We start from the raw sequence: 72,089 nt of genomic DNA, 5'->3' as shown, positions 1-72,089 counted from the left end.
CTCAAGTGACTTCCTCCTCTTGTCATGGTAACTCTTCTGACGACTCTGAGCAATTCTCATCTTCTCCTGAATCATCTTAATCTTTTCCGTAGTTTGTTGAACAATCTCCGGTCCAACCACAGCACTCTCACCGGACTCATACCAACATAGAGGTGTCCGACATCTCCTACCATACAAAGCTTCAAACGGTGCCATACCAATACTCGAATGAAAACTATTGTTGTAGGTAAACTCAATCAAAGGCAAATAACAATCCCAAGCACCTCTTTTTTCCAAAACACAAGCTCTCAAAAGATCTTCTAATGACTGAATCGTCCTCTCAGTCTGACCATCAGTCTGCGGATGATATGCAGAACTCAATCTCAGCTTAGTTCCCAAAGCCCTCTGCAAACCTTCCCAGAACTTCGATGTAAATCTAGGATCTCTGTCCGAAACAATACTCGACGGAATACCATGCAAACTTACAATCTTCTCAATATACAACTCAGCCAGCCTCTCTAACGGATAATCCATTCTGATCGGAATGAAATGAGCCGACTTTGTCAATCTGTCAACAATCACCCAAATAGCCTCAAAATTCTTACTTGTCCTCGGCAAACCAGAAACAAAATCCATACTGATACTATCCCACTTCCACTCTGGAATAGCCAACGGTTGCATTAGCCCAGACGGCTTCTGTTGCTCAATCTTTGACTTCTGACAAGTCAAACAGGAATAAACAAAACTCGCAATTTCTCTTTTCATTCCCGGCCACCAAAATAACTTCTTCAAATCATGATACATCTTCGTAGCTCCAGGATGAATACTCAAGCCACTACGATGTCCTTCTTCAAGAATACTCTTCTTAAGCTCGGTAACATCCGGAATACACACCCGACTACCAAATCTCAAAACACCATTCTCATCAACTCGGAATTCACCACCCTGACCTTGATTCACTAAAGTCAACTTATCAACCAAAAGCATGTCAGATTTCTGACCCTCTCTAATCTCATCCAGAATACTACTTGTTAACTTCAACATCCCCAATTTAACACTATTGTGAGTACTCTCACACACCAGACTCAAGTCTCTGAACTGCTCAATTAAATCCAATTCCTTAACCATTAACATAGACATATGCAATGATTTCCGACTCAATGCATCAGCCACTACATTTGCTTTACCCGGATGGTAATTCAAACCAAAATCATAATCCTTCAGAAATTCTAACCATCTCCTCTGTCTCATATTCAGCTCTTTCTGATCAAACAAATACTTTAAACTTTTATGGTCACTGAAAACTTCAAATCTTGACCCATACAAATAATGCCTCCACAACTTCAGAACAAATACCACAGCTGCCAACTCTAAATCATGCGTCGGATAGTTCCTCTCATGAACCCTCAGCTGTCTCGAAGCATAGGCTATAACCTGCTTATTCTGCATCAACACGCCACCCAAACCCAACAATGAAGCATCACAGTAAACCTCAAATGGTTCCGACGAACTCGGTAATATCAGAATAGGAGCAGTAGTTAACCTTCTCTTTAACTCTTGGAAACCTTCTTCACATTTTGAATCCCAAATAAACGCTTGCCCCTTTCTAGTCAACATTGTCAACGGTAACGCCAACTTAGAGAATCCTTCAATAAACTTCCTATAGTAACCTGCCAGTCCAAGAAAACTTCTTATTTCAGAAACTGACTTCGGAGCTTCCCACTTAGATACCGCTTCTATCTTAGAAGGATCAACAGCAACACCACCTCTTGAAATCACATGCCCAAGAAAACTAACCTCTTCTAACCAAAATTCACACTTTGACAGTTTAGCAAACAACTTCTTTTCTCTTAGAACCCCCAAAACCACCCTCAAATGCTCAGCATGCTCTTCTTCAGATTTCGAATACACTAAAATGTCATCAATAAACACCACAACGAACTGATCTAGATACGGATGGAAAATCCTATTCATATACTCCATAAACACTCCAGGCGCATTAGTCACACCAAAAGGCATTACAGAATACTCGTAATGTCCATACCTTGTTCTGAAAGCAGTCTTCTGAATATCTTCAGTTTTCACACGTATCTGATGATACCCAGATCTCAAGTCTATCTTGCTGAACACACTAGCACCAACCAATTGATCCATCAAATCATCAATCCTCGGTAAAGGATACCGATTCTTGATCGTCACTTTATTCAATTGCCTGTAGTCCACACACAACCTCATAGTACCTTCCTTCTTCTTAACCAATAGCACTGGTGCACCCCACGGTGACACACTCGGACGAATAAATTTCTTATCCAACAGGTCTTCCAGCTGACTCTTCAATTCAGCTAACTCAACAGCAGACATACGGTACGGAGCCATCGATATCGGTCTAGTACCAGGTACCAAATCAATCGAGAACTCAACTTCACGCTCTGGCGGCAATTCATTCACCTCTTCCGGAAACACATCAGGAAAATCACACACCACAGCTAGATCACCAATCACCAGTTTATCTTTAGCTTCCATAGTCGCTAACAGCATAAACAACTCTGCCCCATCTGCCACTGCCTCATTCACCTGCCTTGCTGATAGAAACAAACTCTTTCCTTCCTCAATCTCAGGGAATATCACTGTCTTATCAAAACAGTTGATAGAAACTCGGTTAAACACCAACCAGTTCATACCCAGGATAACATCAATCTGCACTAGTGGAAGACACACAAGGTCTATCCCAAAATCTCTACCAAAAATATTCAAAGGACAACTCAAACAAACCGAAGTAGTAGTCACTGAACCCTTTGCAGGAGTATCAATCACCATACTTCCACGCATCTCAGATATCTCTAACTTAAGCTTCACAGCACAATCCACAGATATAAAAGAATGAGTAGCACCTGTGTCAATAATAGCTATAAGAGGAAAGCCATTAATATAACACGTACCTCTGATCAAACGATCATCTGCAGAAGTCTCAGAACCTGATAGAGCAAAAACCTTGCCTCCCGACTGATTCTCTTTCTTCGGCTTAGGACACTGCGGACTGATATGACCCAACTCTCCACAGTTGAAACAAGTCACAGTCTTCAACCGGCAATCTGCAGCCAAATGACCACCTTTTCCACATTTGAAACACTTCTTCTCATTACTGGTACACTCATGGATATGATGTCCAGCCTGACCACATCTATAACACTTAACAGGAGCACTAGAATCTCCCCCACTAGGCCTCTTCATCCCACTCTGTCTCTGGAAACCTTTGCCAGCTGCATACGGTTTCCCACGATCGATCTGATTCTTACCTTTCCTATCAACCCTTTGCTGATAGCTCTCTGCTCTAGCCTTGGAATCCTGTTCAAATATTCTGCAACAGTCAACCAAATCAGAAAACACTCTGATTCGCTGATATCCAATTGCCTGCTTGATCTCGGGACGCAACCCGTTCTCAAACTTCACACACTTAGAAAATTCTCCAGCAGCCTCAGCATAGGGAGTATAATACTTCGACAGCTCTGTGAACCTAGCAGCATACTCCGTAACAGACCGGTTACCCTGCTTCAATTCCAAGAACTCTATCTCTTTCTTTCCTCTGACATCTTCGGGAAAATACTTCCTCAGAAATCTCTCTCTGAATACAGCCCAAGTAATCTCAGCATCTCCAGCAGCTTCCAACTCAGTGCGGGTAGCAACCCACCAATCATCAGCTTCTTCTGACAGCATATGTGTACCGAACCTGACCTTCTGGTTATCAGCACACTCAGTTACTCTGAAAATCCTTTCTATCTCCTTCAACCACTTCTGAGCACCATCTGGATCGTATGCTCCCTTAAACATTGGAGGATTGTTCTTCTGGAACTCACTCAACTGGCGAGCAGCCCCCATTCCCATAACATTCGGATTTCCTCCAAGTACTCCAGCTAGCATACCCAGAGCCTCAGCAATTGCAGCATCATCTCTACCTCTTCCAGCCATCTCTATTCTGAAACCCAAACAAGCTAAACAAATAAGTACTGATAGGGTTACACAACACCTATCCCGTACAGGGGAAACAGAATAATTACGACTCGACACGACCAACCAGGCTCTGATACCACTAATGTAACACCCTTCTAAATACCCCAATTTATTATAATTAAAATACACATATATTCATCAGAGTAATTATGCCCCGAAGGGTGTCACACAATCAATTCACTACATTCATCAAATATCCTGTCATGCTCATTTATTTAAATCAAAATAAGGTCTTTTGCATAATTCGCAGCGGAATCAAATTCAACATCAATGTAAAACATATAACACCATACATGTAAATTATCCAACAACCAATATCAAATTAATTAAAACATTCCCTCCCGATGTTACATCTATCAGAGCATGACCCATAAGAACTACTCTAGACTCCAAGCATAAGCTTCTACTCAACTCATTTCTCGTTACCTGAAAAATAGGCGTAAGGGTGAGTTCCTCAATCAATATAATAAGCATTATAGAACAACATGTAATGCCAAGTAATTAACACATTAATTCACCCTAATTAGACTACGCATTCAGCAACAGTAATATCCATTCAAACATCATAATCAACAGTACAAATCTCCATCATATTCAATCATTAACAACCCAACACACAACACACATATGATACTGGAATACATCCATTCATATCATATGCCATACATTCATTATGCAATGAGACTCTATGCATGCGGTACCGACTATTTGTGAACATATAGTTCAACCTCACCGTCCAAATCCAGGCACGGCTACCAAGCTCACTAGTCCCACTCAATTGAGACATAGTGACTCACTCACTAATTCCTCACCATGGGAATTAGCTACCACCCCAAATGGGCCATGAAATACACGCTAATCACCTAGCATGCAAACATCAACAACAACAATCAAATGACATACTCACTAATTCCTCACCATGGGAATTAGCTACCACCCCAAATGGGCCACAACATGCATGCTAATCACCTAGCAATGCAACATCAACAATAATCAGGAATAGACACATGCTCACACTCTAAGCCAAAATACAGTCTATTCACAAATGTATACATTCACATCATCATGTATACCATCACACCTCATCAACATAATTAATCACAAAAGCATATCATATCATGCCACAAAAGCAAACACAGTATTAGCACACTCTACTAATACATATGCCACTCAAAACAACGGGAAATGATCCCTATCACATCATATCTCAGCTAAGTCGCATCGCTCAGCCTAAACAACCAAAAACTGCACAACAGTAGCACAGCAAAACACAATTCTGCCCATACGCGTATTGCCTCTGCCATACGCGTATTGCCCAAACCTGGCCAAACTCATACGCGTAATGCCCACTCTCATACGCGTATTGCGCGTTCCCTCGCCCAACTCATACGCGTATCACCTGTCTCATACGCGTATGCTACGCGTATTAATCTCCTATTACGCGTACCAACAGAGACCAATTCACGTTCAAAATGTCATCTTTCTCACCCATACGCGTAAGGATTCCCCCCATACGCGTACCAACATCTCATACGCGTATTGCCTAGTGCCATACGCGTATGACCAAAAACCAGAGCTCACAGATCTGCAATGGCTTTCTCTGCTACGAGATCTACCCAATTCAACCTTCTACAGTCCAAATTTTACACACAATTCATTCCTATCATCTATCACTAATCATACACTTTCGATTTTCACAATTTGCTAACCTTTCCATCTCAAATCCCTACGAATTTCGTCAATTATAATCAAATTTTCGTTCATCTCAAAAGTTTCACAATTCAGCATATATCATCCAATCAGAGGTCAAACAAATGGTCTATTACTACCCAGTACGTATCATCCCATAATACCCGTTAATTGATGATAAACCCCCCTTACCTGAGTTAATCCGGCAGCCTCTGAGCTCCAAGCTTCTCCTTCCTTCAACCTTCGTTCTCTGGTTCTCTTTTTGCCCTTTCTGCCTCTTTTCCCCTTTCACGTGAAAACCTTTTTCCAAAAATTGGGACTTTTTATTATTCCAACTTATATACTCCAATAATATTATTCCTCTAAATAATTATCCCAATAATTATTATTCCAAAATAATAATAAAATAATAATAATCCAAACTTCCAATTATTCAATTAAATTAATAAATAAAATATTAATTTAAATTAAATAATTAGCTTAGTTTAATTGGGGTGTTACAGGACACAGTCAACTTGGGGTCTGAAGATTGCCTTCGAGAAGTGAAGATTGGGGCACTCCTGGAAGATTCTGTTAAGAAGGGGTTGATTGAGTTTCTACGAGAATATGTCGACGTCTTTGCCTGGTCGTATGAAGACATGCCTGGTCTAGATACTGATATTATACAACATTTCTTGCCATTGAAGCCTGAGTGTGTACCTGTGAAGTAGAAGCTCAGAAGAACTCATCCTGATATGGCAGTGAAAATTAAAGAAGAAGTTCAGAAGCAAATTGATGCGGGGTTTCTGGTGACTTCTACATATCCTCAGTGGGTGGCTAATATTGTGACTGTGCCTAAGAAAGATGGAAAAGTCCAAATGTGTGTGGATTACCGTGACTTGAATAAAGCTAGCCCGAAAGATGATTTTCCTCTACCACACATTGATATGTTGGTAGACAATATAACTAAATTCAATGTCTTCTCATTTATGGACGTATTTTCCGGTTATAATCAGATTAAAATGGCACCCGAGGATATGGAGAAGACAACATTCATCACACCTTGGGGAAGATTCTGTTATCGAGTGATGCCCTTCGGTTTGAAGAACGCCGGAGCCACATATCAACGAGCTATGACGACCTTGTTTCATGATATGATGCACAAGGAAATTGAGGTGTATGTTGATGATATGATTGCAAAGTCGAAAACGGAAGTTGAACATGTAGAGCACTTGTTGAAGCTTTTTCAGCATTTGAGGAAATACAAACTCCGCTTGAATCCGAACAAGTGTACATTTGGAGTCCGTTTCGGCAAGTTATTGCCAGTGAAAGAGGTATTGAAGTTGATCCTGCCAAGGTCAAAGCAATACAAGAGATGCCTGCGCCCAAAACTGAGAAGCAAGTCCGAGGTTTTCTTAGCCACTTGAATTACATTTCGAGATTTATATCCCACATGACTGCCACATATGCGCCTATATTCAAGCTCCTTCGGAAAGATCAGCGTCATGACTAGACCGAAGATTTCCAAAAGGCCTTTGATAGTATCAAAGAATATCTATCTGAGCCTCCGATTCTGTCTCCGCCTGTTGAAGGGAGACTATTGATTATGTACTTGACCGTGCTTGACGATTCCATGGGATGTGTACTGGGCCAGCAAGATGAATCAGGGAAGAAAGAATATGCAATATACAACTTGAGTAAGAATTTTACTGATTGTGAGTCTCGGTACTCAACGCTTGAGAAGATATGATGCGCTTTGGCTTGGGCCGCTAAGCGTTTGCGCCAGTATATGCTGAGTCATACGACTTGGTTGATATCCAAAATGGATCCAATCAAGTATATCTTTGAGAAGCCTACTTTAACTGGGAGAATTGCCCGTTGGCAGATGTTGTTATCTGAGTATGATATTGAGTATCGAGCTCAGAAATCTAGTAAAGGTAGTATCTTGGCTGACCACTTGGCACATCAACCAATTGAGGATTATCAGTCTGTGCAGTACGACTTCCCTGATGAGGAAATTCTGTATTTGAAGATGAAAGATTGTGATGAGCCTACGCTCGATGAAGGGCCAGAGCCTGGTTCCCGATGGGGTATGGTGTTCGATGGCGCTGTTAATCAATATGGAAATGGTATTGGGGCAGTGATTATTACTCCTCAGGACACACATTTTACTTTTACAACAAGGCTAACTTTCAAATGCACGAATAATATGGCGGAGTATGAGGCCTGTATTATGGGTTTGGAAGAGTGTATTGATCTTAGGATCAAACATCTTGATGTTTATGGTGATTCAACCCTTGTTGTTAATCAGATAAAGGGTGAATGGGAGATGAATCAGCCTGGCCTCATCCCATACATAGATTATGCGAGGAGGATTTCAACTTTCTTTACTAAGGTTGACTTCCATCATATTCCTCGAGATGAGAATCAGATGGCGGATGCTCTTGCTATGCTTGCTTCAATGATTATGGTGAAGTATTGGAATGAAGTCCCCAATATTACTGTGATGCGCTTGGATAGACCAGCTCATGTATTTGCAGTTGAGGAAGTGAAAGATGATAAGCCATGGTATTATGATCAAGTGTTTTCTTCAGAGTCAGACTTACCCGCCTGGGGCATCTGTTAAAGATAAGAAGACTTTGAGGAGATTATCTGACAGTTTCTACCTTAATGGTGATGCGCTTTATAAGAGGAATTTTGACATGGTTCTGCTAAGATGTGTGGATAGACACGAAGCAGACCTGTTGATGACTGAAGTCTATGAGCGTTCATTTGGTACTCATTCCAATGGGCATGCCATGGCAAAAAAGATGTTGAGAGCAGGCTACTATTGGCTGACAATGGAGTCTGGCTGCTGCTAGTATGTGAAGAAATGCCATAAGTGTCATATTTATGAAGATAAGATTCATATTCCCCCGACACTTCTGAATGTTATTTCCTCACCATGGCCTTTATCTATGTGGGGAATTGACATGATTGGCATGATTGAACCAAAGGCGTCAAACGATCACCGTTTTATTCTCGTAGCTATCGATTACTTCACCAAGTGGGTTGAAGTGGCATCATATGCGAATGTGACCAGGCAGGTGGTTGTGAAGTTTATCAAGAATCAACTTATATGCCGATATGGTGTGCCAGACAAGATCATTACTAATAATGGATCTAACTTGAACAATAAGATGATGAAAGAGCTGTGTAGCGAGTTCAAGATTGCACATCATAATTGTTTTTCCTATAGACCCAAGATGAATGAGGCTGTTGAAGCTACTAACAAGAACATCAATAAGATTATTCAGAAGATGGTTATTACGTACAAAGATTGGCATGAGATGCTGCCATTTGCTTTGCATGGCTATCGTACATCAGTTCGCACTTCAACAAGGGCAACCCCTTTCTCTCTTGTATATGGCATGGAGGTTGTGCTCCCTGTGGAGGTTGAGATCCCATCAATGAGAGTCTTGATGGAAGCCAAGTTGACTGAGGATGAATGGGTTCAGAGTCGTTATGACCAGTTGAACTTGATCGAAGAGAAGAGATTAACTGCCATGTGCCACGGTCAGTTATATCAACAAAGGATGAAGAAAGCCTTTGATAAAAAGGTCAAACCTCGTGTGTTCCGAGAAGGTGACCTCGTGCTCAAGAAAGTCTTATCTTTCGCGCCCGATTCCAGGGGCAAGTGGACTCCAAACTATAAAGGTCCATATGTTGTTAAGAGAGCCTTTTCAGGCGGTGCGTTGTTACTCACAACTATGGATGGGGAGGATTTCACTCGTCCTGTGAATTCAGATGCAGTCAAGAAATACGTCGCCTAAAAATAAAAACAGAATAGCTCGCTAAGTTGAAAACCCGAAAGGGAGGCTTAGGCGAAAATGAGCGTCTCGGTGGATTGAAAACCCGAAAGGGCGGCTTAGGCAAAAATGAGCGTCTCGGTGGATTGAAAACCCGAAAGAGCGGTCCAGGCAAAAGTTAGAGACATGAAAAAAAATGAATATATATATCCCGCTAGATTGAGTACCTCACCCTGGGGCAATCTAGGAAAAAATTAGGGATTTGGCAAGTAACTGCATCTTGACAAGACCTTGCTCTACAACTGTCATCTGTCAAAGATTCTTGCTCGGTCATCGTCAACTGAAGCTTCGAATACAGTGAATTTAGAGTTGGTGAAGAAACGGTCATTATGTTCAATGTAGCCCTTTTTCCATGTATATCACCAATTTCAAATTTGTAAAGATCCATGGAATCTCGCCATTTGCGGATTACCATTCTATTAAATAAATTTGAGCCTTTATCCAATTCTTGGAACTCTTGTTTCTGTTTAACAAATGTTGCATGTTTTAATTGATAAATATCATTGTTTTAAACAAATAAAGTTTTATAAACTGTTTTAAACAAAGTGAACATTCACAATGACTAAAAGGATAAATGGAATATCTTCAGTGCTCTCCCAAGGATAGTATGATTTCCAAAAGTTAAGACATTTGTTCACATTCTGGCATGTTTATATCCTCTTCATCAACTTTTCGTTGTTTCCTCAGCAAGAAGTTGTTTAGAGCATTCGGTGAAGGGCTTGAGTCCCTTTTCATCCCCAACTTGTCATGTGTTGACAAAGGATTCATGTCCGTTTCCCTCAGCCAAGGTTTTTTCTTTAAGAAGTTTGGCAGTTTATCCCCAGTAGGGTTGGCTACAGTTCATCCCCTGCAAGTTTACTTGACCCGAGTTTGATAATTTGTATCCCCTCCGTGTTTGAATATTTCTTCTAATATTGAGATGATGAGGAAGATATGTTGTTTCCTTCCCTAGCGGAGCAAATTGTTCTTTCTCCCCTTGGCAGAGATGTCTCTCCAGCGATTAGAAGGGAGCGTTTTGATTAATGGGTATCTGTTTGGCGGTTATTCCCCACGGAGTTTCACCTCCTACCTTGATAAGCTCCCCAGTAGTGTTTCTTCTACGATGGATCTTATCCGTTTTCAACACCTTGTCCCCGAGAATTGTTGGAAAATCCCCGGCAGTCGGAAGCTGTGACTTTTGCCAATCCCCAGCGGTGGTCTATGTCCCCTGGTATTAGATCATCCCCACCAGAAACCGGTTTCTCCTGTGGGCCTTGTCTTTCTTTTTGAAGATATTGTGTCGGATGTCCATCCATGGTTCTTGAGCCTGTTTGTGGTAGATATGTCTGTCTGTCAACATTAATCATACATAAATCACGCATATACATGCATAATCATAGCATTCAGATTTTCATGATGCATTCTTTGCCATATATCGTTGCTTGTTATCTCCTGCTATTGGTGAAATCTTCTTCCCTAAACAGATGTTTGTGTCTGATCTCTCCATATAAGAGTCAGCCCCATAGGCAGAAACTGTCTATCTTTCCTTCTTTCCTCCCCAGTTGTGTATTGGGATGGAATTACTCCCCTGAGTTATATCCTCATTGGGTTGAGTCTTGTTTAATTATGTCTTTCTAGTTTGTTCCTAGATCGACTCCTTTCTTGTTATCCCCTGCAGTTTTCCTAGGGTTCAGTGGTTCAATTGCTCAATGACCAGTAATTGTTCATTCTTTTCCCCAGTGGATCTTGTGGCCTTCTACCTAGTAACCGGTAGTTGTAAGTCCTATTTCTGTGGTTTTCTACCCAGTAACCGGTAGATGTAATCCCCCCTTTGTTGGTTATATTTACCCAATAGCCGGTATTGATATTCCTTCGTTTTGAGTATACCACCAAGTAACCGGTGATATATCTCCTGGATGATTGCTTTTGTCAGGCAATGTATCCCCAACGAGTCATCTTTCATTTACCCTTGTTTGGCAATGATTGTTTCTCCTTTTGATTGGTCATCATTTTCTACCCAGTACCCGGTATCCCGATGTCCTTTCTTTTCGGTCGATTTATCCTTTATTAACCCAATAACCGGTTGTGGATAATCTTCCATGTGAGTATGTTATCTATGTTATGACGGTAATAGATAATATGTCTCATGCGCTCTTCGGTTGAAGTCTTTTTCTTCTCCAGTTGAGTAAGATTCGTGTTTCCTTGTGGAATTGAATGCCCATCCTGTAAGTCGAGTTTGATTTTTCAGCCTTCCTTTCGGATGATGAGTGTCCTGGATATATTCCCAATTCACACCTGGTTGGTCACCTATTATATTCCCAGTAACCGGTATCCTTGGTGTTCCTTCCTTCTGCTCCCTATTATGACTTTTGTCCCCTGTGGAGTCAGATTTTCCTGAGTTGAGATGTGCCTTTTGGGTCCTCCTCAGATGTTTCGGATGATTGATATCTCTCACCCTTATACCGGTCTTAGATATTCTTTCTCCCTGAGCATGTTAATTCTCTCACCCGATAACCGGTGTTTCGATAACATGTCTCTCTTTGAGTTTATTACCCAGTAGCCGGTAATATCTCGTTGTTTCTTCCTCAGCCGAGTCCTTTATGGACATCCCCATTTGAGTCCAGATTTTTTATCCGATGTATCCTTTGTGGATAGTTTCGCTGTATTGGCATATTCCCCAATACATGCATCTTTACGTCAGCTCGAGTCTTTCCATCGATTTATTTTCATGGAATCCCTTCGTGTCTCCCAGCAAGTTTTCAAGTCGTGACCTGCTCACGCATTTTCTTGTTTCCACCCAGAGTCTCTGTCTCCCTAGTGAGTATGTTACTCCTATGGATTTCTCAGTTTCTCCTGATTTTTTTCCTTTGTGGTAATTATTCACCACAAAGACTTTATTTTTGCATACATACATTTGCATCATGTGGTCTCTTAGGGACCAAAATTCGTCTCTTTGTTATTATTTAAGCCCATTCTACCTCGTTGAGGCAAAGATTTTAACCTTCATATCTCCGGCTAGAATGACCTTAAATAGGGGCATATGTAAGACCCTAATTTTGACCCTAAGATCCCACATGGCATCATATCATTTGCTCAATGCATTGCCTCAAGGATCATAGCATGTATGGCTCCTTAACCCTAGGGGTGGGACTTGTGTGAGTTGGTTTAAGATCACCAAGCATGCTTGTATTGTATATTATTGCTTTTCTTATTTGTTTACTAAGCAAAAGCACAAAAATATGTCACTAACTCTTTTTGTTTTGAAGCTCAAGTGATCATGTGCTCCCATGCTCCTAGGAGACTCCTATGCCCAATGAAGTGGCTAGATGAAGATGAGAACACGCATGACAATGGTCCACAAAGATCCTAATCATCATATATGTCTCCCAAGTATCTTAATTTGCCAATTTGATCAAGATAACCCAAAGGGCTTGAGGATTGTTTCCCAAGGAAACCCTAATTCAACTATGCATTGACTGTGCCTTGCTCACGAAGCAACCTCAACCTATGATCAAATTTAATCAAGGAAAGTTCTTTAATTAATTATTTTATGCATATATGAGCTTATGTGAGGTTCCTCAATCATTCATTCATCAAGATTTGAGATTTGGCCTTGAGAAGTTGACTAGTCAAGTCATCTGACTAAACTGAGGATCACTGAGACACAACTTGTGATATGTTTGTCAAATGAAGATGACCCCAAAAGAAAGAATGTTCTTAAGAACCATATGAACAACTTTCATGTTCATCGAAAAATCTATTTGAAACTTGGAAGGTCATCATTCATTTCAAAACATTATAGGTCATTTTGACTGAAACCCTAATTTTGGGTCAACTTCCCAAGGACCTAACTTCCTTATTTTTTATGATTTTGAGGTGAGACCAAATGAATTGGAAATTTTAAGATGTCTACTTCAAATGTTATGTTGGACGAAATTTCATAATCCTAAAATAAATATATGTGATAATACAAAACATTATAGGTCCCTTTGGACCTAAGTCATTGAATTTTAAAAATGTCCAACTTCAAGTGCCCATAACTTTCTCATGTAAAATCTAAATGATGCAAATTGTAAGTGTAAATTGATCATCTTGAAAATATCTACAACTTTTATGTGGAAAGTTTTTCCATTTGAAGCTTTCATCATTGAAATAGATGGGCTTGAAAGTGCTTGCTTTTGGTGGAAATTTTCAAAGGGAACCTAGACATGTTTTGTACCCAAACCTTCACATCAAGTTTTCATAAATTTCCAATTGCCAAATGAATTTTTGCCCAAAATGACTTTTGTTCCTTATTTCAAGGGATTTCTAACCATTACTCACATTAATTTTTTGGACTTTCCATGAGTGAGTTTCGAAGAGCTTTATGTTTAGGCTCATTTTTGCATTTCACATTATAACTTTGTGTGCAGGCTTGTGCAGTCGATTGTGCCTGTCCAGATCAATTCCATTTGAGTTCAGCATGGATTTGCATTCATTCTTGGGCCTCACATGCGCTTGTACAGGCCCATGCAAGGAGAGTTCAAACTTCATGCAAACGAGCCAAGCATTGCCTTACATCACATTTCAGCTATAAATAGAAGCTCATTCTCATTCAAATCGCAACCAAGTGGAGATCTGAATTGAAAACCAAACCCTCACTCAAGGAATTTTCAGTCTTCATTCTCTTTTTCAAGCTTGAATTTCAACATCATTAGCTGATTTTCAAAGCTCAATTCCTTAACCTTGCATCACCATCACACTTCCAGAGTAAAAGTAGATCAAGAGCTTGGACAATCCGTGCTGTTTGAAGCTCCATTTCATAGGTAGAACATCAAACTTTCTTGATCTAAATCTTGCAATATAATGTGAATCTCTTTGGTTTTGTGCTATTTCTGAAGTCCTCATGCTTGAGGTAGGCCAGTGGTGGTCTTAATTTTGCAAATCATGCCATTTCAGTTCACGCACCATGATCTTCAAGCTCATGTTTCTCTCTAAATAGGAACTGTGAAGAGGATCCATGGTTACAAGGGTGATGTACATCACCTCAGCTTCATTTTGATAACTTCATTTTTCATTTTCATTAAACTTCATTTCCCTGCGCGTGGTGGCCGGATCTGGTTAGATCGCCAGAGAAATGGTGGTTTTCACCACCATCCCCACGTGGGAGCTTCAGAGCCATTGGATGATGCTGAAATGTTTTTATCGTGGCCTTTCATTATGTTGACTCATTTAAATGAAAAGTGTAGTGCGCTTGACTCAAGTGTTTCGTGTATCCACGCCTTAGAACCACATGATCATTGCCATGTCAATTAATGAAACCATCTGAGGGCGCTGGATTTTCCTGATTTTCTTATTTTTGTTTTAATTTCATTTAATTCCTTTTATTTTAAAAAATTCATAAATATTTTATTTGAAGTCACAAAAATATGAGACCAATGCCAAACTTTTTTTTGAAAAATCTAGTTTCATATTTTGATTTTTAATTATTTTTGTGACTTTATTTAATATTTTTTGTGAATTATTTGATTTTTAATAGTTTTAATTAATTTTTAAATACTTTTTGATATCTTAAAAGACCAAAAATATTTTCCTAACACCTATGGATCATGATAAGTCAATGAAAAATAGTCTCATCAATTTCTTATTTGATTTAAGATTTATTTGAGATTTTAATTCATATTGTGTCATTTTTCATTGTTTTTAATTGTTTTTAAATAGTTTCTGATTTCAAAAATTGTTGAGAAAATTTGTCAAAGTTTGTTTGACCATGTTAGACTTATGAGAATTTAATTGGACTTGTTGATGTTGATTTGAATTAAATTTGAGGTTTGTTCATATTTTGTTCATTTTATTTGTGCATTTATTTTAATTCAAAAATTACCAAAAAATATGTTTGACTTGTTGACTTGTAATCTTCATTTCTTTTCTGTTTAGCATTGTTTGACGATGATTTGGTTCACTTTTGACCAATTGAGTTTGACACTTGAATTATCTTTCCATCCATTTCATCTTCATCCCATTCTTTTTTCTAATTTGGCCAATGATTTAACGTCTTATGGTTGATCTTGACAAATGAGAGGTTTAACCTTCTTTGATCCAAATCAAACTCAACTTGAACCATGATCAAGTGAGTTGCTTTGTGTCCAAGATAGGTTGCTTCTTGGTCAAGCAAAAAACCTAAAGTCCATACAAGGCCCTTCCCCTTTTGTTTTGGCATGGCAAATTTTAGTAGCTTGGCCTACTAGTCATGATCTCTAACTTGTGTTCATTTGCCTATAGTTTTATTGACCGACCTCAGATAGGTGTGACTACTACATTAGTCCACTTACGATTACTTAACATAGCGCTACATTGTCTTATGACAAGCTAACATAACCATACTAATCACTAACTTTAATTTGAGCATTTAATTTCTTGCAATTTACTTTAATGCCATTTATTTCTTGCTCATTTATTCATATTGCTTTTCATTTTGCTCACTTGAGCACATATTTTATATTTATTTCATTTTCCTTTTGCTCATTTGAGCTCTTTATTGTATATAAATATATTGTTGTCTTCTGTTGGTTTTGTTCTTGTTTGTGTGAACCAAATGCAAAAAGGAGAAAGGACTTAGAATTAGGATATACCTATGCTTAAAGGAGTTAAAGAGCAACTAGGCCTCATGCCTTTAGAATGCTAAACTTGTTGAAGAGTAACTAGGCCTCATGCCTTTAGAATGCTAAATGTCAAAGTTGACTTCAAAGGACTTCCTTTCCAAAACTCATTCTTTGTCCATTCCTCTTATTTTGTTGTGAACTTTTTGATGTTTGCTCTTGTGTGATAGGGATTCCATCTTGAGATAGTAAAAAGGACCATTGTCATGAGTAGCCAAGTTAAGAGAGACAAGCCAAATGGAGATCCTAGGAGCTTGAATCTAAATTGTTTGATTGCTTGATTGTGTGCTAAGTCCAAAGGAAAAGAGCATCTTGAATCATCTCTATGATTTCAAGAAAAGGAACTCCAAGGGTTTTATCTTCTCTCTTATCTTTGTATGCTTTAGGACTAGCCCTTCTCTTCTTCTCTCCACTCTAACCCAAGCCAAAATCTTTTCTTGCAACTATGACATTGCTTTCAAATTAGAAACCTAGGCCTTATGCCTTTGACTTTTCAGAACTATTTCCATTAATACTCATTGTGAATGAATCTTAATCCAACTTTGACTTCATTCTATAAATAAACCTAACTTGTAAATACAACTGACTTCAAGTTGATTTTGTGGTTCCAATGGCCACCTTTGTTAAAACTTTTCATAAACATTAGTCATAGGTTTGAGTTATCATAGTGGTTGATGTAAATCTCACCTCATCCTTAGTGATTGGATTATAAGTCTTCCATACTTATTATAGGGTTAACCCCTCACTAGTATGTTGAAGCCCTCCTCACATGGTGGATTGTTGGTTTAGGTTGAGTTTTCTCCCTTTGATAACAAAAGACCTTAAGGCTTTTGATCAAATCAATTCACCAACCTTTGTGATTTCTACCCCGAACTACGAGATTTTGATCCTACCTTTGTGATGGTACGTAGGTAACGGGTTCATCCATTCAAACAACAAATTTGTAAATACAATCTATTCTCTTTTCATCCCCCCAATCTTTTGCACATATTTTCACAAATACCAACCTACAACACATATTTTCGAAAAGAGGTTCCCTTAGAGTACTAAGGTTGTTTTGGGTGCATAAAACCTTCCCATTTCATAACCAACCCCCTTACCCAAATCGCTTTTTAGCCTTTCCTTTGGACAAATAAAAGTGCGGTGGCGACTCGAAATTGTATGTTTACTTTTGGTTTAGTCAATAAACCTAAAGGTAACGAAAACCCCGCTACAAATACCAACAATCTTCAAAAACAACAAAACTTTGAGAGGAAGAAGGTCTCTTTTGACCCTATTCCTATGACATACGCAAAATTGTATCCATCATTGGTTCTCAAGAACCTTTTGCAACCAAGAAACCTACCTCAAATCCCTGAACCACTTCCACGGTGATATAAACCGGAACTCCGTTGTGCCTTTCACCAAGGAGCACCCGGTCATGACATTGAGAATTACTACCCCCTGAAGTATGAAGTCCAGAAGCTGGTCAAGAGTGGAATGGTGTCCTTTGAGGACCGTGCGCCAAACGTCAAAGCTAACCCACTACCTGCCCATGGAAATTCATCAGTTAATATGGTGGACGGTTGTCCTGGGGAGTTCAAGGTATTTGATGTACGCTTTATTAGAAGGTCTTTGGTGACGATGCAAAAGGATATTTGTTAGGCAAGCGAATGTGAGCACGACCATTATGGTTGTGCTATCTGCAGTATCAATCCTAGAGGTTGTATGGTTATGAAGAGAGACATCTAGAGGTTGATAAATGAAGGTATGATTCGGATTATCCAGTCCCATCATGTAGGTAACGATGTGAATATGATAGTACCAGTGTTTAAGACACTAGAGAGACTGGTAATCCAGTTTGATAGCAGCAATAGTAATAGTGTCAACAATATATCGGTATCACCATTGGTTATACGGTTAGCGGGTTTCGTCCAGTATGCATCCAATAAGGCTTTCCCATATCAGTACAATGCTACCATGTTAGATAATGGTCAAGAGTGTAGCGGTAAATTCATGATCATCGAGCTGTGGATAAGCTAGAGATCAATAAAACCAGAGTCGCCACCGCGCTTTTATTATTTCCCAGGGAAAAGGGAAAAAGTACGAACAAAACCCAAAAGTAAGAAGTTTTCAAATCTAAACTAATAAAAAGTCAGAGATTACAAGTAAGGGGGTTGGTTACACAGAGGGAAGGTGTTAGCACCCAAAGTGTCCTAGGTACTCCTAGGGAGCCCTTTTTTGTGTGCATGTGTATTTCGTACAAAGTGATGTTTACAAACAAATAGAATGGAGAGATGAGAAAAGAATTTATTTATTATATTTTTGTGTTTGACAAGACCTTCAGACTTGTGCCTACGTACCAACATAAAAATGAGGGATCAAAACCTCGTAGTTTGTGATACAAATTTCAAAGTGGATGCATTGCTTTTAACAAAATTTAAGTTTGAAGGGCACAAAGGCCTAAAATGGTTTGAATGAGTTAGTCCTTTTTGGATTTTTGAAAGTTTAATTCAAGTATAATTAAGTTCATTTACAAGTTTGATTAATAAAAGAAGTTTGAAAATGCAATGGCATAAGGCCAAAGTTTCTAGTTTGCAAAGTGGTCAAAGTTTAGAACAAAATAAGTTCAATTAAAGAAGATTTTTTTAAAAAGGGGAGGAAGAGATTTTGAAATTAAAGAAACGAGGAGAAGATGAAGAGGCTAATCCTATGAACAAAACTAAAAGTTAAGGGTTGAAAAGATCTGACCAATGGGTAGCAATCCAATGGACAAAAATGTCTATAGAAACCCAAATTCCCTTGGACATTCAGAATCAAGCAACACACAAATGCACAATTATATCAATCTTGAAGAGCAAGGAATCAAATAAAGATAGCCACATCCAAACTTCGCCATTCCATGATCTTCTTCAAATTAGCCCATGTAACAGATGAATTCCACAAGTCACAGGTTCAAAATAACAGCTTCACAATGATCATGTAGCAGATGAACTCAAAGGGATCTTGAATGATGTATCAGATGAAGTTTCAAATTGCAAGCACTTGGTTTCTCAAAAGTTGGCATTGGCCAAGTCCTTTAGCATATGGAGGTTGCCTAAATTCTAAGTCCAATTGGTCTAAGATCAAGTCAATTAGTCCACACAAAAGTCTTTTAGGGATTTTGTTCTTATTATGTACATTAATGGTCAAAGACCACACAAACAAACAAAATATACACAAATAAGGTATAGCACACAATATGGTCCAAATGGACAAAGTGAAAATTGCATTAACATGAAAAATTAGAATGGTATGAATAATGGCAAATGAATAGAACTTAAAAATTAAAGTGCGTTAAAATAAAGGACTTGAAATTAAATGTTAGTTGTTAATGAGTTAGAAGTTAGTATTGTTTTGCTTTTGCTTTTTATTTGAAGTCATTCTTTGGATAACACTCAACCCACTTATCACAAGCATGGATCCTTGAACCAAGACATCTTCCAAAGGAAGGAAAAAAGGCCAAGTTTCCACACAATACCATGAAAGATGGGAAACTTACAATCTCACTAACTAGAATGTTATGCCTTTTTGTGTCACAACTATTTAGGTGTTAATGCATGTTAGAGACATAATATAATGGACTATGCTCATGAAACATACCACACACAAAAATAATATGCAAAAGAGGTGGCCTAATCTCATCCATACTTATGTTGATTTTGCAATCAACTAGCCTTAGGACTTAGAGATATCATAGGCCAAATGAGATGAATGCATAAAGAAGGGGAATGAGATGAAGAGGGAGGGGAATGGATCAAAACTCAAATTGGTCAAAGGAGGACTTTTACCAAATTAATATCATCCATTCATTTTGGGAGATGGAATGTACATTCCATCAATCCCCTAAATCCAATGATATTAACTTGACAAAGTCAAATCAACCTTGACCAAGGCCCAACAACAAGAGTCAAACTCATACAAGTTATCACAAGAGGTCAACACAATTAATTGGCATTTATTCAAATTAAAAAATACTAAAATAATACATTTAAATTAAATATGGTTTGTCAAATTCCTAAAACCTCATCAAAAGACAAAATAATTGGCTATGGGATTTATCATAGGTCAAACAAGGTCAAAGGACCTTGGAGAAAAAAATTCATAATTTTTCAAGACTTAAAAGTATTTTTAAATAATTAGAAACAAACACAAAATCAATTAAATCATGAAAACTATTAATAATGATCCAAAAAATAATTTTAATTCAAAATATGAAAGAGGAAATTATTTGAAATTTTTTAGTGAAACTCTCCTATTTTTTGGATCAATATTAAAATTAATATGAATTAATGAAAATAAAAGGAATAAAATAAATATAAAAAATATCAAAAAACGTGGACCACTTGATCTGCCTCATTAATTGAGGTGACATATCAAGTGGTGAGAAGCGTTCCATGGTGCACTGCAGTCAACGCGGCATAGGCTTGGTATTTAAAAGCAACGCACAAGATTATAACATTTCAAACTCATCTAATGGCTCTGAACACTTCCAGCTCATCGCCGGAGCCATAGGCCGGTCATCTTCTCCAATGACCCTGGCCAGACTGGTTCAGTCATCACCACATCATAAATGACAAAAAAGGACATGATCTGAAAGATAAAATGGTGTAGATCACGAATATCACCTCAATTTTAACTAACTCCAAATATATAGAGAGAGATATGGAGTTGAATTTTGAGGTGCATCAACTGAGTTGCTTCGATTTGACCTCTAAGCAACTCAATCTTCTTGCCTACATTGGTAGGACTTCAGACAACCAAAGATCCAAGAGAATTGATGAGAATTTAGTGAGAATAGAAGAGATGAAGTTTTTTGAAAATTACCTTCAATGTTATGTAGAACTTGATGTTGCTTGCTTCAAACACGATCTGATCACACTTGAGAAGCTTGCACGAAGTGATTGGCAAGGGTGTAAGGCTTTGGATCCTGGAGATTTTTAATCTCCAACAATTGAGATTCAAACTCAATTTTCAAATTGAAAATTCTCAGGTTTTCCTTTTGAATGAGAGGGTTTGAATTGGGGGGCAAAGCTGGCGCGCAATGTGTGTTTGAATTGAGCATAAAGGTCATGTATTTATAGCATGTGGGAGTGATATTTGCACACTTGAAATGTTGTCCAAATTTAGCAATGTGAATGGCACGAGTGGATGGGCATGTACATGCCCATGAGGCAATGCATTAAGGTCCAAAATCAATCAAGTTGAAGTCTGAATGAAACTTGAATGCCAAGGCAAGGTGAAATGAAGTTTGTACATTTGATTTCCTCCAATGATGTAGCTATGTTAAAGCCATGCACATCCCTAGCAAACCTCATCCAAACTGCATGAACTCGGGTTCTTTAGAAAGCTTGGATAAAGGGGAACAAGTTTGATTTTCAACACTTTTTCATTTGGAGCTTGTATCATGGTGAATTTTGAGGTGGAAGTTTGGAAATTTCAACATGTTGAAATTTTTTCTAAGTGTCAAGCTATATATCTCAATATTCCACCTTACTTAACTTTTTATATGAGCTTCAAATTAGAACAGTGTCTTCATCAAAGTTGTAGCTATTTCAAAGACCTTAAAAATGTCACCAACTTCATGTCATTTGGATTTAGGATGATAGAGTTATGCATTTTTGAAGTTGAGGAAAATCACTTGTTCAATGGTATAGGTCAAAAATGACCTATAATGTATACTCATATCACATGCTCATAAAAGTTGAATTTTCTTCCACTCCAAACATCAAAGTTGAAGTAGACATCTTGAATTTGATTGTTCAACTTGGAAATATTTCATATCATTAAAATTGAGCAGGTTATGGCCTTGGGAAGTTGACTTTCAAATTAGGGTTTAGACAAAATGACCTATAATGTTTCCACATAGGAAATGATTTTCCAAGCAAAACTAGCTCTAGGTCTCAACATGAAAGTTGTTTGGAATGTCATTTAGAGTAACGTTTAGCTTGGAATCATTTTCATATAGTGAAAATTGTAGGATATAGGGTCTAGGGAGACCCAATTTTGATAAGATGAATTCATCTGGCCAACCACCATACCAACCCACTTGCTAACCTTCAATTATCTTGACTTTCTTAGCTCATGGTAGATCATATATGCATAATATGATGAATTTTGAAGTGTCCCTTGATAAATTTGATCAATTGGTGAGATAGCTTGTTGGAGAAGTTACTCAAGATACCCAGTCAAACTAGGGTTTCCAAGGCAAATCACCCTCAAACTCTTGAAGAAAACTTGATCAATATGACATGTAGAGATCATTGGGACTCATATATGATGCTCATAACCATTCTTGGATCAATTCATGGTTGTGCTCCTTGTCATGAGGGTCTCAAACCCTAGATATGAACTTGATAGATCAATGGTGATCATGCCCTACCTACAAAAGAATTAGGCAAATGCAAAGACATATTTTTGACATTTTGGTTAGTAAAATGATAATATACAAGTATGATACAATCACATGGTGCTTGGTGATCTCTCCCAAAACAAACCCAATGAAAGAGGGGTAAGGAGGATGCCAAGGTATGATCCTAATGCTAATGTATATGATTAAATTGCGTGAGGGATCTTAGGGTTAAAATTGTGGTCTTACAGCTGCCCCCATTTAAGGAAATTCTAACTGAGGAGGTGAAGGTTAAAATCTTCGGCTCAACTCAGTATAATGGGCTTAAATAACAACATAGAAACAAATTTTGGTCCCTAAGAGACCTCATGATGCATATGATATGAATGAAAAAGTTAATTCTCTGTGGGGAAATATTGCCACGAAGGAAAAGAAATCAGAGAGACCGAAAATCCGCAGGAGCATAATGCATTCTATAAGGAAAACTCACTGGGGAGCAGAGACTCTAAGGGGGAAATAAGTTACACGTAAGTCAGGCTACGACTTAAAACTGCTGGGGGACTAGAGGAATTCCATACAAAATGGAAAGACTCAGCCAGGGAAACAAAACATCTCCAGGGAATACGAGTAGCTCATGATGCAACCGAAGTACTTGAATCATGCAGGAAAGGCGATTTCACTAAGGAAATGCACACTCAACTCGACTGGGGAAGATAAACTTCAACACAGGAGGAGCAAAAATTTATTATCCACTACCTGTTACTAGGTAAGGAGATAATAAAGATCTGACAGAGAGGACACCCGTCACCGGTTAGGATGAACATATCAGGGATGACTCACTAGGAACCCCTAGGAGGGAGTATTCATTACCGACTACTGGGTAAGAATAACCTTGTTGGGGAAAACTACAGAACAATAGGATTTACAACTACATGTTACTGGGAAGAAGACCAAAGATGATAATATTCTTCACCGGTTAAGACAAACATATCAAGGATAAACTCAACAGGGAAGAAAATCTGTCATCGGTTAAGATGAACATATCAAGGATAGACTCGCCTGGGAATGTCAAGGAGGATACCCGTCATCGGTCAAGATGAACATATCAAGGATATACCAACTGAACAAAAAGTAGGAATTACATCTATCGAATGCTGGATAGAATACCATCAAAGAGAAAATCTGTCACCGATTAGGATGAACATATCAAGGATAGACTCTGTAAGGAGAAAAATAGGAATTACATCTGTCAGTTACTGGATAGAATACCAAGAGAGAGTATTCGTCATTGGTTAAAGTGAACATATCAAGGATAAACTATGCGGGAGAAAACAAGGTTTACAACTACCGGTTACTAGGTAGAATACCACAAAGAGAAGGAAATCCGTCATCAGTTAAGATGATCATATCAAGGATTAACTCTCTGGGGAACAAAATAGGGATTACAACTACCTTTTTACTGGGTAGAATACCAAAAATGAGAGTATTCGTCATCGGTTAGGATGAACATATCAAGGATAAACTCACGCAGGGGAAAGAAAGATATCCGTCACCGGTTAGAATGAACATATCAAGGATATACTTCCTGGGGAATCAGGAAAAACGAATCCATTAGGGACTCTACTGCTGGAAAAACAGGGATACTTTTGCCGTGTATTGGGCAAGAAGTAACAAACTACATACTAAGAAGAATATTAAAGTTACTGGATAATAAGCTCTTCGGAGACTCAAAGCATCTATCTAGGCAAGAACTAGAAAGAAACAGTCAATCAAGACTCAACCCAATAAGGATATAACTCAAGGGGAGCAATTCCATCCAGATAATCAACTGGGGAGGAAGGTGAAGTAATAATCATCCAGGAGGAAATAACTCAGTGGGGAAAAGGAGAAAGGTTAAAGTCTTTCTGCCTAAGGGTATGACACTCTACAATTGAGGGAGGACAGACACCGAATTTGTATGGGGATAAAGTACCACCATAACAGAGAATAAGAATCTCAAATAAATCAATCAAATATGATGATGTAATTATGCAATTATGAAACTATATGAGTGTATATGTATATATGATGATTATGCTGACAAAACGATCACAAAGGATACAAAGGTGTCATAAAGAATTTGAATCATCGATACAATCCTCGGTCAATCCACAAAAAGAGGGAGACAACTGCTGGAAAACAGAGAGAGAGATCAACGACCCAAAGGCTCAACTCTAGCTGAGGAAGGAAGAGATCTGCTGAGGAGAGGAAATTTTATCAAATCTGCAGGGAATTTTAGGTTAACACCATATCAAAATGGGATACAATCATAAAGAGGATAAACACAAGTAGCTGCTCAAAAACCAGGAGGAAACTCTGACTGGGAGAAAGTCGGATGGCGACTGGTGGAGAAACCAATGTGATCTACTGGGGAGTCTAATTACTCTACTGAGGATCAAAACTGCTGAGGAATACACAAATTCAGTCGGGGGAAGCAGAAACTATGTCGGGGAAATAACACGCCGCAGGGCACTGATTCAAGAATACACAAATTCAAGAAGGGAATAATGAGTCGTGCCAAATGGTTTTAGAAAGAAACAAGGAAAGTAATGACATTAATCATTCTTCAATGACCAAGATTTTGTATTCACTCCAACGGTCCTTCACAACGACTATATAAAGAACATAATACATCACAAGAGAACACCCCTGAGACACATAAGAAATCTCACTCATCCTTTCTCATTGTTTCACGAGCTGCTGCTCTTACGTGAAAAGCTATTGCTCTTATAATTCTGTAATATTTGCTTTTTGTTAGAAGCACTTTACATTACAATTTACTCTTGCCTGAATTACTTCCTCAAGTGACTTTGCGCAGTCTGAATACTTGAGAGGGTTGAGAGATTATTCTCTTAGACGTTTGGTTGTGTAATCTTTCAAGATTAGTGGATTAAGTCCTTTTTGAAGGCGAAATCACCTTGGTCGGGTGGACTGGAGTAGCTTTGAATTTCAAGCGAACTAATATAAAATTCTGTGTCATTACCTTTTTATTCTGTGTGTGTCTGATTTCTGAAAAAGTTTTTATTTCCAAGACAATTCAAACCCCCTTTCTTGTTTTTCTCAACCTTCAATTGGTATCAGAGCGGCGGCTCTGTTATTGATTTTCTAATCTAACACTTAATAGTGTAGAGAGATCCAGCGTGAGAAAAACTATGGCCAACACCAATGAAAGAGATAGTTACAATGCTAAACCTCCAATCTTTGATGGAGAAAAATTGGTTATTGGAAAGACAGAATTAAAAGTTTCTTTCTGGGCTATGACGCTGATATATGGGATATTGTCACAATTGGCTACACACCACCTGTGACAGACGTTGGCGTTGCTATTCCCAGAAGCAGAATGTCAGATGATCAAAAGCGTGAATTCAAAAACCATCACAAAGCCAAAATGATACTACTCAATGCTATTTCCTACAATGAATATGAAAAGATCACCAACAAGGAAATAACTAAATAAATACTTGACTCCCTAAGGATGACTCACGAAGGAAATTCTCAAGTCAAAGAAACAAAGGCTATGGCTCTAATCCAGAAATATGAAGCTTTCAAAATGGAGGACGATGAAGCTGTAGAGGTAATGTTTTCTAGATTTCAAACTTTAATTAAAGGACTCAAAGTGCTGGATAAAGGATACACAACTGCGGATCATGTCAAAAAGATTGTTAGAAGCTTGCCAAAGAAATGGAGACCCATGGCCACAACTTTAAAGTTATCAAAAGATCTGAACAATATCAGCCTTGAGGAACTCGTTAGTTCACTCAGAAGCCACGAGATAGAATTGGAGGAAGATGAACCTTAAAAGAAGATCAAGTCTGTAGCACTAAAGTCCAGATCCGAAAAACGCAAACTAGATAGAAACGAAGCCTTCCAGGCTGAAGAAGAAGACAATGATGACTCTGAGAAGGAAGACTCTGACGGCGAAGAAGAATTATCCCTTTTAAACAGAAGAGTAAAACAACTCTGGATAAAAAGGAATAATAACTTCAGAAGACCAAGACCCAAGGGGGATCGATCAGAATCAACTTCCAGAGGTAATTCAAACAAAGATATAACATGCTATGAATGTAAGGAAACATGTCATTACAGAAATGAATGTCCCAAGTTGAAGAAAGAAAGCTCTAGAAGAGAAAATTTCAAGAAAAGTTCATTGAGAACTAAAAAGGGACTGATGGCCACCTGGGATGACAGTGGATCTGATTCCTCAGAATCAGACTCTGAAGAACAGGAAAATGTTGCACTCATGGCTACCACCTCCAGAAATACATCAGATGGAGAATTTGAATCTGAAGAGGTATTTTCTGATCTTTCTCGCTCTGACCTTGAATCATGCCTTTCTGAAACTCTAAACTCATATCAGAAACTTAAACAAAAATTTAAAGTTGTAAAAGAGGTTCTTAAAGAAGCCATCGAAGAATGTGGTAAACTTGAGATGACAGTTTCAGAACTAATAGATGAAAACTGAACTTTGATATTAGAAAGAGACTCCACAAAAAACAATGTTTAAAACTTGAAGAAGCGTTATCTCAAGCTCCACAAACTTCGAACACAATAATTTATGAATATGAAAAATCTTTTCAAAAATTTCTGAAAAATGGGATAGAGAGAAGCAGAATGGCATCGATGATTTATGGAGTAAGTCAGAATAATAAAAGAGGAATAGGGTATGACCCCAATGAAGATAAATCTTCCACAAATGAGAAACCCAAATCTCTGTTTTCTTATCACTACACACATACACAAGCACAACGTTTTGATAATGCTAGAAAACCCAAAGTTCTAAGAAACTCTGGGAAAACTAATCATAAAGGGCCCAAAAGACTCTGGGTACCAAAGGATAAGATTGTTCATGTTGCATATATCTTATGCAGCAGAGTTAAGACACCAGTCATGGTACCTGGACTCAGGATGCTCGCGACACATGACGGGAAGAAAGTATATGTTCCAAAGCCTAGAACTTAAAGATGCTGGCTTTGTAGGTTTCGGAGGAAATCAGAAAGGAAGGATCAGAGGCTCCGAAATTATTGGTAATGGAACTCTTCCCTCTATATTTGATGTTCTCTATGTAGAAGGATTAATGCATAACCTATTATCAATAAGTCAATTAAGTGATAACGGCTATGATGTAATCTTCAATCAAAAAACATGTAAAGCAATCAGAACAATGGAATAGTCCTATTCACTAGCAAGAGGAAAAACAATATTTACAAAATAAATATTTCAGACTTAAAAGAACAAAATGTAAAATGTCTGATGTCTGTTCATGAAGAGCAATGGGTGTGGCATATACGCTTGGGCCACATTAGCATGAGAAAACTCTCTCATCTAAATAAACTCGAGTTAGTCAGAGGTCTACCCAAGCTGAAGTATTCTTCAGATGCTCTATGTGAGGCATGTCAGAAAGGGAAATTTTCCAAAACATCTTTTAAAAAGAAAAATATTTTTTCCACCTCTAAGCCTTTGGAACTTCTTCACATTGACCTGTTTGGACATGTTAAAACAACATCAGTCATGGAAAGTAATATGGACTAGTTATTGTTGATGATTTTAGTCGCTGGACATGGGTAAAATTCCTAAAGCACAATAGTGAGTCTCACTCTGTATTCACTAGCTTCTGTTCCAAAGTGCAAAACGAATTTGAATCCAAAATCATCAGAGTCAGAAGTGATCATGGTGTAGAATTTGAAAATAAATTTTTTGAAGAACTATTCGATTCTAATGGAATATCCCATGATTTATCATGTCCTAGAACTCCACAACAAAATGGAGTTGTAGAAAGGAAGAATAGGACACTCCAAGAGATGGCCAGAACCATGACCAATGAAACAAATATGGCTAAGCACTTTTGGGCTGAAGCAGTAAATACAACATGTTATATTCAGAATAGAATCTCTATAAGACCTATTCTGAAGAAGACTCCCTATGAATTGTGTAAGGGAATAAAACCCAACATTTCTTATTTTCATCCTTTTGGATGCTCTTGCTTTATTCTGAATACTAAAGAACATCTGAACAAGTTTGATTCAAAAGCACAAAAAGGTATTATGTTAGGATAGTCAAAACGCTCTAAAGGCTACATAGTATACAACACAGAAACCAAATATTATGGAAGAATCAATTCATGTTAGATTTGATGATAAGCTTGACCCTGAAAAGTCAAAGCTAGTTGAGAAACTTGCAGATCTAGAGATTACTCTTGCAGGTTCTGACGAAAAGACCAAAGCACCAGAAGTATCTGATAAACTAAGTCCAGATGCAACTAAAGCCTCAACTATCCAGAAGAAATCAAGAATCCTCCCCAACATCTCTGAATATTTGATTCTGGGAAACAAGGATGAACCTGTCCGAACTAGGTCAACATTCAAGGTACCTGAAGAAATCCCTCTAGGACTAGTATCTCTGATTGAGCCTACTTCTTGTGATGAGGCACTTCAAGACAACGACTGGGTTCTAGCTATGAAAGAAGAGCTAGATCAATTCTCAAAGAATGACGTCTAGGATCTTGTTCCATAGCCTAAAGGAACTCACATTATTGGAACTAGATGGGTGTTCAGAAACAAACTGAATGAAAAAGGAGAAGTTGTCAGAAATAAAGCTCGACTGGTGGCACAAGGGTACAATCAACAAGAAGGCATTGACTACCACGAAACTTTTGCCCCAGTCGCCAGGTTAGAATCTATTCCCTTACTTGTTTCATTTGCTATAAATCACTCAATCAAACTATATCAGATGGATGTCAAGAGTGCATTTCTTAATGGTTATATATCAGAAGAAGTGTATGTCAATCAACTTCCAGGTTTTGAAAACTCCAGTTTTCCAGAACATGTTTTTAAACTTAAGAAATCATTATACGGTTTAAAACAAGTTCCTATAGCTTGGTATGAAAGACTAAGCAATTTTCTTCTGGAACATGACTTTATTAGAAGAAAAGTTGACTCTACACTCTTATGTAAAAACATTAGTAATGACCTCATGATATGCCAGATATATGTTGATGACATTATTTTTGGTTTAGCTAATCCTTCTGTATGTCAAGAATTCTCTGAGCTAATGCAGGCATAATTTGAAATGAGCTTAATGCAAGAACTAAAGTTCTTTCTAGGAATTCAAATCAATCAAGCTTCATAAGCTACCTACGTTCATCAAAGTAAATACATAAAAGACATTCTGAAGAAATTTGAAATGGAGGAATGCAAACCTGCTAAGACACCTATGCATCCAACTTGCATTCTGGAAAAAGAAGAAGTTAGCCAGAAGGTCTGTCAGAAGCTCTATCGTGGTATGATAGGCTCTCTTCTCTATTTGACTGCTACACGTCCTGATATTCTGTTTAATGTATGTCTCTGTGCCAGATTCCAATCAGATCCTAGAGAATCTCGTTTAACAAATATTAAAAGAATACTCAGGTATCTGAAAGGAACCCCTAACATGGGCATGATGTATGAGAAAACATCAAAGTATAGACTTTCTGGTTACTGTGATGCAGATTACGCAAGGGACAGAATGGAACGTAAACGTACATCTGGGAACTGGCAGTTCCTGGGAAAGAATCTGATATCCTGGCCTAGCAAAAGACAATCAACCATAGCTCTGTCCACTGCAGAAGCAAAATATATTTCTATATCACTATGCACTACTCAGATGCTCTGGATGAAGAATCAACTAGAAGATCTTCAGATCTTTGAGAGTAACATTCCTATCTTCTGTGACAATACTGCCGCCATCTGTTTAAGTAAGAATCCTATTTTGCATTCCAGAGCTAAGCACATAGAAATAAAACATCATTTCATTAGAGACTATGTTCAGAAAGGGGTAATAACATTAAAATTTATTGATACAGACCATCAATGGGATGATATTTTTACCAAACCCCTGGCTGAAGATTAATTCTCTTTTATCTTGAAAAATCTAAACATTCAAAATTTTTCAGAATGAAATGTGCCTCTGAAATAGAAAAATAAGACTCTGAAGTAAACACCTAGATTCTGTATCTGACTCTGATGCTACTACTAGTTAGAAGTCATCTGAGTTAGAAATCTTCAGGATCCAACCCTTTGGTATTCTTGAAGATCAGATAAAGTAACACGTGGTACATCTTGCATCTGACCTTGGAACTTCTAGACAGCTGTCTAGTAGAAATCAAGAAACAGACACTTGATATCTCCTCAAGCAGTGTGCTGATTTGGGGATTAGACTTTCATCATGGGCGGTAATAATTCTTCTCTAAACGTGCTTACTTGGTTAACGTGCTGCATTCAATTTCTTAACTGTTAAACTCACTTTCTATTTCCATTTTGCATGCACCCTAAATGTGTATATATTCATTTCACAAACTACACTTGCATACTTTCACACTCACGACCTCACAAAACCCCCTCTCTCAGTTCTTCATCTCCTTCAAAGGATTTTTGCAGTCTTCATCAAGTTCTTCAAACATTCATCATCACCCTCAATTGTTCTTCATGGATTCTCAACAACAATCAGTTTACAACTTCTCCCAACAGATGAACTCAACAGAGCAAGCACCTAGTTCTAGCCAACAAACTACTGCAACCACCGGCACCGTCTCAACTCCAATCTACAGGGAACCCCACATCCTTGATCGTGAGCCCCACATTCATCTAGCAACTCCCTTTGATAAGCTTGAAGTTCTATGTGAAACCTTGGTTGATTTCGAAAACATGAAGCGTAATGGCGTCGACCTCACTGAAGAACTGTAAATGCAAGGGTGGGAAAATTACTTTCAACGCCTCTATGGCCCTGTGTACACGAATCTGGTGAAGGAGTTCTGGCGTTTCACAGACTCAGATGATCACTACATTGTCTCCTACGTTCTGGGAGTCAAGATAGTCATCACTGAAAAATCAATTGCCTCTCTTTTGAACATGGACAAGACAGGAGGAAGACGCGTCTACAACATAAACCCTAGGGAAAAGTACTTGTCCCAGGAAATAAACCCTACCATCTTCCAACAGAGTGCTGAAGGCAAGCACTCCAAGAACAAGGAACTACATCAGAACCTCCGGGTCTGGCTGAAGATCATCTTAGGTGTAAGACCCCAATTTTGACCCTAAGATCCCTCATGGCATCACAACATTGCATTTGCATTGCCTCAAGGATCATAAGCATCTTGGCTCCTTACCTTTGGGTGGGATCTCCTCTTGTGAGTGGTTTGAGATCACCAAGCATGCTTGAATTGTATATCATTGCCTTTCTCATTTTGTTTATTAACCCAAAAGCACAAAAATATGTCACTAACATCTTTTGTTTGTAGCTTGAGCAATCACAAGGTCAAGAGCTTCAAGGAGATCCTTTGTGCAGAGATATGGCCAAGTGAAGATGATAGCAAATATGGTAATGGTTCCCAAATCTCTCATCCATCAAATATGCCTCCCTAGCATCTCAATTCATCATTTTGATCAAAGCAAGTCAAAGGGTTTGAGGTTTGTTCCCCAAAGAAACCCTAGTTCATCTGATCATCCACAATGCCTTGCTCTTGAAGCAACCTCAGCCCATGGTCAAATAACATCAAGGGAAGTTCTTCAATTCATCATTTCATGCATATTTGAACTTATTTGAGTGTCCTCAATCATCAATTCATCAAGATATGAGTCATGGACTTGAGAAGTTGATCAGTCAATTCATCTGACTATTCTGAAATGTACTGAGACCTAACGTTTTATGTGTTGGTCAAATGGAGATGATCCCAAAAGAAAAAATGTTCTTAAGGATAATATGAACAACTTTCATGTTCATCAAAAATTTATTTGAAGCTTGGAAGGTCATCTCCCATTCCAAGACATTATAGGTCATTTTGACTAAAACCCTAATTTTGGGTCAACTTCACAAGGCCATAACTCATTCATTTTTTATGATTTTGAGGTGGGATCAAATGCATTGGAAAGCTTAAGATGTCTAATTCAAATGTTATGTTGAACAAAATTTCAAAATATCAAAGGAAATACATGTGATAATGCAAAACATTATAGGTCACTTTGGACCAAATGCATTGAAAGGCAAAAAAGTCCAACTTCAAGTGCCCATAACTCTTTCGACAAAAATCCAAATGATGCAAAATGTAAGCCTATTTTTATTGTATTGAAAAGATCTACAACTTTGATGTTGGAGGTTTTTTCATTGGAGGTTTGCATCATTAAAACAGAAGGGCTTGAACATTGGCCAAATTTGGAAACTTTGCCTTTGCATGTTTTGCACCTTACACTTTAAACTCAAATTTCACCAATTTCCACACTTCAAATGGATTTTTTCCCAACATAACAATTGTTCCTTACATCAAAACCTTTCCAACCATTACTCACATGCTCATGTTTGGATTTGGAAAATGGCATTTTCGAAGAGGAGAAGTTTTAGGCATAATTATGTATAATATGTTGGAACTCATTATACAAGCTTGTGCATTGCCAATTCCACGACCATTTCAGCTCAATTATGTTTCAGAGTGCATTTGGCATTGAATTTGGGCCTTTTGAATGATCATACAAGCCCATGCAATGAATATCCAATTCCATGCACACGGCTTTGATAACACTTGCCTTGCCTCTCCATCTATAAATAAGAGCCTCACTCCATTCAAATTTCATCCATGAATCAACCTGAAGTGCTGCAGAAATCGAATTTGAGCCACACCTAAAGGAACTATTTCAATTTTCTTCATTTTCTCAGATCTGAAATTCAACTAAATCAGGTTGAATTTCTAGGTCTAAAGTTCCTAGACCTCGCTCTCATACTCCATTGATCTTCTGTTTGGCCAAAGGAAGCAAGGAAGCAAACTCAAATCTCCAGAATTCAAAGGTGATCATCAACTGGTTTTCTCTTCGAAACTCATTATCTTTGATCTATTTGCTTGGCCAATGTGTTTTCTGAAGTCCTCACTAGAGAGGCAAGCTAGTGGTAGCTTCAATTTCATGTTTTATTGAACTGCATTTTTTATACCTGAATCTTCCAGCTCAGATTCCTTACTCTATAGGAGTTTTGAGTATGATTCAAGGTTACAGGGGTGATGTACATCACCCCAACTTAATTTTGATATATGGATCGTGGATTTTGGTTGAGGTTTTTGAACCTGCAATTCTGGTCGGAGTTCATGTACTCACCGGAGAAGACGGTGGCGCTGGCCACCGTCCCATTGCCAGATCAATCCTGGACCGTTGGATGCTTTCTCCAGTTTATATCATAACCGTTTGATCTTATGACTTTTATTAAGTGTCCATGTGATGTGTTTGACTGAGGACCATGGTGAGCGCGCGTTTAAGATCCATTAGATCTGCCAGGCCAATTAATGAACTGGATCCAACGCCTCTCCTTTTTTCTGATTTTCTGAAATTCCATTTAATTTCTTTTATTTCCATTATTTTCAAAAATTCATATCTCCTTCATTTTAATTCCAAAAAATATGGGACCAATTGCATTCTTCTCCAAATAATTTCTAGTTTCTAATTTTTATTTTTAATATTTTTTATTTCATCATTTGATATTTTTTGTGAATTTTCTCTTTTCTGGTTGTTTTTAATTCATTTTAAATAGTTTTTGATATTTAAAAAAATACAAAAATATTTTCCTAACCTATTTGAATAATGATGAATCTATGAAAAATATTCTCATCATTTTTTTAATTGATTTGAGATTTATTTGGGATTTTAGTTTAATTAGGTTATTTTTATTCATTTTTAATTGATTAAAAATAGTTTCTGACTTTTAAAAATGCTGAAATTTTTTGTCAAACTTTGTTTGACCTTGTTGAACTTGGGATAAATCACTTGGACCTTTCAAGGTTGATTTGAAGTGATTTTGAAGTTTGACCTTTCTTTTATTTTTAATTCAAGTTTATTTTAATATTAAAAATGCCAAAAATATTTTGCTTATTTGTTTGACCTCCAAGCTTCATCCCATTTCTGATTTTTCATTGTTTGACTTTGACCTTCAATGTCATTTGGTCAACACACATGGATTGGTACATTTTATTTCCCCTTATGCACTTTATTCTTTCCATTTCCTTTTCCATTATTCATCTCTTTCTTCTTCTTCTTCTTTTTTCTTTTTTGATCAATGAGTTGAAGGTTGATAAGTTAGCATTGATTAGGGAGACTTAATCTTCCTTGATTCAAATCTAATTCATCTTGATCAATTGATCAAGTGAATGGCTTTGCATTAAGGATAGGTTGCTTCCTAAATCATGCAAAAGACTTAAACCAATACAAGATCAATTCTCTTCTTCTTTTTTTGGCATGGCAAGTTGTTGGAACTTGGTTCACTAATCAAGGCTTCTAACTTGTGTTGTTGCCTACATTATTATTGACCGGCCTCAACTAGTTGTGACTTCTACATAAGTCCAATTATGATTGCTTAACATAGCGCTAAATTTGCCTTATGGCACACTAACTACTAACACTAACCATTAACCATTAACATTTACTTTTTGCTCTTTACTTTTATGCAATTTACTATTCTTGCACATATTATTCATTTTCTTTTTCCTTTGCTCACTTGAGCACATGTTTATGTTAATGCCATTTGCCTTTTGCTCACTTGAGCACATAATTGTGTATATACTATTATGTTTGTGTTTTTGTTTTGATTGTTGTGGACCAAAATGCAAAGAAATGGACAAATGGACTTAGTTTCTAGGACATTCCCTATGCAAAAATTAGAGTAAAAAGGACCTTAATGTTGAAGATGATCATGAAGGACCAAACCTCTAAACTCACTCTTGTCCATTCTTGATTTGCTTCATAAAACTCTTTGATGTGTGTGTTCTTGTGCTAGGGATTCCATCTTGATTCAAACTTGAGGAACTATTGCCATGAGCTTCTAAGAGAAAGAATTACAAGATGCCTTGAAGAGCCTTCCAAGAGTTCATTTGATTGTTGATTGCTTGAGTTTATGCTTATGTGATTGCTTATTCCAAAGGATGGGAGCTACTTGGATCATCCATATGATCTCAAGAGAGGAACTCCTTTTTGTGGTTTTGTTTCTTGTCCCTTACCTCTTTGTATGTTTAGGACTTTAGCCTTTCTTCTTCTTCCCTCCACTCTAACCCAAGCCAAAACTTTTGTGCAAACATTTAACACTTGTTTTCAACATTAGAAACCTAAGCCTTATGCTTTTGATTTTCAAACTTTCTTTTCTTAAACAAAAGACCTTAAGGCTTTTGGACCAATCAATTCACCAACTCATTTTGAGATTTTACCCCGAACTACGAGGTTTTGATCCTAATCTTTTTTAAGATGGTGCGTAGGCAATGGGTTTATCCATCCAAACACAAAATGTAAATAACTTGTATATTCTCTTCTCATCTCTTCAATCATGTTTGCACAAACAAATCTTTCACAAAACAACAACCTTACAACAAATATGAAAAGGGCTCCCTAGGAGTACCTAGGATGTTTTGGGTGCCTAACACCTTCCCATTGCATAACCAACCCCCTTACCCAAATCTCTGACCCTCTTTTACTAGTTTTTGATTCGATAAAACTTTTAGGTTTTTGTTCGCTTTCTAACCATTCCTTTGGATAAATAGAAGTGCGGTGGCGACTCGACTTGTATGATTTACCTTAGATTTATTCAATATCCCTAATGGTAACGAATACCCCGCTACATTAGGCACCATCCATCATCGTCCTGCTTCAAACTCTTCTGACTACTTTAATACAGATCAGAAGTGCATCTTGTACTACATTCACAAGGGTCTGAAACTCTGTCTACCTGCGCTCCTCTTCAAGTACCTCAGAGATTCAGTTAAAGACACCAAAAACAACATGAAGACAAAGAGCTACATCCCTTTGGGGAGACTGATATCTGATGTATTGATCGAGAGTGGCCTCGTGGACCACCTGATTCAGCTCAGACTCATGGAAGATGTCACCATTGACACTAGAAGACCTCTGAATGCTCGGAATCTGAAGAACATGGGAATCATTGATCAAGTCAGAGTCAAACCAACACTTGATACTCCTGGGAAGCACTCAGAGATCAGAGGGAGATTCCCAACGGGCTCTACCTGTTCTCCAAGATTGACCCTCAACAGGTAGTAGCCTATTATCTACAAGACCTTGCCAATCAAGGGATGGATATCTCTGAATTCTCAGTGGACTGGCTACCTGAGCATCCACCAAACTTCATGAAGAGGATACGATAGCCCTTTGAGAAGTCCAAGAAGGCGAAGAAAGCTAAGCTGGGAGAATCCTCTGGATCAAGACCCCTAGTTCCTCTGCTTGGCTCTCTAGGTAAGTCTGTATCTCTCCCTCCCTCTGTCAAAATTAAACCAATTTCTTCCTCTCTTCCCCAAACAACTCCCATATACACCTCTGCTGAAACTCCTCCCTCAACCAACAAATCCTCTAACCCACCTTCTCTAAAATTCAACCTCGCCACCATAACATTACCAGTTTCAGAAGCAGAAATGCTGAATGAAACCACCTCACCATCATCATCACCATGTCCTCAATCCCCACCTTACTACGAACTCTTCTATGATACTGAACCATTTGAACCACAACCAACCCACTCTAAACCACAACCATCTGAACCAACCTACTCTGACATGCCACCACCCATCACTTCCGCTGACCGAGCAACTCCCACACTTAATCTAAGTGCCCCCATCTCACCCTCCTCACCCACCCCAGCCTCTGCCACTGAACCAGAAATTACCCTTCCTACCCTTGAAGAAGCAATCCAAGTTTTTGCAGAGTCTTCAATTGAGAAGGTCAAGTCTCTGACCATCAACTCTGGTATCAGTGATGATCCCTCTGCTGTAAGGATCCACTAGAACAGAGTGATAAGTTGGATGACCTCAGAAGCCTTGAAGCTGAAAGGCCTCTCTGAACAAGTCCGCAATGACTTCATCAGAGACGCTGGGATAAGACTCCAAGAGTGCCTAGCCAGAGAAGTCGAGGAACGGGCAAGGAAGGAAAATGAAGAGAAAGCGCGTCAAGAAGAACTTCAGAGAATCAGAGAAGTTGAAGCAAAGGCTATTGTTGATGCTGCTGCTGCTGAGGCTGGGGAAAAAGCTAAAGCCGGCGCTGAAGAAGCAGCTCGCATTGCTGAAGAAGCTGCTGCCAAAGCCAACGCTGATGAACTGACTCAGAGGGAGCACTCCAACTCTGGGTTCGTCCCTCTGGTCCTGAAGACTCTAGAGGAACTGTAGAAAGAACAATAGATAGTTCGAGCCAGACTGGATCAACAGGACTCTATCAATGTTAACATTCAAAACATGTTGTCCCAGCTGCTCTAGAGGATGCCTCCGCCTCCAAACCCTTAGGCACCTAGGCTATTTGCTTGTTGATTTCTATGTTTTATTGTTGGCTCCTTGCTTTCTTCTTTCTAACATATGTGTTTATCTGTAAATGCTTCTCTATCAATATCAATTTTTTTGTTGCTATATCTTTTTGATTCTGACAAAAAGGGGAAGAACTAAAACATCTCTTATGGAAACATAACTAATTCCTCTCAAGCACTATAAAAATTCTCAATAAACCATTACTAAATCAATGACTAAAGATATGCAGGAAAGTAGCTAAAAGCACCAAACCAAGGAAGGTCTGGTAAGAATTTCTGAGCTATCCAAAGATCTAACTCAGGGGGAGCCCATTGTACTATCGGATCTAAGATTTTCTTTAAATGTTTCATCTTTACTCTAAACTGTTTTGTCATCATCAAAAAGGGGGAGATTGTAAGAACAAAGTGAAGGAAAGTATCGATCCAAAACGTAGCGGAATTTAAAATTTTCTCCTTTAGTGATCCTTACGAATGGGCATGACCGGTGATAGAATCGTTACCTCTTGTGACGATTGAAACCTTTGAGGCAGATCTACGGAGCGATCACGAATGTTGAACGATGACAACGCCTCTACTCAATCCACACGAATGGATTCCTTCAATCTCAGTGTTAGCTGCTACGAATGAAGGCTTTGAGTGAGAGAGAGAGAGAGAGAGAGAGAGAAACGAAATTGCAACTACACTAATGCTTATGCACAAGGGTTCTATTTATAGAACCACTTGTATGGGCTATAAGCTAAAAAGCCCACTTAAGTGTATGTGGCCCATATCTTATAATATGCCAAAATCACTTAAGCGCGTGGTACATTACCATATTTCGTATTCTACTTAAGTACACAGTACCTTACGATGTTCTACAATTCACTTAAGCGCACCGTACCTTATAGTGTTCCTTAGTTACTCTATCTCTCATCAATCCGTCCTTTTGTGTGTGACCCTGTAGGTTTTCGCGGCATTGACAATTATATTAAATCACATATTTAACATGATAAACAATGAGCGGTATCTAGCAACACATCACTGCTACCCAAGACACGAAAATGTCATGTGATCTGGAAAATCCTTTTGTGATAATACTTATGTGTACAATTACCCTTTTGCCCTTATGTCTATATTGAATACAAGACATAGACCGTGTCATCCTTGTCCAGTTCAATATTGGTCCCATAGACATTTATCCTGTTACGCAGGATGGGAAAATCCCATCTAGGTCACTCATGTCCCTTAGCATGCTTCGTGGAGTACCCATCAACTGTCTTTATGGTCATCCACTTACAGACAATCTTTGATCAGCAATAAGGCATTCGTCTCTACATCTAGGGTCCATAATGGTTTCAGGTCGAAGGGTGGTATACACCATTATCACCATGAGAATAACTTATGACACTTTGCATAACATTCTATATAGTATTCTCATAGCGGGTCAATCCAGTATAAATATTTCTCTTAATATTCATACCTATGTTTAAGACTTGATAACTCCTTATCCATGATCCATGAGATGTGATCATCAGTATATATACATAATAGTCTTAATGCTTTAATGTTATCCAACTTCACAATAAAGCTCGACTACGGATACTTTAAGAATAATGTCCTTATGTTTAATGTTATCTCATGATTCAGTCACACTTGATACATTAAACGGACTAGCTATTCTAGGGACTTTATTAAACAAACATAATAAAGAAAAAGCCTTTTATTATTAATAAATAATTCGATACAAGTAGCAAAAGTATTGGCCTCTAGGGCTCACACCAACAATCTCCCACTAGCACTAGAGCCAATCAGGCATACCCCTAATACCCATAGATCTAGTATGACAATCATGCTTCTACTGCGCAAGAGGCTTTGTCAGTGGGTCAACAATATTGTCAAGTGTAGATACTTTGCATATTTTCACATCTCCTCTATCTATTATCTCTCGAATGAGGTGATAACACCTAAGTATGTGTTTGGATCGTTTGTGAGATCTAGGCTCCTTAGCTTGTGTGATAACACCATTGTTATCACAATAGAGACCAATGGGATCCACAATGCTAGGAACTATGTCAAGTTCACTAATGAATTTTTTGATCCAAACAGCTTCCTTTGCTTCACTTGAGGCAGCAATATACTCGGCCTCGGTTGTAGAATCAACAACTGTATCTTGCTTTGAACTTTTCCAGCTCACAACGCCACCGTTTAAGCAAAACACATAACCATATTGCGATCTAAAGTCATCCTTATCTGTCTGGAAGCTAGCATCGGTGTATCCAATTATAGCCAGCTCTTTCCGACCTCCATATATCAAGAATGAGTCCTTAGTCCTTCTCAAATACTTAAGGATATTCTTGACAGCTACCCAATGAGCATCACCGGGATCAAATTGGTACCTACTCGTTGCACTTAAAGCATACGGGACATTTGGTCGAGTACATAACATGGCATCATGATAGATCCTATTGCACATGCATATGGAATCTTATTCATGCGATCCCTTTCTTCCTTATTTGAAGGGGATTGTGTTTTTGATAGTCATAGGCCATATTGCATAGGTATGAATCCTTTCTTGGAATCATACATATTAAAGCGTCTTAGCACTTTGTCTATGTATGTACTCTGACTTAGGCCAAGCAGTTTTTGTGATCTACCTCTATAGATTCTGATTCTAAATATATAGGTTGCTTCACCTAGGTCCTTCATAGAAAAGCATTTCCCCAACCAAGACTTTACTTGTTGTAGGGTAGGGACATCGTTTCCAATGAGTAATATGTCATCTACATATAATACCAGAAAAACGATCATGCTCCCACTAACCTTCTTGTAGACACAAGGCTCATCTTCGTTCTTGATGAATCCATATTGTTTTGCTGTTTCATCAAAACGAAGATTCCAACTTCTGGAAGCTTGCTTCAATCCATAGATTGATCTTTATAACTTACATATCTTTTGGGCTTCTTCCGGTCTGTCAAATCCTTCAGGATGTATCATGTAAACATCCTCAAGAAGATTCCCATTAAGGGAAGCAGTTTTGACATCCATCTGCCATATTTCATAATCATGATATGCAGCGATAGCAAGTAAAATCCGAACAGATTTAAGCATTGCAATTGGTGAAAAGGTTTCATCATAGTCAACCCCATGAATTTGTTTATATCCTTTTGCAACTAGTCTTGCCTTATAAGTATGTACCTTACCATCCATGTCAGTCTTCTTTTTGAATACCCACTTGCATCCTATAGGGTTAACTCCTACAGGAGGCTCTACCAAGGTCCAAACATGGTTTGTGTACATGGAATCCATTTCAGATTTCATGGCTTCTAGCCACTTCTCAGACTCGGGACCAGTTATGGCCTCTTGGTAGGTCACAGGCTCATCTTGATCCATGAGTAATACATCACCTTGATCAGTTATGAGATATCCATATCTCTCAAGTAGGTGACGTATCCTGCTTAACCTACGTTGGTCTTGTTCTACTTGAGCAGGTTGCTCTTCCACAACTACTTGTGTTTCCTGCTCTAATTCCTCCATAGGTGTATCAATGCTTTGTGATTCTTGGATTTCATCAAGCTCTACTTTACTCCCACTGATTTCTTTGGAAATAAAATCCTTTTCTAGGAAAACTCCAGTTCGAGCGACAAACACTTTGCCCTCAAAAGGATTGTAGAAGTAATACCCTCTTGTTTCTTTAGGATACCCCACAAATAAGCATTTGTCAGATTTGGGCTCAAGCTTAGTTGAAATTTGTCGTTTCACATAAACTTCGCAACCCCAAATCTTCATGTAAGACATATGTCGTTTCTTACCACTCCATATATCATATGGTGTCTTCTCAACCTTTTTGGATGAAACACGGTTAAGTGTGTAAGCTGTTGTCAATAGTGCATGTCCCCAAAAGGAGTTTGGAAGATCGGCGTGACTCATCATGGATCGGACCATGTCTAACAGGGTTCGATTTCTTCTCTCAGATACACCATTCCATTGGGGTGTTCTAGGAAGAGTAAGTTGGGATAGGATCCCACACTCTTTCGGATGCTCATCAAAGTCTAGGCTTAAATACTCACCACCTCGATCTGATCGAAGAGTTTTAATATTCTTACCTAGTTGGTTTTGTACTTCATTCTTGAATTCCTTGAACTTTTCAAAGGACTCTAATTTGTGTTTCATTAAATACACATAACCATATCTATTGAAATCATCAGTAAATGTGATGAAGTACTGAAAACCTCCTCTGGCTGGTATGTTTAGTGGTCCACATACATCAGTATGTATGAGGGCCAAAAGATCATTAGCTCTTACACCTTTTCCTGTGAATGGAGACTTTGTCATCTTTCCAATTAAACAAGATCTACATGTCTAATATGATTCATAATCAAAAGAGTACAAGAGTACATCTTTATGGAAATTGGAAATGCATTTCTCATTTATGTGGCCTAATCGACAATGCCAAAGGTATGTTGGATTTAACTCATTAGGTTTCATCCTTTTAGTATTAATGTTATAAATAGGCATTTCAAGATCAAGGACATATAGTCCATTGTTCATTTGTGCAGTAGCATAAAATATATCATTCAAATAAATTGAGCACAAATTATTCTTTATTATAAATGAAAAACCAAACTTGTCCAAACAAGAAACATAAATAACATTCCTGCTAATTGCAGGTACATAATAACAGTTCTCTAACTGAATTATTAAACCACTAGGTAAAGTCAATACATAAGTTCCTACGGCTAAAGCAGCAACCTTTGCTCCATTGCCAACTCGTAGGTCAACTTCACCTTTTGCCAAATCTCTACTCCTTTTTAGCCCCTGCACATTGGTACAAATGTGAGAACCACATCCAGTATCTAATACCCATGATGCAGAAGTAGATAAATTAATTTCAATAACAAAAATACCTGAAGTTGAAGTCTTTACTCCATTCTTCTCATCTTCCAGGTACTTTGGGCAGTTTCTCTTCCAGTGTCCGGTCTTACCGCAATGGAAGCAGGTGCCTTCCTTTGCTATGCCTCCACTAGGCTTCAAAGCAGCAACAATGGGTTTGGGTTTGGCAACTTCCATGCATTTCCCTTTATCACCCTGCTTGGTGGGTCTTTTGTTTTGTCTCTTTCCATTTCCGATCATCAGAATGGACTTCCCTTTTGACTTCAGATTCTGCTCTGTAGTTCTTAACATGGCTAGTAGTTCAGGAAGAGATTTGCCCATATCATTAATATTGAAATTTAGGACAAATTGACTGAATCTATCTGGCAATGATTGCAAGATCAAATCAGTCACAAGTTCCTTTCCGAGGGGAAAACCCAACCTCTCAAGGTTTTTCACATACCCAATCATCTTGAGCACATGGGGACCTATAGGGGCTCCCTCAGCTAACTTGCCTTGAAAAAGGGCTTTTGAAACTTCAAACCTTTCATGCCTTGCTTTCTCATGATAGAGCATCTTCAGGTGTTCGATCATATCGAACGCTGCCATGTTCTCATGTTGCTTTTACAACTCTGAGTTCATGGTAGCTAGCATGAGACAAGCAGTTTCATTGGCATCATCGACATGCTTCTTATAAGCATCTCTTTTTGCTTAGGTGCAGAACTAGGAGGTTCCTCTTCAGGAACAAATTTCTCCAAGACATACAACTTTCTATCATGTTTGAGGACAATCCTCATATTTCGGTGCCAATCCAGAAAATTTGTCCCAGACAATTGTTCCTTGTCAAGGATTGATCGCAAAATGTTGTTAAAGGTGTTTGTTGTCATGGTAATCTACATGAAAATAGTGAAAATATAAGTAATAATAACATATTTAATTAGGCCTTTAATTAAATATGCTCCCACTATTTTACTCAAAACAAATGACCCTCATCATTTGATTCAGAAAATCCCGTTGGAAGATTTTTGAGTGGGTCGAGATCCATATTTCACTTTGTTTTAAATCCGCATAGGCGGATTACACAAAACTAGGTTATTTAGGTAGGAACTCCTTCCAATTGTATCTAATACAACTCTCGAATATTTTAGTTGGGTGAATAACTCCTTATTCCAATCCGTCACATGGATCATTTCCAACTCTTGCTTCTAAACATATATAATCTTATTATAATTTGTTTAGTTAAGTTTGATCCATTTTTTTAGCAATTGGATATTACAATTATCCCATCGCACCTTCCTGATATAGAACATGCACCTCGCGTAGGCGAAACCTACATTATCCGACACTAATCTTGATGAGTGCTAAAACTTGGAAATCATAAACTTAATATTTAATTTGAGGGAATTTGCCATTATTTTGATCTCACCGACTTATTTATCATATAAATCGTCTCTCACATGCCTCAAATTACATTCACATGCATCAACATACATAATAAAACAGTTATGGCCCCTAGCGCAATTGTTCTCCCAAGCCAATGAGAGAACCTAAGCTAACCTAATTACGATCTAAGCTTCTCCAAGCAAGATCTTCAAGGTTGTCCTCCTTTGATATTGAATTCTTCTCTTTCTTCATAACATTATATTACATAAAAGAAACTCATTTTACATACGAGGGAGTGAGATGAGAAAAGAAGTTACATTAAGAGATTAAAAGATAGGCACGACACGCAGGTCGTATTTTAAAAACCCAAAACAAAATAAAGGAAAACTAAGGCCATAACCGATCACCACAAGACAATAATAATAAACACATTATTATTATTAATTTTAATTTTTTTAATTAATTAAAACCAAATTAAATTTCGGCGACTAATCATACTACGCAGAGTTAGCCGGGGGTCCGCTGCCCGGTCAGCGGACGGTGGTTCCGCTGACCGATCAGCGGACGGGGGTCAAGTGGGCAGCGCCCCTGACCAAAATTTTTAATGAAAAATTCATTTGAAATTGACGTCGGTTTTCGCATCAACACTTGATACTTTAAAGCACAACTCTTGCGCAGTCACAACCCTAATCGCATAACTCTTTGACAACACAACCCTTATGCCGTCATTAACCCTAATGCACCAATTTCAGACCGTCAAACACACCTCGATTGTTGATTTAGTATGATTGGTCAACACGTCATTGCTTCACCATACTAATGTCGAATCAAGAAGAAAATGACCATTGATCGCTCAAAGGAAAACAGCCATTAAGTGTTTGAATGAACGAAACAGAAACAGTATATCATATATATCGTATTTTGCATCAGGATTACTTATATCATATATATAACTTGATCGATCTCAAATGCATAACCTATGGACGATCGATGTATCGCTGCTTCACCATACTAATGCTGGATTCCGAAGCATAGTCAACATCAATCATCCAAATCATACACACATGATGCCAAATTTAGTTACTCATTTATTCTTTGAGTCATTTTGTCTTTTAATCGTATTAATACAGAAAATACAGAAAATAAATAGCTATCAGATGCATGGTTTCGTAAGTGGCTCTGATACCACTGAAGGAGAATAGCGATCCAAAACGCAGGGGAATTTAAAATTTTCTCCTTTAGTGATCCTTACGAATGAGCATGATTAGTGATAGAATCGTTACCTCTTGTGACGATTGAAACCTTTGATGCAAATCTGCGGAGCGATCACGAACGTTGAACGATGACAACGCCTCTACTCAATCCACACGAATGGATTCCTTCAATCTCAGTGCTTGCTGCTACGAATGAAGGCTTTGAGTGAGAGAGAGAGAGAGAAACAAAATTGCAACTGCCTAATGCTTCTGCACAAGGGTTTTATTTATAAAACCACTTGTGTGGGCTATAAGCTAAAAAGCCCACTTAAGTGTATGTGGCCCATATCTTATAATATGCCAAAATCACTTAAGCGCGTGGTACCTTACCATATTTTGTATTCTACTTAAGTACACAGTACCTTACGATGTTCTACAATTCACTTAAGTGCACCATACCTTACGGTGTTCCTTAGTTACTCTAGCTCTCATCAATCCGTCCTTTTGTGTGTGACCCTGTAGGTTTTCGCGGCATTGGCAATTATATTAAATCACGTATTTAACATAATAAACAATGAGCGGTATCTAGCAACACATCACTACTACCCAAGACACGAAAATGTCATGTGATCTGACAAATCCTTTTGTGATAATACTTATGTGTACAATTACCCTTTTTCCCTTATGTCTATATTGAACACAAGGCATAAACCGTGTCATCCTTGTCCAGTTCAATATTGAGCCCATAGACATTTATCCTGTTACGCAGGATGGGCAAATTCCATCTAGGTCACTCATGTCCCTTAGCATGCTTCGTGGAGTACCCATCAACTATCTCTATGGTCATCCAGTTACGGACAATGTTTGATCAACAATAAGGCACTCGACTCTACATCTAGGGTCCATAGTGGTTTCAGGCCGAAGGGCGGTATACACCATTATCACCATTAGAATAACTTATGAGACTTTGCATAACATTCTATATAATATTCTCATAGCGGGTCAATCCAGTATAAATATTACTCTTAATATTCATACCTATGTTTAAGACTTGATAACTCCTAATCCATGATCCATGAGATGTGATCATCAGTCTATATACATAATAGTCTTAATGCTTTAATATTATCCCACTTCACAATAAAGCTCGACTACGGATACTTTAAGAATAATGTCCTTATGTTTAATGTGATCTCATGATTAAGTCACACTTGATACATTAAACGGAATGGCTATTCTAGGGACTTTATTAAACAAACATAATAAAGAAAAAACCTTTTATTATTAATAAATCATTCGATACAAGTACCAAAAGTATTGGCCTCTAGGGCTTACACCAACACAAAGTTGGTTCTACAATATATCTCTAAGATTTTGATGATAACAAAGGATGGAACAAAAATGGTACCCTAACGAGATTTTTTCTTAGTGTGCAGGACTCTAACCATTTATGCAGGACTCTGACTATACATCAAATAGAAAATTACATCAGATATAAAATATTCGATGCCACTCAGAAAGGATGCATCCAGAAGGTTCTGATTCTGATCAACGTATATACCAACGTAACATTAAGAAGTCAGAAGCTCCGATAAACAACTACTGAATCCAGTCTCTGATACTAAAGAAGCCTAGATCATTGAGAAGCTCTGATGGGGTTATACATAATCATCCTCTGAAGACAAACTCTGATATATCAAGACTCTGACGTAGATTCACCAATCTAGAACGTGTAAACGAAAAGAATCTTAATGTGGAAAGAAAGTATTTCAAGAAGGGAATAATGAGTGGTGCAAAACGGTTTTAGAAAGAAACAAGGAGAGTAATGATATTAATCATTCTTCAATGACCAAGACTCTGTCTTCACTCCAACGGTCCTTCGCAACGACTATATAAAGAACGGAATACGTCATAAGAGAACACACCTGAGACACACAAGAAATCTCACCCATCCTCTCTCATTGTTTCACGAGCTGGTGCTCTTACGTGAAAAGCTATTGCTCTTATGATTCTGTAATATTTGCTTTTTGTTAGAAGCACTTTACATTACAATTTACTCTTGCCTGAACTACTTCCTCAACTGACTCTGCGCAGTCTGAATACTTGAGAGGGCTGAGAGATTATTCTCTTAGACGTTTGGTTGTTTAATCTTTCAAGATTAGTGGATTAAGTTCTTTTTGAAGGAGAAATCACCTTGGCCAGGTGGACTGGAGTAGCTTTGAATTTCAAGCGAACCAGTATAATATTCTGTGTCATTTCCTTTTTATTTTGTGCGTGTCTGATTTCTGAAAAAGTTTTTATTTCCAAAATAATTCAAACCCCCTTTCTTGTTTTTCTCAACCTTCATACACCTCCTGGATTGCCTTCAGCAAGTCATCCTTGATATGTTTACCCTAACCGGTAACGAATGTCCTCTCTGTCAGATTTATGTTATCCCCTAACCCAGTAATTGGTAATGGATAATATATTTCTACTACTCCTGTGTTGAATTCCACAAGTCACAGGTTCAAAATAACATCTTCACAATGATCATGTTGCAGATGAACTTAGGGAGGTCTTCAAAGATGTATCAAATGAATTTCAAATTACAAGCATTTGGTTCTTCAACAAGTTGGCATTGGCCAAGTCCTTTAGCATAGGAAGGTTTCCTAGATTCTAAGTCCATTTGTCCAAGATCAAGCCAACATTCCACACAAAAGTTTTTTTTAGGGTTTTTTGTTGTTATTATGTACATTAATGGTCAAAGACCATACAAACAAGCAAAGTATACATAAACAAGATATATCACACAATATGGTCCAAGTGGACAAAGTGAAAATTGCATTAACATAAACAATTAGAATGATATGAACAATGGTAAATGAATAGGGGCAAAAATTAAATGGCATTAAAGTAAAGGATTTGAAATTAAAAGTTAGTTGTTAATGAGTTAAAAGTTAGTATTGTTTTGCTTTTGCTTTTCATTTTCAAGACATTCTTTGGAGAACACTCAACCCACTTATCACAAGCATGAATCCTTGAACCAAAACATCTTCCAAAGGAAGGAAAGAAGGCCAAGTTTCCACACAATACCATGAAAGAGGGGAGACTTACAATCTCACTAACTAGAATGCTTATGCCTTTTATGTCACAAATTTAGCGCTATGTTAAGCAATCGTAATTGGACTTATGTAGAAGTCACAACTATTTGAGGTCGGGCAATAGAATTTTGGTGTTAATGCATGTTAGAGACATAGTATAGTGGACTATGCTCATGAAACATACCACACACAAAAAGAATATGCAAAAGGTGTGACCTAATCTCATCCATACTCATGTCAATTTTTCAATTAACTAGCATTAGGACTTTGAGATGCCATAGGCCAAATGGAATGAATGAACGAAGAAAGGGAATAAGATGAAGTGGGAGGGGAATGGATCAAAATACAAATTGGTCAAAGGAGGATTTTTACCAAATTAATATCATTCATTTATTTTGGGAGATGGAATGTACATTCCATCAATCCCCTAAATCCAATGATATTAATTTGACAAAGTCAAATCAACCTTGACCAATGCCCAACAACAAGAGTCAAACATAAACAAGTCATCACAATTAGTCAACAAATTTATTTGGCATTTATTCAAATTAAAAAAATACTAAAATAGTGCATTTAAATTAAATATGGTTTGTCCAAATCCTAAAATATCATCAAAACACCAAAGAAATGGCGATGAGATTTATCATAGGTCAAACAAGGTCAAAGGACCTTGGAGAAAAAAATTCATAATTTTTGGACATTTAAAAATATTTTTAAACAATTAAAAACAAATGCAAAATCATTTAATTCATGAAAAATATTAATAATGATCCAAAAAATAATTTTAATTTAGAAGATGAAAGAGAAAAATATTTGAAAATATTTGGTGAAAGTCCCATATTTTTTGGATCAATATTGAAATTAATATAAATTATTGAAAATAATGCAATTAAAATGAAAATTAAAATATCAGAAAAAACATGGACCACTTGATCTCCCTCATTAATTGATGTGGCAGATCAAGTGGCCAGAAATATGCGTTCCACCGTGCACATGAGTCAACGCGCCATAACATTGGTATTCAAAAGGAACGAACGTGATTAAAATAAATTACATGGATCCTGTGGTTGTGAGACATGCCAGCGCATGGTCGGAGCTGTAGCTCCGGTCTTCTTCTCTGGGGGACCTCATCGGACTGGTCCACCATCAACCATCACCAAAATTAAAAAGAAGGACATGATTTCAAAGTAAAAATGACACTGAGTTCGAATCTGGCCTCAATTCACTCTAACTCCAAGTATATTGAGAGATACATGGAGTTGAAACTTGAGGTACATGAACTGAGTTGCTTCGATTTGGCCTCAAAGCAACTCAATCTTCTTGCCTACATTGGTAGGACTTCAAACAACCAAAGAATCAATAGAATTGAGCAAGAATTTGAGAGAATCGTAGAGATCAAAATTTCTGGAAAATACCTTCAATGGAGGTCTGGATTCAACTGATCTTGATCTTGCCCATGCTTATTCTCACTCCAAATGCTTGCAGAAGAAGGATTGAATGCTTACAAGGTTGTGGATTCCTGGAGATTTGATTTTCAAAACAGTGGAAATTCAACCTCAAATTCAAATGAATGTCTCAGGTTTATCCTTTGCAAAGTGAGGGTTAGAGATGGGGGATCAAAGCTGGCGCGAATGTGTGTTGATTGTTGAGCATATGAGGCTCTATTTATAGCCGAAACCATTGATATTTGCACACTTGAAATCCCTTTCCAAATTTGGTCATTGATTATCCATGGGGGCATGGGCGCGCATAGGCCCATAAAATCATTGCAATAAGTCCCCAAATGAATGTTAGGTAGTCTGAATTCAGCTTAGATTGCAAGGCAAGTGTACATTTTGATTTGAAGTTTGATCCTTGCCAAGTGATGACACCATGTTCATGCCATGCGTAGCCTCTGTATTCCTTGTCCAAAATGAAAGAATTTGAGCTCTTTGGAAAGGTGAGATCAAGAGAATCAACTTTCATGTTCAACACTTTTTCATTTGGAGCTTAGAACTTGGAGAAATTTGAGGTGGAAGTTTGGAAATTTTTGACATATCAAAATTTTTCTAAGTGTCAAGCCATATGTCTCAACATTCCACCTTGCTTAACTTTTTATATGAGTTTCAAATGAGAAAAGTGTCTTTATCAAAGTTGTATATCTTTCAAAGACCTTAAAACTGGTCACCAATTTCATGTCATTTGGATTTGAAATGATAGAGTTATGCATTTTTGAAGTTGGGAAAAATCACTTGATCAATGGTATAGGTCAAAAGTGACCTATAATGTAACGTCATATCACATGCTCAAAAAAGTTGAATTAGCTCCAACTCCAAACATCAAAGTTGAAGTAGACACGTTTAATTTGATTATGAAACTTGGAAATATTTCAGATCATAAAAAATGATCAAGTTATGGCCTTGGGAAGTTGACTTTTAAATTAGGGTTTAGACAAAATGACCTATAATATTTCCACATAGAAAATGATTTTCCAAGAAAAACTAGCTCTAGGTCTCAACATGAAAGTTGTTTGCAATATCATTTAGAGTAAGTTTTCTCTTGGAATCATTTTAATATGGTGAGCATTGTAGGAGATAGGGTCTAGGGAGACCCAGTTTTGATCAGATGAATTCATCTGGCCAACCACCATCAACCAACTTGATAACCTTCAATCATCTTGACTTTCTAGGCTCATGGTAGACCATATATGCATAAGATGATGAATTTTGAAGTGTCCCTTGAGAAATTTGATCAATTGGTGAGATAGCTTGTTGGAGAAGTTACTCAAGATACTCAGTCAAACTAGGGTTTCTAAGGCAAATCACCCTCAAACGCTTGAAGAAAACTTGATCAATATAACATGTAGAGAACATTGGGGCTCATATATGATGCCCATAATCATTCTTGGATCAATTCTTGGTTGTGTACTTTGGTTATGAGGGTCTCAAACCCTAGATTTGAACTTGATGAATCAATGGAATCATGCCCTTCCTACAAAAGAGTTAGACAAATGAAAAGACATATTTTTGGTATTTTGGTTAGTGAAATGATAAAATACAAGTATGGTACAGTCGCAAAGTGCTTGGTGATCTCTCCCAAAATAAACCCAATGAAAAAGGTCTGCTTCTCCGGTGGATCTCACCGGATTGGTCCACCTTCAACCATCACCAAAATAAAAAAGGAGGACATGATCTGAAAGAAAAAATGGCCTCGAGCACGAGTCTGACCTCAATTTCAACTAACTCCAAATATATAAAAAGATATGAGGAGTTTAATTTTGAGGTGTGTCAACTGAGTTGCTTCGATTTGACGTCTAAGCAACTCAATCTTCTTTCCTACATTGGTAGGACTTCAGACAACCAAAGATCCGAGAGAATTGAGTGGAATTGAGAGAGAATCGAAGAGATGAAATTTTCTGGAAAATACCTTCAATGCAGGTCTGGATTCACTTGTTCTTGCTTTGGCTCGTGCAGGATCTTGCTCAGGATGCTTGCAGAAGTAGCTTAGAATGCACAAAAAGTCTTGGATCCCTGGAATTTTGAATCTCAAAACAATGAGAATTCAATTAAATTTCCGAAGGAAATTCTCAGGATTATCCTCTCAAATGGAAGGGTTAGGTGTTTGGGATCAAAGCTGGCGCGAAGGGGTCGTCATTCCTGAGCATATGGAGCTCTATTTATAGCTGGATCATGTGATATTTGCACCTTCCAAATAAGTTTTCAAAATTGGTAATTAGTGATGCATGTGTGCATGGGCGTGTACAGGCCCATGAGATCATTCCTTTAGGTCCACAATTGAGTGTGAGTAAGTCTGAAATCAACTTGGAATGCAAGGCAAATGTATATGGAAGCTTGAAGTTTGATATTTGCCAAATGATGATGCAATGTTCATGACATGCGCAGCCCTAGCAATTCTTGTCCAAAATGGATGAATTTGGACTTTTTGGAAAGGTTAAATCAAGATGAACGACTTTCATGTTCAACACTTTTTCATTTGGAGCTTGGAACATGAAGAATTTTTAGGTGGAAGTTTGGAAATTTCAACATGTTGAAATTTTTTCTAAGTGTCAAGCCATATATCTCAATATTCCACCTTGCTTAACTTTTTATGTGAGCTTCAAATGAGAAAGGTGTCTTCATCAAAGTTGTAGCTATCTCAAAGAACTTAAAAATGGTCACCAATTTAATATCATTTGGATTTGAAATGATAGAGTTATGCGTTTTTAAAGTTTAGAAAAATCACTTGCTCAATGGTATAGGTCAAAAATGACCTATAATGTAACCTCATATCACATGCTCAAAAAAGTTGAATTAGCTCTCACTCCAAACATGAAAGTTGAAGTAGACACCTTTAATTTGATTGTGCAACTTGGAAATTTTTAATCTCATAAAAATTGAGCAAGTTATGGCCTTGGGAAGTTGACTTTCAAATTAGGGTTTAGACAAAATGACCTATAATGTTTCCACATAGAAAATGATTTTCCAAGCAAAAATAGCTCTAGGTCTCGACATGAAAGTTGTTAGGAATGTCATTTAGAGTAAGGTTTCTCTTGGAATCATTTTCATATGGTGTAAATTCTAGGAGATAGGGTCTAGGGAGACCTAGTTTTGATCAGATGAATTCATTTGGCCAACCACCATCAACCAACTTGCTAACCTTCAATTCTATGGACTACCATCATGTATGCATAAGATGATGAATTTTGGAGTGTCCCTTGAGAAATTTGATCAATTCGTGAGATAGCTTGTTGGAGAAGTTACTCAAGATACCCAGTCAAACTTGGGTTTCCAAGGCAAATCACCCTCAAACTCTTGAAGAAAACTTGATCAATATAACATGTAGTAATCAATGGAACTCATATATGATGCTCCTAACCATTATTGTATCAATTCATGGTTGTTCTCTTTTTCATGAGGGTCTCAAACCCTAAATATGAACTTGATGAATCAATGGAAATCATGCCTTACCTACAAAAGAGTTAGGCAAATACAAGGACATATTTTTGGTATTTTGGTTAGTAAAATGATGATATACAAGTATGATACAATCACATGGTGCTTGGTGATCTCTCCCAAAACAAACCCAATGAAAGAGGGGCAAGGAGGATGCCAAGGTATGATCCCAATGCTAATGCTTATGATGAAATTTCATGAGGGATCTTAGGGTCAAAATTGGGGTCTTACACTCTCCATGGCCCTTCTCCATGTGGGGAATTGATATGATTGGCATGATTGAGCCCAAAGCTTCGAACGGACATCATTTCATTCTGGTGGCTATTAATTACTTCACAAAGTGGGTTGAAGCGACATCATATGCAAATGTGACCAAGCAAGTTTTTGTAAGGTTTATCAAGAATCAGATTATATGCCGTTATGGTGTGCCAAGTAAGAGCATTACTGATAATGGACCGAACTTGAACAGTAATATGGTGGAAGCACTTTGAAAAGACTTCAAGATTGCACATCATAATTCTTCTCCCTACACACCTAAGATAAATGGGGCTATTGAAGATACGAATAAGAACGTTAAGAAGATAATTCAGAAGATGGTTGTGACATACAAAGATTGGCATGAGATGCTCCTATTTTCTTTGCATGGGTACCGTACATCCATCCGCACTTCAACAGGGGAAGCCCCTTTCTCTCTCATTTATGGCATGGAAGCGGTGCTCCTAGTAGAGGTTGAGATCCCGTTATTGCGTGTCTTGATGGAAGCCAAGTTGACAGAAGATGAATGGTGCCATACCAGATATGATCAGTTGAATTTGATTGAAGAGAAAAGATTGACTGCCATGTGTCATGGTCAGTTGTATCAGCAGAGAATGAAAAAGGCATTTGATAACAAGGTCAAGCCTCATGTTTTTAGAGAAGGTGACCTCATGCTCAAGAAGATTTTATCTTTCAAACCCGATGTTAGGTGCAAATGGACTCGTAATTACGAAGGCCCATTTGTTGTTAAGAGAGCCTTCTCAGGCGGTGAATTGATTCTTACAACTATGGATGGTGAAGAGTTCACACGTCCTATGAACGCCGATACAGTCAAGAAATACTTCGCCTAAAGAGAAAAGAACAACTCGCTAAGTTGAAAACCCGAAAGGGCGGCTTAGGCAAAAATGAGCGTCTCAGTGGATTGAAAACTCGAAACCGTGATCCAGACAAAAATTAGAGACATAAAACAAAAAATTTATCCTGGTAGATTGAGTAGTCCACCTTGGGGCAATCTAGGAAAAAATTAGGGATTATGGCAAGTAACTGCATCCGTGTGGTTTTGAGCAAGTCATTTGGTTCTGGTTCATCATTTTTAACCGAAGACAAGCATAATGGATGTTGAAGTTGGTAGGGAGAGTAGTGATCATTGTATTCAATGTAGCCCTTTTCCATGTAATTTACCATTTTCAAACTTTGTAAATATCTATGGAGTCTCGTCATTTATGGACTACCATTATATTAAATAAAGTTGAGCTTTTATCCAATTATTTATATTCTTACTTACTTCTGCTAAATAAAATTGAACTTTTATGATGACAATTTTGAAATAAAGTAATGTATAGTTATTTTTCCTAAAATAATAAAAACAATCACTTTGAGAATAATCGATTTCAACAAGGATTGTCAACAGCAATCTGAGAACGGGTAAGTCTTGAAGTGTGAAGCATTGTTGGTCTTCCCCAAGCAATTCGTTTGATAACCCTTTTCCTCCCCAGCAATTCGTCATTTACCCCCGGCTTGGTCGATGAGTTTATCCTCGATTAATCTCCTCTCCCCAATAGAGTTGGTGGGTCTCATCTCCAATTAAGTCGATGATTGGTCCCCTTTGCAAATCCATATTCCCCAGCTGTGGTGCTCATGTTTTGTATCCCCTTGTTAGTGATTTGTGATTAGACCCTGGAGATCTAGAACCTTTATTTGGTTTCAATTTTGCATTTGATTCTTTATCTTTGCCTTGGAATTGGTTTATTTCACAAATTCCAAGAAGAATTCGATGATTATTAAGGAATGTGACTGTCTTGGTCACAACATCCCCATCAATTTGCTTAAATCCTCAGGCAAAATTTTACCTCTTGTATTCCCCGACGGAGTTCATCTTATGATAGAAGTTCCCTCTTTCCCGGCAGTGTTTGATTCGAAGTAGTATTTGATTTTGTCCCCTAGAAGGTTGTCTCCCATTTAACATGGTGTTGACCTAAACTTCCCCGTAGTGTTGATAATTTGGATCCTCAGCAGATCCCTGTTATCCTCGGTATGTTTGGTTGATCATCCTTCAGCAGTGCTCTCTCCCTGTAGAGTTTGTCGTAATTGATTGAAAGCATGTTCTCCGTGTCTTTCCCAGCCTGGGTTGATTTATCTAGAGCTAGATGATTTATTTTCACCCCTAGCATTTTCTCCAGTTGGTGTTTCCATCTTGATGATATTAGCTGAGTGTTTAGTGATTATTCAAATCTTTATTATTTGTATCCTTTGTGTTGTTTTGTCAGCATAATCATAATCATATACATGCATATTCATGCATAAAACACAGCATCACAGATTTCATTATGTATTTTATCGCATTTGATTTTTTTCTTCTGATCCCCTGCTTCGATAATATTATCTACCCGTGCAGGTTTGGTGTCTATGTCTTCCATCAATTGTAGAGTGGTTGCCACTTAAGCAGAAAGAGTTTAACCTTTCTCATTCCCCACTGAGTTATTTCCTCGTGGATGATTATTATTTCAGTTTCCTCCCCAGTTAATTATCTGGATGGAACCACTCCTCTTGAGTTATATCCTCATTGGGTTAAGTCTTTGTTTGAACGTTTCTTTCTAGATAGATATTTTGGTCCCCCTGAGAGTCTATTACCCAGTAACTGGTAATATTAGTACATTACTTTTTCCCAATACCTGGTAAAACGTAATCTACTTCTTTTGTTTTCCCCAGCAGATTCGTTTTCACGTCTCCCCAGGTAGTCTATCCTTGATATGTCATCTTAACCGGTGACAGATATTCTTCCTTCTTGGTTTTCTACCTAGTAAAAGGTAGTTGTAATCCCCATTTTATTCCCCAGAGAGTCTATCCTTGATATGTTCACTTTAATCGGTGACGAATTTTCTCTCCTTTCTGGTATTCTACCCAGTAACTGGTAGTTGTAATTCCTACTCCCCCCTGCTGAGTCTATCATTGATATGTTCACTTTGATCGGTGACAGATTTTCTCTCCTTTTTGGTATTCTATCCAGTAACTGGTAGATATAATTCCTATTTATCCCTGGCAGTCTATCCTTGATATGTTCATCCTAACCGATGACGGATATTCTTCCTTTGAGTTTATCCTTAATATGTTCACTTTAATCAGGTGATGGATATTCTCTCTTTGGTCTTCTTCCCGTTAGCCGGTAGTTGTAAATCCTATTTGATTTCTCATCCCGGAAGGTTATTCTTACCCAGTAACCGGTAACGAATACACCTCTTTTTCTCAGCGAGTCATCCTTGATATGTTTACCCTAACCAGTAACGGATGTCCCTCTGTCAGTGTGTATTATCTTTCTACCCAGTAACTGGTAATAAATAATATGTCTCTTGTACTCCTATGTTGAAGTCCATTCTTCCCCAGTTGAGTTTGAGTGCATATTTCCTCAATGAAATCGCCTTTTCTTATTTGGTTCGAGTATTTCAACTTTGTTCTGATCTACCAGTTTCCCCTGCAGATTTCCTTGGTTCCCCGACCAAGTCTTTCCATTGATTTATTCTCATGGAAATCCCTCGTGTCTCCAGCATTTTTAAGTCGTAGCCTGACCTATGCATAGCCTTTTATCCCCAGAGTCTCTGTTTCCCCAGTGAGTTTTTTCTTACGGAATACGTTTTACTCCTGTGGACCTTTAGTCTCTTCCGGATTCTTTTCCTGTGTGGCAATGTATTCCACACAAAGATTGTTTTAACATTCATATCATATGCATCATGAGGTCTCTTAGGGACCAAAGTTTATTTCTAGATGTTGTTATTTAAGTCCATTCTACTGAGATGATACGAAGATTTTAACCTTCATATCCTCAGTTAGAATGTCCTTAAATAGGGGCAGCTGTAAGACCCCAATTTTGACCCTAAGATCCCTCATGTTATCTCATCATATGCATTGGATTTGGGATCACACCTTGGCATCCTCCTTACCCCTCATTTATTGGGTTTGCATTGGGATAGATCACCAAGCATATTTGATTGTATCAGACTTTTTTTCCTTTGTTTACTAACCAAAAAACCAAAAATATGCCTATGTATAGCTTTGTTTCTTTTGTAAGTAGTGTGTGCATCCACCAATGCCGCATCAAGCTCACAATTAGGCTTTAAGACCCTCAGTGCAAGGTTATTAATCAATAGTTGGTTCACATTGTTTCTGGACATCATTTATCGACTCCCATGATCTTCATTTATCAATTTGATCAAGAATTAATCAAGAGTTTGAAGCTTGTTTTCCTTAGAAGCCCTAAGTCATCTGGGTATCTTGTGTGACTTCCTCAGTAAGTTTCTTCAATAATTGATCAACTAATTCAAGGTATAATTCATATTACATCATCTTATACATATATGATCCTCCATGAGTCCTACTGGTCAAGATAACTTCAAGTTCGCAAGTAGGTTCCAGGTGGTTGATCAGAGAAAGTCAACTGGTCAAAACTGGGGTTCCCTAGACCCTATCTCCTACAAATTTTGTCATATGAAAATGATTCCAAGCGAAACGTTATTTCTTATTACATTACAAACAAATTTCATGTTTAGGTTAAGAGCTATTTTTGCTTGGAAAGTCATTTTTATGGTGAAAGATTATAGGTTATTTGTTTGTGACCTAGTTAGGAGGTCAACTTCCAAGGACCATAACTTGCTCAATTTTTATGAGATGAAAGCGATACAAGTTTCATGATCAATTTCAATATGTCTTCTCCAACTTTGATTCTTTGAGAAACTCCAAATTCAACTTGCAAAGGCATTTGCCAAGAGGAAACATTATAGGTCATTTTGGGCCATTACCATTGAACAAGCAATTTTTCTCAACTTATAAAATGTATAACTCCTTCATGCCAAATCCAAATGAGGTCAAATATATGACCAAATTGAATAGGATTGAAAGAGCTACAACTTTGACGAATGAACCTTTTCCATTTAAAGCTCATAGTAAAGGTTATTCAAGGTGGAAGAATCGAACATTTGACTTGGGAACAACTTTGATAAAAGAACCTTTTCCATTTCAATTATGTTTGATTTCTCAAACTTCCACCTCAAAATTCATCATGATCCAAGCTTCAAGTGGAAACATGTTCAACATGAAAGTTGTTCCCCTTGATCTCACCTTTCCAAAGAGTCTAAAGTCACTTCATTTGGGCAAGGTTTGAATGACTTGCGCATGGTTACTCTTCATGGTTCCATTTGGATGAATCTCATGACCACTTCTCAATTTCAAATGCATGGCTTCATGTTACACTTTCAACATCACTCATGATCATTTTTGGACTTAATTACATCATATCATGGTCCTATCACACGCCCATGCAAGCATGCATCCCACCTTTCCAATTTTGGCTAACTTTTAAAGTGTGCAAAAAGCAATGAGCATAGCTATAAATACATGACCCTGGTGATCAAAAATGGGATCCCTCTTTCCCAAGCTTCATCCCCATTCTCTCCCAAACCCCATTGAAAAGATAATCTTGAAGATTTCTTGAGAAATCGCGTTTAAATTCTCATTTTGTTTTGGAATTGAAACTCCAAGAGTCCAAGCTTTTTAATCATCAATGCCATCTCCTACAAGCTTCTAGAGTCAAGTCAAGGCAAATTGGAAGCAAGATCAAGCTAATTTGAAGCTCCTCGAAGGTGAAATTTCAGAAACTTTTCTTCTTTGATTCTCCCTCATTTCTCATCCATTTTGATTGATTGTTGGTTTGCTGAAGTCTTACTAATGTAGGCAACAAGATCGAGTTGCTTTGAGGTCAAATCGAAGAAACTCAGATCATGATCCTCAAAATTCAAATCCATGCTTCTTTCAATATACTTAGAATTGGAGAGAATCGAGGCCAGATTCGAGCTCCTGAGCATTTTTCCTTCAAATCATATCCTTATTTTTCATTCTGGTGATGGTTGGTGGTCATCCAGTCCAGTGAGGCTCACCGGAGAAGATGACCGAAGCCCTAGCTCCGGTGGTGTGGTGGCGTGTTCCCAACCATTTGATTCATCCAAAATGTTTTAATCATAGCCTTTCCTTTTGATTACCAAGCCTGTAGCGTATTGACTAAGGCACATAGTGGAATGCGCGTGTTTGGCCATCAGATTTGCCACCTCAATTAATGAGGGTGATCCAATGGCCCTCGTTTTTTCTATTTTCTTTTTTAATTCTGATTTTTCATTTAATCCCTTTATTTTGTTTAATTCATATTAATTTCATTTTTAATCCAAAAAATATGGGACTTTCACCAAAAATCTTTAAATATTTTTCTATTCCATATTACCAATTAAAATTATTTTTTGGATTAATTTTGGTATTTTTCATGAATTAAATGTTTTTGTGCATATTTTTAATTGTTTAAAAATACTTCTGGCTTTTTAAAAATTGTGAATTTTTTTGTCTAAGGTTCTTTGACCTTGTTTGACCTAGGATAAATCCCTTGGTCATTTATTTGGTGTTTTGAAGGGGTTTTAGGTTTTGACCAAATTAAAATGCATTTAAATTCATTTTTAAAATGATTTTTAATTGTTGTTAAGCCATTTTTATGGCCTTGTGATGTTTGACTTTCTATTTGGGCCTTGGTCAAGGTTGATTTGACTTTTGTTTGATCAAAACCATTGGATTTAAGGGATTAATGAAATGTACAATTCATCTCCAAAAATGAATGGATGGTTTTGATTTGATGAAATTCCTCTCATGATCAATTTGTGTTTCTATCTCCCCCACACTCTTCATATTCATCCCTATTCTTTCTCATTCCCTCATTTGACCAATGAAATCTCTAATGTCTAAAGGCTAATTGATTCATCAATGACCTTGTGTCAGATGAATCAATACAAGTATGACTGAGATTGGTTTCTCCCCTTTTGAATTTTCGTTTAGTGTGTGGTATGTTTTAGGAATTTGGTTCTTCAACACAAATATCTAACATGCATTAACACCTAAATTTTTATTGCCTAACCTCAGATAGTTGTGACTTCTATATAAGTCCAATTACGATTGCTTAACATAAAGCTAAATTTGACCCTCAAGGCATAGCATTCTAGTAAGTGAGATTGTAAGTCTCCCATTCTTCATGGAATTGTGTGGAGACTTGACCTTTTTTTCTTTCATGGGAGCTAGTGGCATACTTGTTGAATTATCCAAGTTGGAGCCCTTCTCATGGAAGATGTCTTGGTTTAAGGATTCAGACTTGTGAATGAATGGTTGAGTGTTCTCCAAAGAATGACTTAATCAATTAAAAATGACCTCTAACACCACTAACTTTTGACTAACATTTGACTAACTCTTGTTAATATTGCTTTACTTTCAAGTCATTTACTATTATGCAATTTAAATTTCAGTTATTTATCATTCATTGCCATTTACGTTTCATATAACTTGTTTATGTTTATGTCCTTTTCACTTTGCTCATTTGAACCATATCTTGTGATTGTATATATTGTTTGTGTGTTATGATTTTATTTATGGTCTTAGGACCTTAAAATACCTAATAACAACAAAAACCCTAAAAAACATTTGGTGGACTGTTAAACTTGATCTGAACTTTTGGACTTAGGATTAGGCAACATTCCATGTGCTAAAAGGACTTGGCCAATGCCAACATCTTGAGACTGAGCTACTTTGAACTGTGTCTTCATCTAATACAAGACTGTAGGACTCTTGGGTTCATCTGCTACTCTGTCTCTATGCTTAATTGTTATTTTGATCTTGTGTCTGATGTTTTGTTCTGAGTTGATCAAGGAATATTTCATCTGATACCTGAGGAGACATTGAAGACTGTTAGTTATTGAAGTGCTTGCTTGGATGTGGCCATCTTTATTTGATGCCTTGATCTTCATGATGTCTGGATATTGCTCATTGCTTGATTAAAGTCCAAATGAAAATGGGTTTCTATATGACATTCTTGTCTGTTGGATTGCATCCAATTGGTCAGATATTTTCAACCCTTAACTTTTAAATTTTTGCTTAGGGTAGTCTCTTCATCTCCTCCCACTTCTTAAATTTCAAAATCTCTCCCTTTTTTCAAAATCTTTCTTTGCTTGTGATTTCAAACTTAGACTTTGTTTTAATAAACTTTGTCCTTATGCCATTGAATTTTCAAACTCTTTCTTAAATCAAATTTGTAAATAAACTTAATCATATTGACTTAAAATTTCAAAAGAAAAAAATAACTAACAACTCCATTCAAACTTTTGGCCCTTTGTACCTTTTCTTATTAAACTTTTGTTAAAACCAATTCACCAACTTATTTAAAAAATTTACCACGGACTACAAGGTTTTGATCCCTTATTTCTATGTTGGTACGTAGGCACGAGACTGAAGGTCTTGTAAAACATCATTTTATCAAACATCATTTATACCAAAAACACATGCACACATAAAAAAGGGCTCCCTAGGAGTACCTAGGATACTTTGGGTGCTAACACCTTCCCTCTGTGTAACCAACCCCCTTACCTGTAATATCTGGTATTTTTTTAGTTTTGATTTGAAAACTTCTTATCTTTGGGTTTTGTTAGTACTTTTCGATTTTCCTTTGGAAACAATAAAAACGCGGTGGCGCCTCTGGTTTTACGAACGTCAAGTTTATCCATAGCTTGATGGTCATGAATTTACCGTTACAGACGTGCACCAACAGGTTTCCTTCTGGAAAGGATATGTACTTTTTGTCGGTCAACTGTTGTACTTTAGCCTTGAAAGCATTGCAGTCCTCAGTTGAGTGTCCTATTGATCAAGCATGATATCCATATTGCACCTCGGGATCATATCCAGGTGGATATGGTTCCGGAAATGGCCTGAGAGACTTGGGCTCTGTCGCATCGTGAAAAACAACCAGCGGGAAAAAAGATACAAAGCCTCCACCGTGTGTTATTTATCCCAAAGGAGGGAAAGGAAACGCTCGAAGTAAACCTAAGAAAAGGAAAGGAATGGTCTCACGACCAGAGATTGCTAGGTACGGGAGTCAATTATGCAAGGGGAAGGTATTAGCACCCCTCACGTCCATCGTACTCGATGGGATCCACGCTCAAAAGAATTGAATAAGGTTGCTAACAAACTGCTCAAAAACTGCACACGCTGGACTAAAACACAGATGAAGGAAAACGGAGAAAGCGGACTCGGCAGGATGTCGCATCCTGGGCTTACGTAGTTTGTCAGAAACAAACATCAGAGTCGACGTAGTTCGGGGAAATGGGAAACATGCTCGCTAGGACATCGCATCCTATGCATACGTATCTTCTCTAACCAGAGTAAGAATCAGAGCACTCGTAGCTCGGCTAACGCACGCCGAAACAAAACACTGAAAAGAGACGCTGAGACGTCAAACAAACGCACAACAGGAAACGGAATGCCAATAGCTGGTCTTACATCCCACTCCGAACAAACAACAAACAAACGGGAAACCGAATGCCAATCGCTGGACTTACATCAGACTCCAAACAAACAGACACACACAGGAAACCGAATGCCAATAGATGGACTTACATCAGACTCCGAACAAACAACAAAAAAACTGGAAACCGAATGCCAATCGCTGGACTTACATCAGACTCCAAACGCACACACAAGAGGGAGGGTCTCAATTGCAACTCGGGCAAGAGAAAAAGAAGGTCTCGATCGCAACGAGGGCGAGAGAAAAGAATCGCAACAAGGGCGAAAACCAGCAAGGGTAAAGTTAGTTGTTAGTCAAACTCGACAAGACATCGCATCTCGTGCCTACGTATCTCATCTGGACATGAGAATCAGAGTTGCCGTAGTTCGGCTAAACTATTTCTGTTTGTTTTGTGTTTTTTAGGTGAACAACGTCACTACGCAATCTACCGGATGCTCGACCTTGGGAGACTTACTCGCCTGTAGTAGAAGGAGTGAACGTGTCCTTAAGGGAAGGTCAAGTTTGTTTGTGTTTTAGGATGCTCACGCAAGAAAGGAAGTCCTAGACGAAGGAACCGTGCTACCTTAATTGACATGCAAACGAGAGACTATGCAAAGTCTAGCAATCCTATAGGGATACAATCACACCACACAAACACATATAACATGAAGTAAACACACCAACAAGGGGCTCAAACATCAAGGGTGAGGTTTTAATCAAGGGGTCATATCAACCTCGACAAACAAGCCGGGCTTTAGTCAAGGGGTCATATCAACCTCGACAAACAAGCCAACTGTAAGGGTATGAAGCTCTTAACCACTGACATTGACTGTCAGGGTGAAGCTGATGAAAGGGTAATGAGGATAAGACCTCATAGCTCTTAACCTGAGCCTGGGTGAGCTTGAATCAATGAAAACATGGGGATCCAGAATGAGGGACCCTATTCCACTTGACTGACTCTATATACAAGATCTTGGGTTAGGTTCAAGAGCATCAACACGTAGTGCGAGCATAATGAACGACTCAACGACTAACAGGGGATTGATTGCTAATCCCTTCTATATGTCAATTGCCTCTTCACTTAGGAGGACTTAAGTACATGGCACAAATATAAACAATCACAGTCATTGCCTCTTAAGGAGGACTTTAACCAAATGCCTGCCAAAAGAAACGACAGGGCTTCCAGACTACATGGAGTTAGAGAATGATTACCTAGGTGGTATGCCAACCACAAGCAAAGCAAAGCTCAAGCAATGAGCTAAAGCGACTAATGTACCTGTACAAAAGTCAAACAAGTCAATATTCACATTCAGACAAATCAAACAGACAGTCAACAGTGGTTCTATATGTACACAAGTCCTATGTGCAAACGACTCAAGTGAGTTCATCAACAATGACCTACAACACAACAAATGTTAGTTAATCAATGCAACTTGCATCTCAAGTCATGAGATTACATTAACCATTAGTATTGGAAGCTTGAACCTGAAATGCAAAGCTCAAATGGTGAGTAGAAACCACTAGTACCAAGACTAGGGTCAAAGGCAAAGCAAAAAGTCAACACAGAAGTTGATATTCAACATGAAGCACATTTATTCAAACATGAACATGTCCTAAAAAAGGACCAAACTCAAATCCTAAGGCCAATCCATCTAATGAACATGCTAAGGAAAAGGCATACAAAGGTGTTCACAATTGGACATTCAAATGAGAAAATGCACATTAAATCAGAAACACATCCAATGATCATGAAATTTTATATACAAGCTCAACATGTTGAACACAAGCATGATGCAAAAAATTAGAATCAGAAGAGCTTAATTGGCCTAGGAATGAAAATGAACAAGATCAACATCCAAATGTGTGACACAAATTGTCACACCATACATTCATGTGTCCAAAACAGAAATAAAAAATGCTAAAAATGCCAAACCAATTCTCAAAAATCAGGCAACATGTTAGGATCAAGCATGTTAAATTTCAAGTTGATTGGATCAAGAATGAGCATTTCACAAATCATTTAGCAACACATATCACATTTGCATCATGTTCAAACATCAACTCACAATTGAAAATTCAGCAACAATAAAATCAGGAAATTCATTCTCAAAAAAACTAGACATTCAAATGAACATGTGACAAAAATTTGGAGTTATTTTCTATTTTTTTATGAATTTGATGAAAATAAATGAAATCATGTGACAATCCATGGAAATGATATTATGAATTAAAATGGAAACTGCCACAGTCAGGGATTGAACCCTGGTCCTCAAGGTTATAGGCGCTTCAGAAATTAATTGGAATTGTGAAACTATCCAAAGCCAGGTATCGAACCGTGAACATGGAGGTCCAAGGTGCGCTAGCTGCGAAACGCAGCGTCTAGCATGAACTAGGGAATTAAGGTGAAAAAAGAAAATGCACGTATGGAGACTCGAACACAGGACGTTGAAGTGAAAGGCGCTTGCATAGTGTAACCCTAAGCATGAACCAGAGCGGCGTTGTCACTATTCACCAGCGGTGGTTTCCACCGTCTTCCTCGTTGAGACGCTGGAGCTACAGTGAACTTCAACAATTTTTTTTTGCAGAATTATGCGTAATTGGTATGGATCGAAAGCTCTCATCGCGTAGAACATGAATCTACCAATAACTAAGCCTAACAGTCAATATACAATGCAAATCGAAGGAAAGAAAAATGCATGGCAAAACTTCAATTCACCCTAACTCACTCAATATCCATCCACTTTCAATAAACTTTATATCAGAATGATCAGTGACAAAAACTCTACACAATTAGGTCAATAAAATCAAGAAATATGATGATTGATTTCTAACCTCTTGAAGAACAGAATGTTGATTTGATGGATTCAAGCTCCCTCCAGCTCCAAATCTTCTCTTCCAACCTTGATATGAAGTCTGGTACACGAATTGATGCTTGAAAAGGCTTGGATCTAGCTTAACTTGCAGCTTCCATATTCATGTTCATGATCTTGATGTGCACGAAACTTGGCCAAAATCTTCAAATCAATGCTTGATTCCTACTAAATGATGATCAAGGAACAAGATTATGCAATAAAATTCATGTGTTATGTGGAGAAAATACACATTTGGATGAGAGAAAATTTTGGAGGGAAGTGAAAACCTAGATCTATAATGTGTGAAAACTAAAAAATTCTGTTATGATTAGCATTATATACCACCTCCTAATTACTTTGCTAATGATAATTTGCAATGGCTAATGAAAGTTTAATGCAAAATGAGGTGTATGACCAAATTGCAAAATTCACCTTATGCATGGCTCAATCCCACGTGAACAGTAGCATGCATGGTCCAATTACACTTAAAATGAGCTTATGAACATGATAGGATTGGAATTAAACTCATATGATCAACCAAATTCAAATTCTTCATTTTCCCTCCAAAAAGCACATGCATGGCCAAATGATCATGTGACATTATTTCATGCAATGCAATGATGGATTTGGAAAATATAGGTCATGACATGCAATTTGCAAAAAGAGTGGCCTAAATTGGAGTTTTAGATCAAAAGTTATGGCACTTTGAAGTTTCATGCACACTTGGTGACCATTTGCTCATAACCCCTCAACCATTCATCAGATGCTCACGATCTTAGACTTTTTGGAAATGGGAGAGAAAGATCTTCAACTTTCATGTTGACCGAAATTTCATTTGAAGCTTCTTTGATGTTGGAAAGTCAAGTTGAAAATGGTCCTAAAACTTGTCATTTTTGGAAGCTTGAAATTACAGGTCACTTTCCATTTTTGGAAACTTTTGATTTGGCTTCAAAATCTTCAATGTAGATGTTTGACATGATGAATAACCCTCTTTTGGATATGAATGAAGTTTCTCAAACCATTTCTCCACCTCCTAGCCCTCAGTTGACTTTCAGTTGACTTTTATGGGCCCTAGATGACCTGGCAATGCACTGACGACTTTGAGCCTCTAACACTTGGCAAAATAGCTTCAAAATGAACCTTGATTCATATAAGCTCTCTAGAATTCTCATGTGGCCTTCATCTCAAGGAAATGCTTGCCCTTTTGTGCTGATGAATCTCTTGATGCCAGTTCTAGTTGCCAAGATGCAATGCAATGTGTAATGATATGTAGTGTTAATGACCTAAAAATGAAATGAATGCAAGGATGGGGGGTGCAAATTTGAGGTGCTACAGCTGCCCCTATTCAATCAGGTGAGAACCTGAACAGATGAGAGCAACGGCTGTCAGAGCTTCAAGGTACACAGGGATTGAATACCAAAGAACCGTAGAATTTTCACTCTGCGGGGGATGATCAAAGAAACGGTCGACAAGATATACACTGATATCAAGGAAAGCGAGGCTATTTACCGATAGCAGCTTCAAAACAGTCGACTTGATATACACTGATATCAAGGAAAGCAGGGTCATTTACCGATGGCGGCTTCAGAACAGTCGACTTGATATACACTGATACCAAGGAAAGCGGGGCCATTTACCGATGGCGGCTTCAAAACAGTCGACTTGATATACACTGATATCAAGGAAAGCGGGGCCATTTACCGATGGCGGCTTCAGAACAGTCGACTTGATATACACTGATACTAAGGAAAGTGGGGCCATTTACCGATGGCGGCTTCAAAACAGTCGACTTGATATACACTGATACCAAGGAAAGCGGGGCCATTTACCGATGGCGGCTTCAAAACAGTCGACTTGATATACACTGATATCAAGGAAAGCAGGGCCATTTACCGATGGCGGCTTCAGAACAGTCGACTTGATATACACTAATATCAAGGAAAGCGGGGCCATTTACCGATGGCGGCTTCGACTGGGGAGGAAAAAGATATTTACACCTGGAACCAGACAAGACGTTTACCGACGACTCTACTGGGGATTTTTGAAAAGATACATGACCAGACATTTAACGATGACTGGGAAGGGACTCGATGTTTACCGACATCGAAAGATGATGTTTATCGACATCAAAAAAGGACGACCAGACATTTACCGATGACTAGGAAGGGACTCGATGTTTACCGACATCGAAAGATGATGTTTACCGACACCAAAGAAAGGACAACCAGACATTTACCGATGACTGGGAAAAACTCGACGTTTACAGACATCGAAAGATGATGTTTACCGACACCAAAAAAGAACGACCAGACATTTACCGATGACTGGGAAAGAATTCGACGTTTACCGACATCGAAAGATGATGTTTACCGACACCAAAAAAGGAACGACCAGACATTTACCGATGACTGGGAAGAGAAACCACGACCAGACGTCTACGGACGAATGGGAAGAGAAACCACGACCAGACGTCAACGGACGAATGGGAAGAGAAACCACGACCAGACGTCCACGGACGAATGGGAAGAGAAACCACGACCAGACATCAACGGATGAATGGGAAGAGAAACCACGACCAGACATGAACGGATGAACGGGAAGAGAGCTCGATGCTTACGGACATCGAAAGATGATGTCTACTGACACCAAAAAAACAGACCCTACGGGGATCAACACGACACCTATTGGCATCACAAGGAAGACATCTACATTGCCAAAACAAGGCAGACGCTCGCCGGGGACTACGCTGGGGAGTCACGCTTTCCTTTCACGGACGGGTGAGGAAATAAACCTCTCTGGGGATTATCAATTCTGAACGCTGTCAAGAGCAACGGCTGCAAACGTGCCATACAGATGTTGAAAAATGGTCCACCTCTGCTGGGGAATATGATCCAAGCCTGCAAGATGCAAGGGGAGGGAAACTCCTGCTGAGAAATCAAGTGATCACTTTGCCGAGCACACGGTTCCTGATTCGATCTCCCAACTCTGTGGGAGGTAGCACTGATGGGGAGGCTTGCTGATCTGTCATTCTCGGAGCAGCGGAGAAACCAACTCAACTAGGGAGTCACTTGCTGGGAAAACACCAACCTCTCAACCATGCTGGGGAAACCAATTCTGACATCGACCCAGACGACCCAACGTCGCGATGCTAAACTCCTCAGAGTAACACCTTCACTAACCAACTAAACCCATTCTCGAATGGTAACCACGGCTTAGGGCTAGTTTATGCTTGCAATGCTGATGCATGAGTTTTACAGCGTAATGCTCCATGACCATGGAAATGCTACGCAATTAATGATGCAATATGCTATGCTTTTCTAAATGATGAATGCATAAAAATATCCCCCTCCAGGGACAACCCTGGGGAACTTGAGGCACTCTGCTAAAGAACTCAATATCACTCCCATCTCCACCCTGCTGGGGAATGCGCTGCTGCTGGGGAAAGGACAACCCTTGCTGGGGGTAACCTTCACCGAACTCGATCCGCTTGGGGACTTCGCTATGGAACCCAAGTGAACAAGGTTGACAGCAAGACTCTGGAACCCAAGTACACTATTCCTATGGAACCATATCTCAGATGGGTACGATCTCGTGCTCAGACTCTTATGATGCCATATCCTGCTATCCTGCCAGTTACCATGGAGCCTGTTGCTGAAGGAGATACTTCTTACATCATTCTTCATCCAGACATGCCCATTGACATGGAAGAGTTACATAGGTCCTGGATCCAGTTGAAGGAGCAAAGAGATACTTTTGAGACTCATTACAAGGCAAGTCAGGAAAGAATCCTGGAGCTAACAAAACAACTTCACGAGGAGCGGAATCTCAACTCATACCTCAACACAAAGAGGAAACGTCCATGGGAGACTTAAAACCCCATTTTTTGTATTCATTTCATTTTTATTGTAAGCCCAAGGGGCAAACAAGTTTATTACTAATAAAAGTTTACTTTTTGGTGGTTTAAACAAATTTAAATCCTACGGTCCTTGAAAATATTGCATAGGCATCTACATACCATATTATTGTATCACAGGTTTCTTATGAACAGGTATCTTATCTTCTCGCTGTTTACCTCAGCAGAAATGGCTCTTGAACAGACTGTCAAGATCACTTCCAAGGGTCCTATCAAATTACTGTTGAAGACCTGGTGAAGACTGTTGCTGAAGTTAGAGTGCCTCCCATGATTATTACCACTCCTGGCCCTATTCCTTATACTTCTGATAAAGCTAGACCCTGGAATCACGGTTCTGATGTTTATATCCATGGTGTTAAGCAGGAACCTTTGACTGATACACCTGTTACTGATGATAACCTTGATGTTGATAATATTGCTGGATCTAGTAAGATCACCAGAAGTGGAAGAATTTTCTCTCCTCCAGCTACCTCAAAAAATACAGTTCTTCCAACTACTACCTCCACTTCTGAGCCAAGTACTGATGCTCGAGGCAAAGGTCCTGTGGTTGAACCTGTGCAAGCTGAAGCACCGACTGCTGAAAATCTCTCTAAACAGATGGAAAAAGTGCTGAAGATCATTCGTAAGAGTGATTATGATATTGTTGACCAGTTGGGGCATACTCCCTCCAAAATTTCCATGTTGTCTTTGTTGCTGTGTTCTGAGGCTCATGCTAAAGCCTTGATCAAATTCTTAAGGACTGCTCATGTACCAAATGAAATTTCTGTGGATCAATTTGAAAATTGTGTTGCACATCTGACTTATGATAATGGGTTAGGTTTTTGTGATGCTGAATTGACTCCTGCCAAAAGAAACCATAACAGAGCTTTACATATCTCCATTGAATGTAGGGGCACTACCTTGTCTCATATGTTGATAGACAATGGCTCTTCATTAAATGTACTTCCCAAAGAGGTTCTGAACAAGCTCAGTCCGGAAGATGCTGTGTTAAGACCAAGTAATATAGTGGTGAGAGCCTTTGATGGTTCAAGAAGAGTGGTGCATGGAGAAATAGATCTCCCGATCAAAGTAGGCTCTCAAGTCTTCGATTCTACCTTCTATGTAATGGATATTCGTCCTGCGTACTCTTGTTTGCTTGGGCACCCCTGGATCCACGGGGCAGGTGCTGTGACCTCCACTTTACATCAGAAGTTGAGATATCCAGTGAAGGGAAAGATCGTAACTGTTTATGGAGAGGAAGAATATATGGTCAGTCATGTGAATACATTTAAGTATGTTGAAGTGGAAGGTGAATATGTTGAGACTCCTTGCCAGACATTTGAAGTAGTTCCTTGGGTCGTTCCCACTACTGAAGCTCCTCCTGTGGTTAAAAGAGTTCCTGTGGTTACCAGAGTACCTCCTACAATGGCTTCCCTCAAAGATGCTAGAGCTGTGGTTGAAGAAGGTGGTTGTACTATTTGGGGTCAGCTTCCCGACATTCCTTACAAGTCTGACAAGTTTGGTCTGGGTTTCACTGCAGAGTCCCAGAAGGTTGTTCGTCATGCTCGTGCTGTTCGTATCACCAATCCAGGGAATATGAAATATCAAATCAATGCTGTGGGTGACTATAATGAAGACTACAATCTGGATAACTGGATTTTTCCTACTATGGGTGATGGGCTCAACAATTGGAAGACTGAAGACGTTATTCCTATCTCCTTTAGTCAGGAGTAAATACTATTACTGTGTTGTTATTTTTAAGCCTTGTGCCTTACCCGGGGCACAATGGTATGCTTGTTTCGGGATGTCATTTCATTTGCATACTTCATTCAATAAAAATCAATGGACGTTTCGTTTTCGTAAATATTGGGCTCTTTGTTTTTCTTTTATTTTATTTTCATCAGCTATGTGTTCTTACACACACCCACATCACTAAAATGCAGATCCTCATCCACTCTGGATCCTGTTGATAACAGTTCTACTATTGCCAATTATAATTTCGAGAATCCGATCTATCAAGCTGAAGATGGAAAGGATGAAGATTGTGAAGTACCTGTAGAGCTTGCTAGGTTATTACAACAAGAAGAGAAAGTTACACAGCCGCATGAGGAATCAATTGAGGTTATAAATCTGGGTACTGAAGTAGACAAGAAAGAAGTCAAAATAGGAGCAGGCTTGGAAAACAGTGTCAAAGAAAGATTGAGTCGGATGTTACGTGACTATGTAGAGGTTTTCGCTGGAAAAATCAAGAGATGATATGGAATGATGAATGTCAAGAAGCTTTTGACAAAATCAAGAAGTATCTCCAAGAACCTATAAATCTGATGCCACCAGTTGAAGGAAGACCTCTAATCATGTATTTGACCGTGTTAGAAAATTCAATAGGGTGTGTGTTGGGGCAACATGACGAGTCTGGTCGAAAAGAGCATGCGATATACTACCTTAGAAAAAGGTACCGACTGTGAAACAAGATACTCCCAGCTCGA

Source organism: Lathyrus oleraceus, chromosome 6 (assembly GCF_024323335.1).
Source record: "Lathyrus oleraceus cultivar Zhongwan6 chromosome 6, CAAS_Psat_ZW6_1.0, whole genome shotgun sequence".
Lineage (NCBI taxonomy): Eukaryota > Viridiplantae > Streptophyta > Magnoliopsida > Fabales > Fabaceae > Lathyrus > Lathyrus oleraceus.
This window is presented reverse-complemented; position numbering follows the sequence as displayed.